The 72089-nt window shown below is 42.1% G+C and overlaps 2 protein-coding genes and 1 pseudogene across 2 annotated transcripts; all 3 read right to left on the reverse strand.

Annotated features, from left to right (window-relative positions):
- Nucleotides 1–6681: 6681 nt before the first annotated feature.
- Nucleotides 6682–25252, reverse strand: LOC122129300 (annotated as a pseudogene).
- Nucleotides 25253–30113: 4861 nt separating this feature from the next.
- Nucleotides 30114–39529, reverse strand: LOC122129301 (tripartite motif-containing protein 16-like). The gene is made up of 10 exons (XM_042704313.1): nt 38907–39529; nt 38283–38378; nt 37817–38050; nt 35824–35995; nt 35685–35717; nt 35386–35445; nt 35173–35205; nt 34462–34521; nt 33693–33749; nt 30114–30647 (listed from the first exon to the last, which is right to left on the reverse strand). The coding sequence occupies exons 1-10, from the start codon at nt 39492–39494 to the stop codon at nt 30127–30129; spliced, it is 1854 nt and encodes a 617-aa protein (XP_042560247.1). The 5' UTR covers nt 39495–39529; the 3' UTR covers nt 30114–30126.
- Nucleotides 39530–59251: 19722 nt separating this feature from the next.
- Nucleotides 59252–68659, reverse strand: LOC122129302 (tripartite motif-containing protein 16-like). The gene is made up of 10 exons (XM_042704314.1): nt 68037–68659; nt 67413–67508; nt 66947–67180; nt 64972–65143; nt 64833–64865; nt 64538–64597; nt 64325–64357; nt 63633–63692; nt 62864–62920; nt 59252–59785 (listed from the first exon to the last, which is right to left on the reverse strand). Exons 1-10 carry the CDS (start codon nt 68622–68624, stop codon nt 59265–59267), a joined length of 1854 nt encoding a protein of 617 aa, XP_042560248.1. The 5' UTR covers nt 68625–68659; the 3' UTR covers nt 59252–59264.
- Nucleotides 68660–72089: the final 3430 nt, after the last annotated feature.

Genomic DNA, 72089 nt, shown 5'->3' on the forward strand with positions numbered 1-72089 from the left:
AGCAATACACACTCACAGCAAACAGAAAGTAAATAACCAACACACGAAGAGGTAATAATATCAACCAAAGTAAATCAACCCAAAGAAAATAGCTACTTGTGATAGTCCGTGAAGCTCTACTTTGTATGGTGCTAACCGTAGTTCGTCAGTTTATTAGCGGACAAGGCACACTCACCATTGAACCGAGAGCAGACGAATCTAGCTCTCAGTGAATATTCAATCAGGCTTCTCTCAGTCAAACGGACGACTCAGGTCAGCTCTTTCCTGGCAATCCACGAACGCAGAAGACGGGGGATCTCACCGGCCTCCACTCCAACGCAGTAGGGAAACAATCAACTTCGGATCTCGTTCAACAGACGTCCAGTAATCCAGCAAACTTGGTTCCTCCGTCCTCTCTAGTAATCCTGCGTTATGTCCAGCGTGATGTCCAGCATGGTGTCCAGCATCCACAGACTGTTCAGTGTTCATGTTAAAAAGGATCTCAATCAAAGACATAATTATCCGCACCTGTACCATGCAATCAGGTGTTTGCGAGGTGCACCAGTCAAGGGGGCGTTGCCCAGCAGAGTTCTGGAAGTGAGCGGTCCTAATTAAAGAAACGGCAACTGCACAACACAATAAGCAACATCATGACAAACATACAGTCACTCAACACCCACATAATACTCACATATGACACAACTGCACTGATCTATGTGAAATCCACAGTATGGTTCTATTGTAGAGCCTCTGCAGCATACTGCTGTAAATCACAACCTCATTTGGGTCAATTAGAGTGAATAAGAGCATCTTACTATAGAACTGTAGAACTCATGCTTATTACTATTCATCACAATTACATAATGTGAAATGCAGCCTGCTCAGTTCAACATCAGTTCATGTCTGATAAACAGGTCAGAGAGATTAGAGACATCAGTCCATGTCTGATAAACAGGTCAGAGAGGTTAAAGACATCAGTCCATGTCTGATAAACAGGTCAAAGAGGTTAGAGACTTTTTCAAAATCGGCTTACAGAGCTAGCGCTGACCAGTGAGCTAGCACTGACCAGTGAGCAGTGAGATAGCGCTGACCAGTGACCAGTGAGCTAGTGCCGACCAATGACCAGTGAGCTAGCGCTGACCAGTGAGCTTCACCTCCTTTTTTCCTCTTTGCTTCCACATGAGGAACGTCCAGGTGGGCTGCCACATTAACCTCAAAGACAAATCAAACTCCATCATTAGCATATTTACAATTATCTTCCCTAAATGGCTTCATACAATATTGACTCATCCTACAATCCAAGCTCATCACTACTGATACATTGTTCAAATGTCCAAATTCAAATATAGTTGATCCTACCAGGGCAATACCAGTAGACAGCAATGTAATGTAAATAACACAGGAAATATGATCAATATGATGTTCTTCTCAAAACAAAGCACAAACTTTAGGACACTAAATGAGAGATTATGTCAAAAGCAATTCTATTCAAATAATTAGTTTACATACAGCTGCATTCGTGAACCCTTTCAATACCCGGGCTGCACACTGTTGAATTAAATTTACAGGAAAGGAAATATATAAACTTCATTTAGTCACTGACTGGACCAGATATGCACACACGCCACAGCAGCTGGTGGTGGGACGTGCCCCGCAGTGCGAGAGCTTCCTGGTGTGCCTGGCTTTGGACCCTGTGTCCCCCTGGTACAAGTCTGTCTTCATGATCTGGCTTTGGACCCTGCATCCCTCTGGAACAAGTCTGTCTTCATGATCTCCTTATTCGTCCCCCTGACTCTGATGCTTGTCTGCTCGCTCCGCATCGTCTCTGAGCTCAGGCGCAGGCATCTGGATCGCCATGGCAACATCAAGAGGTGGTGATGGTGTTCGTTGTCTGCTTCCTGCCCAGCAACGTGGCCCAGGTGCTGATCTGGGTGAGGATTGGGTCACAGAGGACGTGTGAATCCGTGGAGGTAATAAACGTGGTCTTCTACACCACGCTGACCCTCACCTTCCTCAACAGCTTACTGGACCCTGTGCTCTACTACTTCTCCAGCCCCGCCCTCCAGCGGGTGTGCAGACAGCCGGTGAGACTCCAGAGCACAGAGGGGACAGTGGACACAGGGGAGGACGGTGGACACAGGGGAGGACGAGACTAAAGACAGCAGCTCCCAGGCTGACAGACAGGAGTGAGGGGTCTGAACACAGAGGGGACGGGGGACACAGGGGAGGACGGTGGACACAGGGGAGGACGAGACTAAAGACAGCAGCTCCCAGGCTGACAGACAGGAGTGAGGGGTCTGAGGCTCCTGCTGCTCCAGGTGGAGACAGACACATTTCACTCATGCTGTCATGTAGTGCTTACTGTTTTAAAGCTCCTTTAACAGGAATATTCAGCATCTATGAGTATGTGATTTACACAATGTAGATTTGAATTTAGAAATTTTTCTCATTTCTATTTACAGTTTATAATATATGAAACTACTATTGAAAGAACATATTTACACATTAGGCCTTCTTTGCAAGCATAAAACATGTATTCACGTATTATTGTTTATAAATTTAAATGTAATAAATAGATGTAAACATTTTGAAGAAATGACTATTTGATTCAAGTTAAAGATCTACATTACACAGACATGAAGGAGGTTCCATTAATTGGTGATGATTTTCAACATGTAACAATCTGATGATATATATTTAGAGTAGAGAGGAGGACACAACTTTCACAATCCATTAAAATGTCTGTTTTTTGACTCTCAAACTAAATGCAGGTTGCCTTACAGTTGCTGCAAGGTATTTCTGTTCTGTTACTGGAACTCAAATAACTCCAGCTCCGAGTTCTGACTTCAGAGGTAAATGGAACGCCCCAATGCCAAGAGGATAGTTCTCCATCAGGTAAATGGAACGCACCAACGGCAAGAGGATGGTTCTCCATCAGGTAAATGGAACGCACCAATGGCAAGAGGATGGTTCTCCATCAGGTAAATGGAACACAAGAGGATGGTTCTCCGTCAGGTAAATGGAACGTACCAACGACAAGAGGACGGTTCTCCATCAGGTAAATGGTTTATTCTCTACAATGTTGTGCACCAAGTAGTCAGGTGGCTTAATGCAAAATTTAGGCTCGATCGTGACAAGAGTGATAAAAGCATGAAATTTGGCACACAATTAGCTTATACCCTACTAAAACATATTAGAAGGGGTGCCCAAGTGAAACTGCTAATTTTTTCGTTTTAATGAGATATTAAGTTTTGACCTAAATCAAGATATGCGTTACATGTGGTCCGATTTTCAAAACAGTTATTTTGCCTAGAAATGCTTACCAAATAAGTAATAAATCAGTTATTTATGCATGTTTGTGTTTTCTTGTTTGTTTTTGATATCCACTAGTTTAAACAAATGTCCCTTTAAGTAGCAAAACAGACAAAAAGACTTGTGCCCGTGCGCGCGCTCATCCAAGATGGCGGGAAAGACGTAATTCTGCTATATCTGTTAGGTAAAACCGTTATTTTACCACCATTTAAAACCATATTTGCATTTGTATCTTTTATATGTATAAGGACTGTAATATTTTATTAAAGATTTGCTTCAACATCATTAAAATAGCACCAACAAAGGCGCATTACAGTACCAGGAGGCTATGCAGAAAAAGGTACATTTGGCGCAGATTGAGCGTGTCTTTTCGCACATCAAAACTGATCATATGAGGAATGTGCTGTTATAAATAGCTCTACGATTTGCTCTCTGGACAATCACATTAACACATTGGCTTGCATCTCAACTTTTCTTGAACACATTTGCAACGTGAGCAGCGCTGTTTGCAGGTGCACGTAATCAGCTCTCTGCATACAGTATAGACACTTGGGGATAGTCATCCAAACCTAATGCTAACATTGCCGTGAAGTGGTGTTATTTTGAAGTGGTGTTATATTTGGTATATCTTTTCTATCAATGTCTTACTTCTAGTGCCTGGCTTTCAGACTTCTCTTGATCCTCTATGTTGAGACCATAAAGAATGATAGAAACGAGAGACTTTAAGCTTGACGGTTAATATTTTGAATGGCAGTCCATTGGAAAGCACCCAGAAAAAATAAATCCTTTGTGTGCAAAAATGTCTTTCCTTAGCCTACAATTGTTGCAGGCCTCGCTAGAATTTCGGCGTCTTCTGAAAAGTTGTGTTGTTTCAAAGCATCCTTCAATAGCCTGCTTATTGCATCCCGGAAATCTAAAACGGTGTTTCTTCCATCAATTTGTTCTTAAAGAGTCTCTTTGTAATGTTCTAGCAAGACATTGATTAACCTGGTTTTATTTATAGTTTTCTTAACTCCAATATCTTCAAGCCTCTTGATGTACAACGACAGCTCAGAAAGTTTAAACATATGAGTTCCTTTTTTAATAGCTACATTCTTCTATGTACTCGATAAGCTCGATAAATGCTATTCACTTGTTAATTTTTCATCATCACATTTGTCAATTTATAACAGCACATTCCTCATATGATCAGTTTTGATGTAGGAAAAGACACGCTCAATCTGCTCCAATTTTACCGTTTTTCTGCGGTAGCCTACTGGTACTGTAATGCGTCTTTGTTGGTGCTATTTTAATGATGTTGAAGCAAATCTTTAATAAAATATTACAGTCCTTATACATATAAAAGATACAAATGCAAATATGGTTTTAAATGGTGGTAAAATAACGGTTTTACCTAACAGATATAGCAGAATTACGTCTTTCCCGCCATCTTAGATGAGCGCGCGCACGGGCACAAGTCTTTTTGTCTGTTTTGCTACTTAAAGGGACATTTGTTTAAACTAGTGGATATCAAAAACAAACAAGAAAACACAAACATGCATAAATAACTGATTTATTACTTATTTGGTAAGCATTTCTAGGCAAAATAACCGTTTTGAAAATCGGACCACAGGTAACGCATATCTTGATTTAGGTCAAAACTTAATATCTCATTAAAACGAAAAAATTAGCAGTTTCACTTGGGCACCCCTTCTAATATGTTTTAGTAGGATATAAGCTAATTGTGTGCCAAATTTCATGCTTTTATCACTCTTGTCACGATCGCGTTGTTAAGCCACCTGACTAAAGGGGGAGAGCATGGTTTCACATGAGGGTTCGTTGCCCAAAGTAAAACCACCATTTTTAGGCAATTTAGTGGAAACCAATGGGAGGTTTGGGACCAAAGTCCTTTCCAGCATCATTCCAAAATGACCCCCCTGTCTTCAGCTGTGAGTGGACCCAGGTATAGGCAGACACTAAACAAATTAAACATATGATAACACTTGGGGGAAATGAACTCAAGAAGAGTAATAATGAGTAAGGAGTGGAATCATAGACACAGGATAAATGAGAAACTGTTGTAGTCGAAACTAATCTCTTTAAATCTTAAAGTTGCTACTTCAATGAAAGGCAGGCAACTGAATGTGATGAACTGAAGTTTATTCAATCTTGCAGACTTCCATCCAATTTGATTTGGTCTAAGGAGCATCTCTGTCAAAAATCAGTGCACTTACTTTTTATACCACATCTTCCATCACTATGCTTTTTGAAAAAAAAAATTGAGCCATTCAGAATATTCTGCTCACTAATTGCCGAAAAAACATTTCAGACAATGGTGACCCTGTTTAGGACTGTTTTGGGAAGTTTCACCTGTCCTTGACTAATCTGCATCCCCTATGCAGAGACCCTTTAATTAATACTGGCCTGTCCTTGACTAATCTGCATCCCCTATGCAGAGACCCTTTAATTAATACTTGTCTCTCCCTGACAGCCTGCACCTGTAGAAACTGCACTGTCATGATTTTAGAAAACAGGCCTCTCTGCTTGACCTTACATGACCCTCATCTCTAAAAACAGGCCTCTCTGCTTGACCTTACATGACCCTCATCTCTAAAAACAGGCCTCTCTGCTTGACCTTACATGACCCTCATCTCTAAAAACAGGCCTCTCTGCTTGACCTTACATGACACTCATTTCTAAAAACAGGCCTCTCTGCTTGACCTTACATGACCCTCATTTCTAAAAACAGGCCTCTCTGCTTGACCTTACATGACCCTCGCCTCTGCACACAGGCCTCTCTGCTTGACCTTACATGACACTTGTTTTTGCAAAACTGTTCCATGTTCATCACACCACTGTATTTCGAGAAGGTCCTCCATGACTTTTCATTTTGCCCCGATAAAGGAATTTCAAGACATTTAACTAAAATACTTCTGAAATAAATCACACACACACACACACACCAAGAAAAACAGTACAGTAGGGACATTTAATGCTAGTCTATCTTTATTCATCATTTTGCACCAGAAACATTTGAAAACAAACTGGTCTCATTACAATGGTATTAATAAAGAAACAGAGGAACACATTTTAAACATACTGGTCTCATTATACCGGTATTAATAAAGAAACAGAGGAGCACATTTTTAAATATTCTGGTCTCATTGTAACAGTATTAATAAAGAAAAAGAGGAACACATTTCATTGGGGGTCAATTGTTGGATGAATACAGTCTTATTCAGATTTACTGTCATGGTACATAATATTGTGGTTGTCATATAAAACCAGGTATCAGAACATGTATGCAATAACAGAGGGACTAAACACTTGCGAGAGTGAGGTTATGCAACACAGAGCTCATCAAAACCTTTCACTAACAATGTCTTATGTCTGCTGTGGTGATACTGCATGTGTTACAGCAGAGGTCTAGAGGTCGAGATATTGTAATAGCTGGGGTCCAGAGATGGGGGAATGGCTTCAGTCGGTTGTTGTCCCCAAGATCAAAGATTCTCAGGCCCAGCTGCTAGATCCTTACGTGTGAGTGATGTGTTAAATGAAGTATTGTGTGAGATATATGTGCTAACAGCATCTAGACATGCCAGTCACAGCAGCTTCACCGATGATCTTAAACCTAGATAAAACCCAGGGTAGAGTGTGTGAGTGAATGTGGTCTGGACTCTGTGCAGGAGGGTCATTGTGTCAGAGATGCTGTAGAAGGCCAGAGTTCCTGCCCTGTGATCCACATACACTCCTATTCTGGAGCTGGCCACTAGAGGGAGTTCAGTCCGTTTATTATTGTGTCTGAAATAGGAGCAGCTGCTGCGGAGGATCAGACTCCAGGACTGATCATTCCATCCAAACACACACTCAAGACCCCCTCCTCTCCTGCTGATGCTTTTATATGAGACTGATATATCAACCCCCCCACTACTCTCAACCTCCCAGTAGCAGCGTCCAGACACACCCTCTCTACACAGCACCTGATAATACACATGAAATCTCTCTGGATGATCAGGAGGATATGACTGGACCTCATCTCTCCTCTCCACCCTCCTGTTCCCCTCAGACAGATGGAGGTATCTGTTTGCTGTGTTTGGATCCAGTGTAAAGTGACAGGAGTCTGATGGAGGAGAAGACAGGACAAACTTAGGTATTTATATATTTTAGGTGTGTGTGTGTGTGTGTGTGTGTGTGTGTGTGTGTGTGTGGTTGTTTTATATGATTTCGTGCATGTGGGGGAAGAGATTTATTTCTGTGATTTCCTCTGTGAGGGAATGTTAAACATATAAGTGAGATTTGTTTTTGTGTGATTCTGTACATGTTTATCATTAGTTGTTTACCTAAACTTATCTCTCTATCTGTGTATCAAAATTACCAAACCAAATTCTCTCTCTTATAGCGTGACCTTTGCTCTCAAATACTGATGGCTGTGGAAACATTGTTCCTCATCACCATATCCATTAAGTACATACACGCATATTAGCAGCCGAACTCTATGAATTAGACTATCTTCACTGTGGGATGCTGCTGTAGTCTCTCCACCTGATCTACACACACACACACACACACACACACACACACACACACACACACACACACACACACACAAACCCTCCTAGTCTAGACTATCTTCACTGTGGGATGCTGCTGTAGTCTCTCCACCTGATCTACACACACACACACACACACACACACACACACACACACACACATACACACACACCCTCCTAGTCTAGACTATCTTCACTGTGGGATGCTGCTGTAGTCTCTCCACCTGATCTACACACACACACACACACACACACACACACACACACACACACACACATACACACACACCCTCCTAGTCTAGACTATCTTCACTGTGGGATTCTGCTGTAATCTCTCCACCTGATCCACCTCCACACACACACACACACACACACACACACACACACACACACACACACCCTCCTAGTCTAGACTATCTTCACTGTGGGATGCTGCTGTAGTCTCTCCACCTGATCTACACACACACACACACACACACACACAAACACACACACACACACACACACACTCCTAGTCTAGACTATCTTCGCTGTGGGATGCTGCTGTAGTCTCTCCACCTGATCTACACACACACACACACACACACACACACACACACACACACACACACACACACACACACACACACACACACTCCTAGTCTAGACTATCTTCACTGTGGGATGCTGCTGTAGTCTCTCCACCTGATCTACACACACACACACACACACACACACACTCCTAGTCTAGACTATCTTCACTGTGGGATGCTGCTGTAGTCTCTCCACCTGATCTACACACACACACACACACACACACACACACACACACACTCCTAGTCTAGACTATCTTCACTGTGGGATGCTGCTGTAGTCTCTCCACCTGATCTACACACACACACACACACACACACACACACACACACACACACACACTCCTAGTCTAGACTATCTTCACTGTGGGATGCTGCTGTAGTCTCTCCACCTGATCTACTTGTAGAAACCCTCGGCCTACGTCTACTCACCCCCACCACACAGTCATGCACTTATTCTACCCCATACTCTGTGCTAGCCTTTGACCACACACACACACACACACACACACACACACACACACACACACACACACACACACACACACACACACACACACACACACACTGTATACCCACTAAGCTGTTCTACACACACACACACACACACACACACACACACACACACACACTGTATACCCACTAAGCTGTTCTACAATACTTGAATGCTCACTCCTCACCTTATCCACTATCAATTTTGTATGTATAATGTATATACCATGTTATGTTTGTATGTATTGTTTACATTTACCACATGTATGCTAGCATGCTCATCTTGATACGTGTATGATTTCATCTGCCATGATTCTGATTGTCCCCCCTCCCCTTCTGCCACAGGCCAATCCCATTCTCCTCCCCTTCTGAAACACGCCCCTCCCCCTCCCCTCCCCTTTTGCCACAAGCCTCCCCCCCTCTCCTCCCCCTGCCAGTCCTCCTCACCCAGAAGCTGCTTAAGGTTCCTTCCTGACTGACAGGGAGTTTTGATCCTGATACGTGTATGATTTCATCTGCCATGATTCTGATTGCCCCCCCCCCCCCCCCCCTTCTGCAACAAGCCCCTCCCCTTCTGACACAGGTTCCTCCCCTTTCCCTCAAGCCCCTCCCCTTCTATCTCCACCCGGCCGGCTCCAAGCAGATGGGCCCCCCCTTATGTGTTCTGGTTCTGCTTAAGGTTCCTTCCTGATTAACAGGGAGTTTTCTCCTTGCCCCTTTGGCCATTGTGCTTTCACTAAGGGGGTTCAGGACCTGGACTCTGTAAAGCGCCTTGAGACAATTATATCGTTTTGGCACCATATAAATAAATTGAATTTAATTTTGAGTCTGGTGTCTGTCTGTGTGTTTGTGTTTGATTTTGTATCTGTTTGATGTTTGCATGCAGTGTGTGTGTGTGTGTGTGTGTGTGTGTACGCATGCGTGTAAATGGAAATCTTTTTATATGAGTGACATTGAGTGTGTAAATGTCCCAGTGGCTGTATATTCAAAAGCATGAATGTGTGTGTGTGTGTGTGTGGTTGTGGGTCACTGTGTGTGATGTTATACATGTTTACATGTTTACATGTTTACATGAAGGTAAGTTTGAATTTGTATGTGGGTTTGCTAATTGATCATGATTCTATGCACGTGAGTGTATCCCAGTGTGTGTGCACGTTGTGTGTGTGTGTGTGATAGCTTTCATGTCTTTATGTCCAACTTACACTGTGAGAACTCCTCTCTGGTCACTGGTTCAGGAAAAACAGCCTGGACTTCAGACACTGAGACAGAAAACATCACATTACAGCCCATTAAACTGAGAGAGAAGGGCATTCATAAATAGATTCATACATTCATAAATTCATTATCTCAATTAGACCAAGATTTCTACAATCATTTTCACACTTGTGTCAATACCATGTACACGTTTCAAAACATTAAACACATTCACAAGTGAGCTAAACTTGTGATACTTTTTCATTGCTTTGATACAAAATGTATTCAATGACCACTTCTTCTGATATTCATGGATACCTGTCTCAGTCAATGTTCACCACCAATAACACTCTGTGTAACTACAGCAATTCTGCAGACATTTAGATACTCTGTTCAGAACAGTTCACTTCAAAACTGGACAACATTTAGTTGATGGAAAGATGCAGTATTCGACAGACAAATGAATACACTTGAAATAAGACAGATTATTCTCATTGTTTGCAGAAATTGTGTTCAGTTTTGTGCTTTGTTTTGTTTGTTTGCAGCCTTGTTACCAACTATACAAAAGTGGTACAGAACAGCATTTGCATTGAAATGTGCATGTGTGATGTAGTTGTTGCTGAAGACATTTTCCCATCACAGTTTTTTACAATCACAAACAATTTGAAGCATTGCAAAATGCATATGTTATGTGTCGCTGTATCCTCCATTTTTACATAGTTTAGTGTTGCATTGCTTAGTACATATTGTCATACCAAACAAATACAGTCAAATATGAAATTCAAGACAAATGTTCTGTGGTAAACAGAACCAAGAACAGTGTGCAGACATGTTTCATTCCCAGTACAGTAAGTGAATCAACAGCACATGAGTCTGCTACTAGAAGTGTCCTGCAGCCTTAATGCTGATCCGTGGTGTCCTCTGAATGTAGTGTGAAATCTTTATGAACTTCACATTTACAGTACCGCAACCTTCACCCTGGCCTTGAATCTTTAGCACATCTTATCCAACCCTGAAATCCCCATATTCCACAAATATTTATAAGGCAAGTGTGATTTCTGGGTCACATTCTCTCAATGAGGGCCCATGACTTACATATAAAACAGTAATAGTCTCATTGAGAGCCCATGACTTACATATACAACAGTAATAGTCTCAATGAGAGCCCATGACTTACATATACAACAGTAATATTCTCATTGAGCGCCCATGACTTACATATTCAACAGTAATAGTCTCAATGAGGGCCCTTGACTTACATATGCAACAGTAATAGTCTCATTGAGAGCCAATGACTTACATATGCAACAGCAATAGTAGGAAAATGTCTAAAGCAACAACTACAACTACTACAGTTGGTAACAAGGCTGCAAACAATCACAACAAAGCAGAAAACGGACTTCATTGAAATGAGACTATAAAGATTTTTCTAAAGATTCAAGGCAAGGGAGAATGTTCATAAAAAAAATCACCATAGATCAGCATTAGGGCTGCAGGACACTTCCAGTGGTAGTCTCATGTGTTGTAGTTTCACTTACTGTATTGGGAATGAAAAGTGTCTGCATGCTTTTTTTGTACTATAGTATACCATCTGAGATTTAGCATAGAGCTGTCTTGAGGCATTTAGCTGAATTTCATATTTACTGTATTTGTTTTGTATTACAATATGTACTTTAAGAGATGTCATCCATTTTTCTTTTCTTTTGCAATACAACACTAAACTGTGCAAAATTAGGATACAGCAACACATCATATATGCATTTTGTAATGCTTCAAGTTGTTGTGTCTTTTAGTTCACTGTACATTGAGTGATGAGGTAGTTTAATGGGAGAGAGCTTATGCTATAGTTATGGCAGCGTGAGTCACTTTTGGGTAAGGTATGAAGTGTTTGGTGGTTGTAGTGGGTGTGTGTGTCTGTAGAACACACTGGTTGAACACTTTTGATGTGTTTTTAGTGATGGGGGGTATACAGTATGAACTCAATCAGAAGTAGTTTAACATGTTCTTTTTAAAACAAATGATCCAAAGCCATTGAGTTTCAGCTTTGTAGTTTGTTTCTGAACCTGAAATTTAACTCTATCTCTGACCTCCATTGGCTTCTGTTTTTGTCTGTGTTTTCTCTGTACATTTTAAGATCTAGTAATTGTGCTTCAATCTCTCCTAAACCCTGGATAAATAAGGCTTAGGGCATTTTTAGACATGATTAATATCAAGGCCTTTATTTCAAACTCAGCCCAACCACACCTCCATGCCTCCTACGTCTCACAGCTGAAAGAGGGTTTTATTGAGATCAGATTATATCAGTGATAAGATACAGTGAAACTATCATTTCTGTGCTAGACCCCTGATGTAAAGGCTTAGAGGCTGTTAGAATCAGTCAGTAATGACTTACTTGATGGTGGCAGCTTCTCCTTACTGCTTGTTCTTCTGACTGGGAGCTCAGGATCAGCTGTGAAAGCAAATGTTATTTCTTAGGCAACTGCCCAATTCCTTTACCAAGGGTTATTCAGCTTTATAGTGCTTAGATATAACATAAAACCATCACGCGTGTCCAGGAATGTAACCTAAACTCTGTTCACAACATGTTTACTGATGTGTCTAATGCCTCAACCCAAACTGAGATCAAATGTCAAATGCAGTTTAAACTCATAGTGTAAATGCTAATACAGACACATGAAATTAAAAGAACATATTTCATCAGATGGCTTCAGCAAACTAGAACTCAGAGAGCTACAAACCTGATCAGTGTAATAACTATTGATACTGTGTGTGTGTGTGTGTGTTGTTGTGTGTGGGTGTGGGTGTGGGCGTGGGTGTGTGTTTGTGTGTGTTTGTGTGTGTGTGTGTGTGTGTGTGTGTGTGTGTGTGTGTGTGTTGGTGTGGGTGTGGGTGTGTGTTTGTGTTTGTGTGTGTGTGTGTGTGTGTGTGTGTGTGTGACAGAGAGAGAAAGAGAGAGAGAGCGAGAGAGAGAGAGAGAGAGAGAGAGACTCACATTCTAAAGACTGGATAATCTGGATATTCTTTACTGTTGAGAGACACAGAAAAATAAGTGGGATCCTTGTTTTCTCAAACTGTGAAATAAAGAATTCATCATTGAGTCAGTTCTACATGTTTATCCACCTGCTGCAGATATCCTGACTACTTCCTGCCTGAAGATGTCATCCAGTTTCTTCTCCAGCTGCACCTTCACTCCAGAGACAGATTCCTTCACAGCCTCAAAAGAGAAGCTTTGGTTGAAGGTCATGCTGGGTAAGTCTTTAGAGCGAGGATAGTCTCTGATTGACAGGACATTCTACAGAGAGAAATACATAAAAGGTGAGGCAGACCACCTGAATATTCAGCCAGGTCTGTGTTTCCCCAAAGGCTGCAGACATGATGGGTGAATTCAGTTGGTTTAGTGTATATGCACTCATGTGTTTAGGTATGTGAATATGTTAGACACATTAAGACATTACATTAAAAGATCTAGAAATTATGCATTTTTCCTCTTAAACCCACATGGATGCTTTATTTCAAATTATGTTACCTTGAGGAAATGGATGTGATCCTCTGTGTGTGAAAGCTGCTCCAGCTCAGCATCTCTCCTCTTCAGCTCAGCAATCCTCCTGCTCCAGTCGCTTCAGGAGTCTTCAGCCCGACTCACCTCAGCCTTCTCCTGATCTCTGATCAGCTCTTTCACCTCAGAGCACCTTCTCTCAATGGAGCGGATCATCTGAGTGAAGATCCTCTCACTGTCCTCCACTGCTGTCTGTGCAGAGCTCTGTTAGGAGACACACAAAGAGGAGGGGGACAGGAGACACACAGAGGTAAGTGAAGGAGTAAACTCACTCTGGTGTGACTGGCTCTTCTTGATCAAATGACCAAGGGTAAATCCTGCCAAACCATGTATTTCTGTGATGGTCTGTATCATGTAGAGATGGCAGCATAACGGTTATAACACAATAACAAGCGATTGCTGAGCCAGCTGTTGGCTTATGTGGTCAGTTCTCACCTTGAGAGTCTCCACAGCCTTCCTCAGCTCCTGCAGCTCCTTCTCTCTCTCCTGGATTCTCTGCTGGAATCTCCTCTGGGTCTGCCCCAACTGCCTCTGTTTTAAAAAAACTGCTTCTTTTCGTCGGTGGATTGTTTACAACAATGATGATCAAACATCACACATGACAACCGAACATTTATAAGCTAAAACCCCTTAAGTACATTTGAGTCTTTTTAAGCGATTTAATGACACATTGAAGCGGTCGCTATCATCTTCAAGTGAAAATCAGGATAAAGCCATGAGCTAAGTTCAAGAGATGTCATAATGGGAGGTTGGATAACGGTGTGTGGTCCATATCATGCGCCATGTTGTGTTTTATTTTGATTGCATGTTTGGGTTGCCGTATCTTTAATTAGGACCACTCATTATTGGAACTGTCTACCGGGCACCGCCCCCTTGACTGCACCTAACCAGCGGCTGACTGCGCGGTAACAGGTGCTCGTAATTACCGCTATGATTGGCACCTTTTTTTTTTTACTATTTTCTTTTTATTCAACAATAAGTACACCAATACAACAAGTCATCAACAACATTGACAACCAGAATTAAAAATTAAAATAAAAAAAATAAAAACAAAAGGGGGAAAAGAAAAGAAAAACCTGCTGTCATGTCAATTCTGTGTCAACTGCCATAGAGTCCACTTCCTCCATTCACTGTCCATCTGTGATCCTGTCAGCCGTAGCCTGTGTGTCAGTCTTTCCATCATATGTATTTCCCCCACTGTGTCCACCCAATGAGTCTGAGTGGGTAGATCCTCAGTCCCCCATTTCCTTGTAATTACCTTTTTCCCTGCAACCATGAGTATCTTGAATAGATACGAGTCCCCATCATGCACAATATTCTCTGAGTACATATACAGATACATCAGCTCATGTTTCATAGGAAATTCGTATCCCAGAATCTCTTGTGTTATCCTATGGACCATTCCCCAAAACTCTGTTATTTTGTGACAATTCCAGAATATATGTGCATGGTTAGCATCAAATGACCCACAATTCCTCCAACATGACTTTCTTGTTTCAGAATAGTTATTTGATATTTTGGGTGTGATAAAGAACCGTATCAGATTTTTCCAGGAAAACTCTCTCCAGGCTCGTGAACAGGTTGTTGTCTTATGTTTTTCCCACATCTTATCCCATTCATCTTCAGGTATTTCCATGCCAAATTCTCTTTCCCATTTTTCTTTTATATACCCTGTTGTGCTTTTGTCATCCATCAATGCCTTATATAATGTAGTTATAGTCCTGACCCGGTTCCCTTTATATGTATCGATCATCACTTGTACTACCTTGTTCATTTCTAGAGAGAGCTCCTGTCCAATCCGTTTCCCATAATAATCCCGTATCTGTAGATATTTGTATAATTCCCGCCAATCCAGGCCATATGCCGTTATCAGGTCTTGAAAGCTCATTATCTTCCCCTTATTCACCAGCGTGCACCATGCCGTAATGCCCTTATCTGCCCACTGTCCGAGTCCCCCACGGTGCCCAGCTGATTTAAAACTGCTATCAAAAGCCACCCATTTTAATACATTTGCGTCCTTGTCCGCCTTATTGTGTCTAAGTAATTTGAACCATAACTCCAAGGTAAATTTTGTGATCGAATCCATTTGATTTCTAACCTTCTTAAATGTTTCCCTATCTCCTAAAATACTCTGTATCGGACACATTCCAAATGACTTTTCCATTTTGCTTCGTAATCCAGTTTACACCAACAATGTACATATCTCAGCTGGGCCGCGTGGAAGTACTCTTTCAGGTTCGGCAGACTCAGGCCCCCCTTCTCCCTCTTTAGCTGGAGAGTTCTGAATCTCACTCTTGGCCTCTTCCCCCCCCATATAAATCTGGATATCATCCTGTCCCATGTTACGAATTGTGTTTGAGGTATCTCTATTGGTAATGCTTGGAACAAATATAAAAGTCTGGGTAATACATTCATTCTTATTAATTCTATCCTTGAGCTAAAATCCAATGTTAGGGTGGTCCATCTATGTATATCTTTTAATAATTCTTGGTTAATTTTATCATAATTTGCCCTATATAGTCATGATATGTTTCTAGTCACTTCTACCCCTAAATAGTTAATTTTCTTTAGATTCCAATTTAAATTGATTTTTTCTCTGATCTCCTTGGTTGGTGTATAATTGATAGTGAGTACTTGGGTTTTGGTGATATTTTTTTGTATCCTGATAGTTGTCCATATGTGTTCAAGAGATCTAGCAATTCTGGCAACGACTCACCAGGCCGTTCAAGGAATGCAATGACGTCATCTGCAAAGAGGTCGACTTTATGTTCTACCCCGCACACTGTCACTCCTTGGATTCGTCTATTTTCGCGTATGGCTTGGGCCAATGGTTCAATAAAGTATGCGAACAGGGTTGGTGACAAACAGCATCCCTGTCTGGTTGATCTCTGTAGATCGAACTTGTTAGATAGGCTTCCGTTTATTTTGATTCTAGCTGTAGGTCGTTGATATAGGGTCCGAATAATCTGTATTGATTTATCATTGAATCCGAATTTCTCTAGCACTGTGAAAAGGAAAGTCCAATTTACCCTGTCAAACGCCTTTTCGGCATCTACGCTAACCAGTATCGTGTCTCTTTTTTGTTTGTTTGCCTGATCTATAATGTGCAGTGTCCTCCTAATGTTATCGTGCGTCTGTCGCCCGTTCACAAATCCTGTTTGATCCTCGTCGATCAAATCCCGTGTAAAGGCATGCATTCGTCTAGCAATAATAGATGTATATAATTGTAATCCAAATTTAGTAGCGATATTGGTCGATTATTTCCGCATATTTCCCTATCTTTCCCCGGTTTAGGTATGACCGTTATTATTGCTTCTGTCCATGTTGGTGGTAATTTGCCTTTTTGTAATGTCCAATTGAAAGATTTAACTAACAGCGGAGACAGTTCGTCTTTGAATGTCTTATACCATTCCCCCGGGTAGCCGTCACTTCCGGCCGCTTTCGCATTTTTTAATCTGTTTATTGCCTCCACCACCTCCTCTATAGAAATATCCCTCGTTAGGGTATCGTTCTGTGTCTGTCCTATCTTTGGTAGGTCTAGTGTGTTTAAAACAGACTTAATCTCCTCTCTTTGTGCAGACTCTGGCTGTGTATATAATTCCTCATAATATCTCTGGAATGTTCTTTCTATCTCCTCTGGCTCTGTTATCAATTGGTTCGAAAGGGGGTCCCTAATTTTATGTATTTGACTAGTTGCGAGTTGCTTACGGGTCCGTCTCGCCAGTAATTTAGTGGCTCTCGGGCCTATCTCATAATAACTTTGCTTATAGAAGAGAAGCTTCCGTTCTATCTCCTCTGTTAGGTGTTTATCTATCTCTAATTTTACGAGCTTAATTTTCTTTTGTGTGTCCAAGTCAGCTGAATTTTGGTAATCTCTTTCCAATGCTCTCAGTTTTTCTATATTTTCCGAATACGTTTTTAATTTCATTTTTTTGGCGTAGGTCGCTTCCGAAATTAATCTGCCTCTCATAACTGCCTTCAAGGCGTCCCAAACCATCGTTGGCTCCACCATCTCATTGTCATTTTCCGTAACATATTTTTGTATTTCCAATTTGATTTTGTCCTTCCTTTGTTCATTATTCAGTAGACCCACATTCAATCTCCAATTGGTTATTCGTTTACGGTTACTAATGCCTATGTCAAGGTACAACGAGTTATGATCGGACACATCTGCCCCTCCTATATGACATTCATTAACCCTGTGGACATTTCCTGAATCCACAAACAAATAATCTATTCTAGAGTGTACTTTATGCACCGCCGAATAATGTGTGAAGTCCTTTTTCTAATGGGTTTAGATTCCTCCATATATCGACCAATCCCATCTCCTCCAATAATGTATTTACGTATCTTGACATTTGTATTTTCAATTTTTTAAGGCTCGTTGTGTCCATGTTATAATTTAAAACTACATTCATATCCCCCCCACAAATTAAAATACCCTCTGTTTCCGCTGCGATAACATCAAACAACAGTCTAAAAAAGTGTTTGTCACAGTCTGGGGGCGCATACGCATTCACCAGAGTAACCTTCACATTGTCGAGCTTCCCTTTCACAATAATATATCTTCCCTCCCCATCTCTTATCTCTTTTTCGTATTCGAATTGTACCTGATTTGATATCATAATCGTCACACCTCTTCTGGGACCTCCCTTAAACGAACTACTGTACACATTTCTATAACCGTATCTCTTTAGCTTGTCATGTTCTACTTTGTTAAGGTGAGTCTCCTGCAGATATATAAATTTGGGCTCCATCCTTCTTTACTTTAGTCATAACCCTGTCCCTTTTCTTGGGGGTATTCAATCCATTAACAATAAGTGACACCAGTCTAACAGTCGTACCCATCTAATCCTAGATCAATAACCCTATTAAGCGACCTGAACAGCAGTAGGTTGAGTGCAATGTGCAATAAAACATAACATGAAATTATAAAATGCAATAAAACAAAAAACAAACTTCTTCCAAAGAAGAGGATGTCGTCTCCTCCAAGTCCCATTGGTAGGTTGAGGGGGTATCCTCCCTCTCAGAAAGGGCCCCTCCCTAGAACCGAAATCAAACCCATTCCGTAGGGTTCCCCTCCGTCTAGTTATGTCCAACTCTCTCATTTTAGTCTCTCTCAATCGGCGTCAGTTACGTTGGATTTGGTAGAGGTCCTACGTTGTAGGCCGTCAAACTGGGTTCCATTGACCATTAACACATCCATTCAGGTCAGCGAGGCAGACTCATTTCCCCCTTTGAAACCCCCTCAGCTTCTCCTTGGCAGCAGCCGCTGCCATCCTCCCCGTCTTGCTTCGGGTGGTCTGTTGCCATTCTGCCCGGTCTCGTGTCTTCTCCCTCCCTGCGGTCGCAGTGCCTTCTCCCGGGAGATCCACCTCGTAACCTCTCTCCTCCATGTCTCTCGCCACGTCCTCTGCACTGTCATAGGTCTTGAGTCCGCTTGCCCAGTGTATGCGCATCCTCGCTGGCGGGGTCTGGAAGTGGATCTGTTCTTCCTTTAGTATTTTCTTAATGGGTCCGTATGCTTTTCTTTTCTGGACCACTGGAAAAAAATCCTCTTCCCTCCCATGTGGATTTTCCTCTTCCATGCATGACTGAGCACAATTTCCTTGGCCTCGAATTGTAAAAAGTTAACTACCATTGATCTGGGGGGTGCGTTCGGAGGTGGTTTCTGTGCCAGGGCCCTGTGTGTTCTCTGTATCTGGAGTGGGGTGTCTTTAGGCAATTCGAGTTCGGTGGTTAGGAAGCGCTCCAGATACTTGCTTGTCGAATTCTCCTCCGTGCCCTCAGGTATGCCAAAAATGCGAATGTTATTCCTCCTCGACCTCCCCTCGAGGTCCGTCATTTTCTCCTGCATCCTTAGGGTCCGGGCCGTAATAGTTAGCATCTCACTCTTAGCTTCTAACTGCCATTCCTCCAGTTCAGCTATGCGTGTTTGGGCTTCCTCCATGTGGTCATGCTGCATTTTCATGTTGGCATTAATCCCTTCGAATTTGCTTTCAGTTTCTTTCCGGAATCTGTCGAATTCTTCCTTTACCTCTCTCCTCACATCGATTATCCCTTGTTTGACTTCTTTAACCTCCTTTTTCACCTCATCCAGTTGTTTGCCTATGGGTGCTAGCAAGTCAATCAGTTGGTTTAGGCTAGCTGGTTCTGCACCTGCCCCGTTCTTCTCACCCCGCTTTCCATTGTCAGAATTTGAATCCATTTTCTTCCTTTTTTATCTTCACTGACTTGATTTCCTTTGTATATTCTGCCTCTTTATTAGTTCCCTCCTATATTATATTGAATTTATTTGTTTAAATTATGATTTTTGAGGGATTATCGTCGCCGAGTTGAGAGAGCTCAAAATTACGTGACTGTTCACTCCAACATCTTACCGGAACCCGATTGGCACCTTTTTAAATGAACAGCGAACAGTCTGTGAGGTGCTGGACATCCCTCAGGATTGGTTAGAGTGCCACATTGAAGGCCCAGTCTGCTGCACGAGGTCACGGTTCTAAGTTTGCCTTCACTGCCCCTGCTTCTGTGTCCGTGGGCTGCCAGTGAAAGTGCATTTGCTACTTATGGAGGTACTGGCGTTTCTCTCTCTCTCTCTCTCTCTCTGTTCACGCATGCGCGTTTGCGTGCTTGGATAAGCCAGCGTAGAGCGGCTCTGATGTGGTGTAGCAGACGCTGGCGGACTGAAGGAGAATTCTACTGTGGAAGGTGATTGGGTTGGGTCACGGACTTTTGTAGACACTTTGGATAGATCTGTGTTACGGTGTACCTTTTGTTTTAGAAAGCAAAGTTTGTAATAAATATTATATTTTTTTTATCGCAACTCTCAGGATGATTCTGTTGTGTTACTCCCACCAAACCAAGAACCTGTACATAGAGTCCCATCTCTTTAAACTGGGTGGTGTAGTCGGATCTACACTGCCGCTCCCCATTACAGGAGCACTTTGTTAAACAGCAAAAACTTGTCAAGCTGGCTCAGAACCTGTAGAACCTGTTTTTTACTCAAGACTAGATCTTGCACCTGATAATCATTTCCCGATTCTTCCTTTTTCTAATGTGCAAAGTCATTGCGGAAACGCCCAGACTTAAAGAGTGGTGAGATAGTATTCTTGTAGTTATAGTATTACATTCACAGTTAGTATGTATAAGAGCCCTCATAGAAATGTTCGACACACATGTAGCTCCAGTACTGACCTGTTTGTCTGTCCGTTCTGCTGCAGCTGAAACTGTGTCATGGCCTTTATGTTCGTCCATCATGCACAGAAAGCAGATACAACTCTGATCCGTTCGACAAAATATTTCAAAAACCTTCTTATGATGAGAGCAGATCCTCTCCTGTAGCTTGCCTGTGGCATCAATCACTGAGTGTTTTCTTCCAGGGTTCAGGTCATTGTGAGCTTTGAAGTGAGTTTCACAGTAAGACAACAGACAATCCAGACAGGACTTCACAGCTTTGAGTTTTCTCCCAGTGCAGACGTCACACTCCACATCTCCAGGTCCAGCATAACAGTGAGCAGGATCATCAGTTGTGATTCTGGTCTTCCTAAATTCCTCCACCATTTCAGCAATCAGAATGTTTCTACTGAGAACAGGTCTTGGCCTAAATGTCTGTCTGCACTGGGGGCAGCTGTAGATGCCTTTACCATCTTCCTGATCCCAGCAACCTTTAATACAGCCCAGACAATAAGTGTGTCCACATGGAACAGTAACTGGATCCTTCATTAGATCCAGACAAACTGAACAAGTGAAAGAATCCTCTCTTTGGGTCGAAGATTCCGCCATTTCTCACAGCCACGATCACACACAGGGTGATAACAGTGTGTGAGTTCAGTTTCTGTGTCATGTGTTTTATTCTAAAGAGGAGTGGCAGAGATGTTGTCGACACACTATTGAGGAGGAGTCAGTCAGATTATTTGAGAATGTGCGTCTGTGTGTGTGTGTGTGTGTGTGTGAGTGTGTGTGTGTGAGAGAGAGAGAGAGGGAGAGAGAGAAGAGGGAGGGAGAGAGAGAGAGAGAGAGAGAGAGAGAGAGGAAGAGGGAGGGAGAGAGAGAGAGGGCGGGAGAGAGAGAGAGAGGGCGGGAGAGAGAGAGAGAGAGAGAGGAAGAGACAGTGAGAGAGAGAGTAAGAGGGAGGGAGAGAGAGAGAGAGAGAGGGAGTGAGAGAGAGAGGGAGTGTATAGCTGGTATACCTGAGGAATCAACACAGTGCTTGGTGTGACATGGTGTTCATGAGAGAACTTCATCTGCAGTGGGCCTGAGAACTGGCTGTTTGGATGTGCAGTTGTGTCTTTAAATCATATAGCAGCTTTAATTTGAAATAGTGAGGCATTTACACCAACAAAAAGTAAAAACAGCATCATTCCCCGTCTCTATAGTGCTTCAACAGGAAGGTAGAGAGGAGGAGGAGGAGGAGGAGGAAGGGGAGTGACTACATTAGTATGACACACCTGGCAAGCCTATTGGCTGCTCAATCATATACATCAGGCCTAAAACCAGGAACTCAAGAATAAAATATACATTATACATACAAGTATTTTAAAGAATGAGTTTTTATTTCAAGACCAACAAATGAAGACGATGGCTGTTTACCCCCCCCCCCCCACAAAAACTGTGTGAAATATTCTCTCATCTGCCACTAAAGAAGGAGAGATGAGGTCAATCTTTCACCAACTGGACCCAATGCAGGGGCAGTAATGTATCCTGAAAGTGTCCATGAAGTATTGGGCTTTCCCATCAGGTGTTAACCTATTGATGTAGAATGTTCTTTGTGGAAGACAATTCCCATTAAACTGCATGTGTCATGGAATGTCGGACGACACAGGGAATGCTGGGAGATGGAGTTTATTATTCCCATTAAACTGAATGGCTTTCTTAGGACTGTGTTCTCCCGTGTTAAGCCACGCCCCGGTTCTATGATGCATTGTTGACTATATTTATGGAAGCATGCACCTCTTGCCCCTCCCCTCAAACCCCTCCCATTCTTGTCTTGCCCCTCCGCTCAAACCCCTCCCCTTCTTATATTGCCCCTCCCCTTCTTCTTCAGTCAAGATGGAGAATTCCAGAACTTCAGAAACGCTTGCACAAAAACCTCTGAAAATACTTAAAGGTCATTTGTAAAATACTTGTAACTTGAAACTGTTATTCAACTATGCTATATCAAAAAAACATCGCAAGGCCTGGGGTTTTTGTTGACATCAGTTTACATGCTAGCAAGATTTGATCTGTGCTTTAGTTGTTTGTGTAGTATTACGTTACCTAGTTAGTTAGTTAGCTTGCTAGTTTTAGACAAACTATGAGATAGGTTAATCAGGAATAAAGCAAATGTGCTCTTCATTAAATAAAGTCCACTGAAGTATCTGTTGTTTGCCATTAATGTGTGGTGAACATCACTCTGCCCAGGCTTGTTTGCTTTGTCTTCACCTCAACGGCAAATCTGACCGATTTTTAAATGGAGGAAGGTGAGGAGGAGGAGGAAGAGGAGGAGGAGGAAAGGGGGGGTAGTGTTCCTCTGTGGGTGGTGTTGTGTGTCAGAGAGACGCAGAGAGAGTCAAGGTAATGTTGAACCAATGGGGAGGGAGGTGAGGTAATGTTGAACCAATGGGGTGGGAGGTGAGGTAATGTTGAACCAATGGGGTGGGAGGTGAGGTAATGTTGAACCAATGGGGTGGGAGGTGAGGTAATGTTGAACCAATGGGGTGGGAGGTGAGGTAATGTGGAACCACACACACACACACACACACACACACACACACACACACACACACACACACACACACACACTCAGGCTCTTCATGTACAAACCTACACTCATCACAGAGTCACAGGTTTACACAGCAGTGGAATGATAGCTGTGTCTGACTAAGACTCTTCACTCATCACAGAGTCACAGGTTTACACAGCAGTGGAATGATAGCTGTGTCTGACTAAGACTCTTCACTCATCACAGAGTCACAGGTTTACACAGCAGTGGAATGATATCTGTGTCTGACTAAGACTCTTCACTCATCATAGAGTCACAGGTTTACACAGCAGTGGAATGATAGCTGGGTCTGACTAAGACTCCATCTCCTTCTCTCTCCTGGATTCTCTGCTGGATTTATGGAACTCCCTCTGTGTGTAAAGACACAGTTCCACTTAACTAAACTGTCAGGAGTGGACTACCTCTACTTAATGCTCCTGCATTTCAACAGGCAGCACATCTCTCTTTCTCTTTCCAGATTTAACAACCAACACCCCTGATCTAATGAAAGCATATGTCTGGCTATAGTACTCTAGAAGTAGTGGGAAACGGTACCCTATAGAAGAGGTGTGACACCATCTATTTGACCACGTCTGTTTACTTGAGGGTTTGGTTGGGGTCTGGTTGGGGTCTCTTATTAATCCCAATATCTTATCACTAGAACTGGTATAATGACACAATCAATAGCTTATCACTATAACTGGTATAATAACACAATCAATATCGTATCACTAGAACTGGTATAATAACACAATCAAGCATGATTTATGTATAATCAGCGGTACTCATCTCAGCTGTTTGAGGAGGGTGTTTTCCAGAGGCATTTTTCCCTGCTCCAGCTTTACCCACGAGCACAATTCACCATTTTTCCCCTTCAAGACCAAAACACACATGGAAATACACAAAATTATACAAAACACTTTTAACTGAACTGTCCATGCTCCACAGATCTGATTAACAAAATAAAACATCAAGAAAGGTGCAAACCAGGGTCACACGAGTACAATGTAACTATATGAAATCAACAACAACAACCGAAACTGCAACTGCACTGATCTATGTGAAATCCACAGTATGGTTCTATTGTAGAGCCTCTGCAGCATACTGCTGTAAATCACAACCTCATTTGGGTCAATCAGAGTGAATTAGAGCATCTTACTATAGATCTGTAGACCTCATGCTTATTACTATTCATCACAATTACATAATGAGAAATGCAGCCTGCTCAGTTCAACATCAGTCCATGTCTGATAAACAGGTCAGAGAGATTAGAGACATCAGTCCATGTCTGATAAACAGGTCAGAGAGGTTAGAGACTTTTTCAAAATCGGCTAACAGAGCTAGCACTGACCAGTGAGCTAGCGCTGACCAGTGACCAGTGAGCTTCACCTCCTTGTTCCTCTTTGCTTCCACATGAGGTAAGAATGAGGAATGTCCAGGTGGGCTGCCACATTAACCTCAAAGACAAATAAAACCCCATCATTAGCATATTTACAATTATCTAATAATTAAAAACGGTGAACTTCCCTAAATGGCTTCATCCAATATTGACTCATCCTACAATCCAGGCTCATCACTACTGATACATTGTTCAAATGTCCAAATTCAAATATAGTTGATCCTACCAGGGCAATACCAGTAGACAGCAATGTAATGTAAATAACACAGGAAATATGATCAATATGATGTTCTTCTCAAAACAAAGCACACACTTTAGGACACTAAATGAGAGGTTATGTCAAAAGCAATTATATTCAAATAATTTGTTTACATACAGCTGCATTCGTGAACCCTGTCAATACCCGAGCTGCACACTGTTGAATTAAATGTACAGGAAAGGAAATATATAAACTTCATTTAGTCACTGACTGGAGCAGATATGCACACACGCCACAGCAGCTGGTGGCGGGACGTGTCACGCAGTGCGAGAGCTTCCTGGTGTGCCTGGCTTTGGACCCTGCGTCCCTCTGGTACAAGTCTGTCTTCATGATCTGGCTTTGGACCCTGTGTCCCTCTGGTATAAGTCTGTCTTCATGATCTGGCTTTGGACCCTGCGTCCCTCTGGTACAAGTCTGTCTTCATGATCTGGCTTTGGACCCTGTGTTCCTCTGGTACAAGTCTGTCTTCATGATCTGGCTTTGGACCCTGTGTCCCCCTGGTACAAGTCTGTCTTCATGATCTGGCTCTGGACCCTGTGTCCCCCTGGTACAAGTCTGTCTTCATGATCTGGCTTTGGACCCTGTGTCCCTCTGTTACAAGTCTGTCTTCATGATCTCCTTCTTCGTCCCCCTGACTCTGATCCTTGTCTGCTCGCTCCGCATCGTCTCTGAGCTGAGGCGCAGGCATCTGGATCGCCATGACAACATCAAGAGGTGGTGGTGGTGTTTGTTGTCTGCTATCTGCCTAGCAATGTGGCCCACGTGCTGATTTGGGTGAGGATTGGGTCCCAGAGGACGTGTGAATCCGTGGAGGTAATAAACATGGTCTTCATGGGACTAAAGACAGCAGCTCCCAGGCTGTCAGACAGGAGTGAGGGGTCTGAGCACAGAGGGGACGGTGGACACAGGGGAGGACGAGACTAAAGACAGCAGCTCCCAGGCTGACAGACAGGAGTGAGGGGTCTGAGCACAGAGGGGACGGTGGACACAGGGGAGGACGGTGGACACAGGGGAGGACGAGACTAAAGACAGCAGCTCCCAGGCTGACAGACAGGAGTGAGGGGTCTGAACACAGAGGGGACGGGGGACACAGGGGAGGACGAGACTAAAGACAGCAGCTCCCAGGCTGACAGACAGGAGTGAGGGGTCTGAGGCTCCTGCTGCTCCAGGTGGAGACAGACACATTTTACTCATGCTGTCATGTAGTGCTTAATGTTTTAAAGCTCCTTTAACAGGAATATACAGCATCTATGAGTATGGGATTTACACAATGTACATTTGAATTTAGAAATACTGTATTTTTCTCATTTCTATTTATATAATATATATATTATTATTGAAAGAACACATTTAAAACACATTAGGCCTACGTTGCATACACAAAACATGTGTTCACGTATTATTGTATATACATTTAAATGTAATAAATAGATGTAGACATTTTGAAGAAATTACTATTTGATTCAAGTTAAAGATCTACATGACACTTATCAGAAATGAAGAAGGTTCCATTAATTGGTGATTATTTTCAACATGTAACTTTCTGAGGATATACATTTAGAGTAGAGAGGAGGACACAACTTTTCATGTCTGTTTTTTGACTCTCAAACTAAAAGCAGGTTGCCTTACAGTTGCTGCAAGGTATTTCTGTTCTGTTACTGGAACTCAAACAACTCCAGCTCCGAGTTCTGACTTCAGAGGTAAATGGAACGCACCAACGGCAAGAGGATGGTTCTCCATCAGGTAAATGGAACGCACCAACGGCTAGAGGATGGTTCTCCATCAGGAACAAGGTTTATTCTCTACAATGGTGTGCACCAAGGGGGAGAGCATGGTTTCACATGAGGGTTCGTTGCCCAAAGTAAAACCACCATTTTTAGCCAATTTAGTGGAAACCAATGGGAGGTTTGAGACCAAAGTCCTTTCCAGCGTCATTCCAAAATGACTCCCCTGTCTTCAGCTGTTAGTGGACAGAGATATAGGCAGACACTAAATAAATTAAACATATGAGAACACTTGGGGGAAATGAACTCAAGAAGAGTAATAATGAGTAAGGAGTGAAATCATAGACACAGGATGAATGAGAAACTGTTGTAGTCGAAACTAATCTCTTCAAATCTTAAAGTTGCTACTTCAATGAAAGGCAGTCGACTGAATGTGATGAACTAAAGTTTATTCAATCTTGCAGACTTCCATCCAATTTGATTTGGTCTATGGAGCATCTCTGTCAAAAATCAGTGCACTTACTTTTTATAACACAATTTCCGTCACTATGCTTTTCCAATCGAAAAAACGAAACACTTATCAAAATTGAGAATATTCAGAATCAGAATATTCTGCTCACTAATTGCCAAAAAACATTTCCAGACAATGGTGACCCTGTTTAGGACTGTTTTGGGAAGTTTCGCCTGTCCTTGACTAATCTGCATCCCCTATGCAGAGACCCTTTAATTAATACTGGCCTGTCCCTGACAGCCTGCACCTGTAGAAACTGCACTGTCATGATTTTAGAAAACAGGCCTCTCTGCTTGACCTTACATGACACTCGTCTCTAAAAACAGGCCTCTCTGCTTGACCTTACATGTGTTAGATTAAACTAATTCTACGTGTTGGTTTGCAGAGAATCAAGTGAAGACCGCCACACAGAGCAAATAAGTTTAAGTTGAGTTTACTGAGTTTTGAGAGAGTACAAGATTCAGTCGGAGAGATCAGTTCACACAGGAGCTCATCACCCCTCGGCTGGAGAATGCATTCTGACATCATCATACACAGTCAAGTCTTTTAACCCCTCAGGCGCAACAATGTTGCTTAATTATGGATCCCCTGGGGAGCTGTAACTAACTAAGTTCTTTGACAATAGGGCCTCAGTGAAAAACCTTGGTTCTCACACCCCAGCTGCTACACCTATCTAGTCTGTGTCCAGTGGTGGCCTTTCTGACCTAAAAAATGGTAAGTCACTGCTGGCCAGGCTGGCCCTGTCAAATTCCACAGCTCCATTACACCACCAGGCCTCTTTTCTTGGAACTTGTGGAAGTAGTATGTCTGCTAAGAACTGCTTGTTGATGAACTCATACTAACCTTAATTTTCTCTTACACATGACACTCATCTCTAAAAACAGGCCTCTCTGCTTGACCTTACATATGTCACGTCAGAGTACTGATCACTCACACCTGCATCCTCACTCACCTGCACCGGGTTTGCACTCACCGGGTTCCTAATCACCCACACCTGCCACAGCCCCTACATATACCTCTCACTCCCGTCACTCGGTGTCTGGTATCGCACTTCTACGGTTCAACCCTCAGAACTCCCGCAGCCTGACTATCTTGGATTATCGCTACCTCCGTCATAGTTTGCCTTTGTGTTGAGCTTCGCTTTTGCTCCTGTTTTGTGTTCGTGCTTAATTCTCGTTTAGTTAATCCTTTGCCGAGTGTGACTCGTGTTTTGTTTGCCGCAACAGCTTTTCTACGCGCTTTTCTACGTGCTGATCGCCAGCCCGCTTGGGTCTCGGCAGGGCCACGAGCCTGCGCACCTCTGTGAGTAGTGACTGTATTCCCTGTGACTGCCGCAGCATCTACGTGTCGACATCCTGTGGTCTGTGCTGTGTGTCCCTGGTTGTCTCCATTTGCAAAATAAACTCTGTTTCAAGTATACGATCTCGAAGTGTGTTCGCTCCGTGACAACATGACACTCGTCTCTGCACACAGGCTTCTCTGCTTGACCTTACATGACACTTGTTTTTGCAAAACTGTTCCATGTTCATCACACCACTGTATTTCGAGAAGGTCCTCAATGACTTTTCATTTTGCCCAGATAAAGGAATTTCAAGACATTTAACAAAAATACTTCTGAAATAAATCACACACACACACACACACCAAGAAAAATAGTACATTAAGGCACATTGAATGCCAGTCTATAACTCTTTATTCATTATTTTGCACCAGAAACATTTTAAAACATACTGGTCTCATTACAATGGTATTAATAAAGAAACAGAGGAAAACCTTTTAAAACATACTGGTCTCATTATAAAGGTATTAATAAAGAAACAGAGGAAAACCTTTTAAAAACATACTGGTCTCATTATAATGGTATTAATAAAGAAACAGAGGAACACATTTTAAAACATACTGGATCATTATAATGGTATTAATAAAGAAACAGAGGAACACATTTTAAAGCATACTGGTCTCATTATAACGGTATTAATAAAGAAACAGAGGAACACATTTCATTGGGTATCAATTGTTGGATGAATACAGTCTCATTAAGATTTACTGTCATGGTACATAATATTGTGGTCGTCGTATAAAACCGACGACAGTGGTACAGGAGGTAAAGAAGTCGTTTAGTAAGCAGAAGGTTGCTAGTTTGATTACCTGTCGAAGCGTCCTTGAGCAAGATACTGAACCCCTAATTGCTCCTAATGTGCAGTGTGCCATCAGTGTAAATGTAAAATGTGTATACATTGTAAGTCGCACATATGTAAGTCGCTTTGGATAAAAGCGTCTGCTAAATGACTGAATGTAAATGTAAATAAAACCAGATATCAGAACATGTATGCAATAACAGAGGGATTAAACACTTGGGAGAGTGAGGTTATGCAACACAGAGCTCATCAAAACCTTTCACACACAATGTCTTATTTCTGCTGTGGTGATACTGCATGTGTTACAGCAGAGGTCTAGAGGTACAGATATTGTAATAGCTGGGGTCCAGAGATGGGGGAATGGCTTCAGTCTGTTGTTGTCCCCAAGATCAAAGGTTCTCAGGCCCAGCTGCTAGATCCTTACGTGTGAGTGATGTGTGTGTGTGTGTGTGTGTGTGTGTGTGTGTGTGTGTGTGTGTGTGTGTGTGTGTGTGTGTGTGTGTGTGTGTGTGTGTGTGTGTGTGTGTGGCCCAGCTGCTAGATCCTTACGTGTGAGTGATGTGTGTGTGTGTGTGTGTGTGTGTGTGTGTGTGTGTGTGTGTGTGTGTGTGTGTGTGTGTGTGTGTGGCCCAGATGCTAGATCCTTACGTGTGAGTGATGTGTTAAATGATTTGATGTGTGAGATGTACCTGTATGTGCTAACAGCATCTAGACATGTCAAGTCACAGCAGCTTCACTGATGATCCAGAATCTAGATAAAACCCAGGGTAGAGTGTGTGAGTGAATGTGGTCTGGACTCTGTGCAGGAGGGTCATTGTGTCAGAGATGCTGTAGAAGGCCAGAGTTCCTGCCCTGTGATCCACATACACTCCTATTCTGGAGCTGACCACTAGAGGGAGTTTAGTGGGTTTATTATTGTGATAGAAAGAGGAGCTGCTGCTGCTGCGGAGGTCCAGACTCCAGGACTGATCATTACCTCCAAACACAAACTCAACACCCTCTCCTCTCCTTCTGATGCTTTTATATGAGACTGATATAAAAACACCCTGCCCACTCCTCTCAACCTCCCAGTAGCAGCGTCCAGACACACCCTCTCTACACAGCACCTGAGGATACACATCAAATCTCTCTGGATGATCAGGATATGACTGGAGCTTAGCTCTCATCTCCACCCTCCTGTTCCCCTCAGACAGATGGAGGATTCTGTGTGCTGTGTTTGGATCCAGTGTGAAGTGACAGGAGTCTGATAGAGGAGAAGACAGGACACACTTAGGTATCTATATGTGTTAGGTGTGTATGTGTGTGTGTGTGTGTGTGTGTGTGTGTGTGGTTATTTGATATGATTTCTTGCATGTGGGGGAAGAGATTTATTTCTGTGATTTCCTCTGTGAGGGAATGTTTCACATATAAGTGAGATTCAGCACCGGCCTGCATTTCCACCGGTTCCAGTACCAAAACTGAACGTTATCGAATGTTGGGACATGTTACTATGGTTACAATTGTGAGTTATTCACGAGTGGTCTTCTTCCAGCGAGAAGGCAAATTTCGATAAAACTTAAAACGTATGTTTATTTTTTTAATACCATGTATACGACCTAAAATGTATGTTATTTTTACTTGGCCACGGGTTTCTATATTTCCTCACGTAGATCAAACGAGTGACAATGCAGTTCATGACGGGAGTTGACTACTACACTGATATATACTTACCAGTTGCCATAACAACTGTAGCAGTATCTCATGACAGCTAGCAGCTAGTGCTAGTTAGCTAGCTGCCACATGAACTTGCTTAGTCAAAAGCTATTTTTGTTTTCAAGTGGCATGTCTTCTACAGTACACACAATACAAAACCAGCACTACATTACGGTCTCAGTTAATGATGCAACTACGGGTTTTCTAAATTTCCTCATGTAGAACAAACGAGCAGGCAATGCAGCTCATGATGGGAGTTGACTAGCATAACAACTGTAGCAGTACCTCAAGTTAGCTAGCTGCTACAGTACCCTAGTTAGCTAGCTGCTACATGAACTTGCTTAGTCAACAGCTAATTTAAAGTGTCATATCACACAAAAACAACAAGCCAGATTGAAAGAGTTAATGTATACTAGGCAGACAAAGCAACACATTTTGATGGATGAAAGCTTTCTTTATTATTTTTAATTTGTTTGTTATTTGGTCTGTTGTCCTTTTGAACCCCGCTATCTCCAATTCTCCACGTATTTCTTCATATATTTTAGCTTTCCTTACTGCCTTTTCAATTTTGTCTTGCATTTCTGTTGATGACCAAATCGCTATCAAGGTATTTATTTCATCTGTGGACCACTGCTGGATGTATTTTTTCATTTATGTTTTCACTGTTTTCACTCATCATCTTGGTTGACGGGTGAAAAAAAATGGCGGCGAAAACTTTTGTTGCGGGTGGGATAGCCCCGCCCATAACCACTGTGACGTTACTGGTGCCCGATTTTGGGCCCAGCAACTCCAGGGAGCCGTGCCGGTGCCGGATTCTCAGCACCAGCACCAGAACCAGCAAAATTTTGGTCGAAACGCGCAGAACTGGTGCCAGATAAGGCACCGGCACCATGTCGGTGGAAACGAGGTATAAGGGTGTTCAGGCCTTGGACTCTGTAAAGCGCCTTGAGACAATTATATCGTTTTGGCAGCATGTAAATCAAATGTAATTGAATTTTGTGTGTGTATCTGTGTTTGTATTGTCGTGTTTGATTCTGTATCTGTTTGTTGTTTGCATGGAGTGTGTGTGTGTGTGTGTGTGTGTGTGTGTGTGTGTGTGTACGCATGCGTGTAAATGGAGTTATTTTTATATGAGTGACACTGAGGGCCTCATTTACTAACAGATTGCGCCTGTTTCAGGCGTAAAATAGCGGGTAAAAACCTAAAAACGTATTTATCAAAGGTGGCGCACTTTAGATTACCGCTGCTGGGAGTGTATAAGGGAAAGTGGGTGATCGTCGCAAAGAGATGGGAGGAGATGCGTAAAGTGCGCCTAATTATGTACCCTATTAGTAACGAAACAAGAGGTGTTTCAGCATGACATATCAGCTGCTAAATGAAAACTATGTGCCTGCGAGAAATTTGAAAAATACGAACATCAGAAATGTTATTTTTTTTAAATGTTTATATTTGATATATCATGTAATATAGGCATATACAAAATTGTCCCACCAGCTAGCTGTTTGGCCACGCTTTACCCAGAATTGCCGGTCATTGTATTGTTTACTTTAAACCGTAATTTCACTTATAGTTCAAGCAAACCGAACGTCTGAAAATTTCAGTTGTCCCTGCCCTATCCACGCTACAACTCCAGTTTTCAAATGTATCTGTCTAGGGCAGCCTTTTTGAAAAGCCTGGTTTTCAGTGTTGAAATGCGCCGTTTTAAAGTAAGGGATGTCGTGTATTCCTACCAGACTATTTAACGGGATGCTATGGAGCAGTTAACCTGGATATTAACTATCCTAGCTATCTCTAGCTTAGGGAACCATATTAACAGTTTGCAGTTGTCTGTGTGTGATTAACTCATGTTAATATGTGTGAATATGAACTTGTGAACATAAACTCGTTAATATGAAGCTGCACAGGCACCCTGAGGGGTAACCATAGCAACCCAGAAACTCAATGTTCGCTGAAAAGTTGAATTTCCCAAAATCAGCTCACCAATAAAAGACAGTCTTGAATTCAAAGTCATCACAACTTTTAATGTGGACGGAAGGGCTAAACGGAGAAATATTTATGAGTTTCTATATTTACCTGGGTTAGTTTGCTGTAACCTCGTGAACCAAAAGCTCTAATTTTAATTTTAGCTCATCATCCATGGTGGAACACGTAGGCTCTTTCTTCCCTATTTTAGCAGAGCGCTAAATAACACTAATGGGCGGTGTTAGGCGCAGATGACGCGACGATGTTCTTGTTTGATAAATAGGATGCAAAATACCGTGTGTTATTTGCGGTTTGGCAAAGGCGCAGATTAAGCTGCGGTCGCAATGTTAGTAAATGAGGCCCTGAGTGTGTAAATGTTCCAGTGGCTGTATATTCAAAAGCATTAATGTGTGTGTGTGTGTGTGTGTGTGTGTGTGTCGCTGTGTGTGTGTATGTGTGTGTGGTTGTCTGTGGCTGTGTGTGATGTCATGTTTACATGAATGTAGGTTTTAATTTGTATGGGGGTTTGCTAATGATCATGATTCTATGCACTTGAGTGTATCCCTGTGTGTGCATGCACGTTGTGTGTGTGTGTGTGTGTGTGATAGCTTGCATGTCCTTATGTCAAACTTACACTGTGAGAACTCCTCTCTGGTCACTGGTTCAGGAAAAACAGCCTGGACTTCAGACACTGAGAGAGAAAACATCACATTACAGCCCATTAAACTGAGAGAGAAGGGCATTCATAAATAGATTCATACATTCATTATCTCAAGTCGACCAAGATTTCTACAATAATTTTCACACTTGTCTCTGTTCAAAACACTAAACACATTCACAAGTGAGCTAAACTTTGAATACTTTTCATTGCTTTGATACAAAATGTTTTCAATGACCACTTCTTCTGATATTCATGGATACCTGTCTCAGTCAATGTTGACCACCAATAACACTCTGTGTAACTACAGCAATTTTGCAGACATTTAGATACTCTGCTCAAAACAGTTCACTTTAAAACTGGACAACATTTAGATCGCTGTTGATGGAAAGATGCAGTATTCAACAGACAAATGAATACACTTGAAATACGACTGATTATTCTCATTGTTTGCAGAAATTGTGTCTGGTACAGAACAGCATGTGCATTGAGATGTGCATGTGTGATGTAGTTGTTGATGAAGACATTTTCCCATTACAGTTTTTTACAATCACAAACAATTTGAAGCATTGCAAAATGCACATGTTATGTGTTGCTGTATCCTCCATTTTGACATAGTTTAGTGTTGCATTGCTTAGTACATATTGTAATACCAAACAAATACAGTCAAATATGAAATTCAGCTGTATGCCTCAAGACAACTCTATGCTAAATGTTCTGTGGTAAACTAATAGTAATAACTTACTCGATGGTGGCAGTAACTTCTTACTGTCTGTTCTTCTGACTGGGAGCTCAGGATTAGCATCTGGGATCCCAACACAGAGAGACACTCATTCACCCAGGATCTGAAGACCACACACTTAACCTAAACCCTGTTCACAACATTTTTACTGATGTGTCTAATGCCTCAACCCAAACTGAGATCAAATTTCAAATGAAGTTTAAACTCATAGTGTACATACTAATACAGACACATGAAATTAAAACAACATATTTCATCAGATGGCTTCAGCAAACTAGACCTCAGAGGGCTACAAACCTGATCAGTGTAATAACTATTGATACTGTGTGTGTGTGTGTGTGTGTGTGTGTGTGTGTGTGTGTGTGTGTGGCAAAGCCCCTATTTTGTCTTTTCTTTAGTCCCGTTTCATGATTTTGTGGCCTTTTATTTTCTGAAGTTACGATGCTGTTGCATGTTTTGGCCTATAGATGACGCTGTAATACCAGGGATAATGCAGCAGTTTTCATGACGGTTAGGAAGAGACAAAGCTAACTTAGACAGAGTTGTCGAGAGAGAGTGAAAGGAAGCAGTCGTTGCTTGTGAAGTGAGCTGTAATACGTGCGAAGTGTGAATAAATGAAGACAACCTTTCCCAGCACACCGTCAAGAGTGTTACTTTCTTCAAGTGTGCAAAAAAGAGAAAGACAGAGAGAGAGAGAGAGAGAGAGAGACTCACATTCTAAGGACTGGATGATCTGGATAATCGTTACTGTTGAGAGATACAGAAAAATACATCAAAATTAAGTGGGATCCTTGTCTTCTCAAACTGTGAAATAAGGAATTCATCATTGATATGATTGATTGATATGATTGATATTCATATTATTTCTGTGCTAGACCCCTGATGTACAGGCTTAGAGGCTGTTAGAATCAGTCAGTAATTACTTACTCTCTGGTGGGAGTAACTCCTTACTGCTTGTTCTTCTGACTGGGAGCTCAGGATCAGCATCTGGGATCCCAACACAGAGAGACACTCATTCACCCGGGATCTGAAGACCAGACTCACACACTTTTTTTCACACACTGACCAAGCCCATATAGTTTCAGTCGACTTCATCTTCATTTTCTTTAATGTTTGTTTTTATCAACTGTGACAGACCCGTGAAAAGACATTTCAGAGAGAGAGAGTGAGAGAGAGAGAGAGCGAGAGAGAGCGAGAGACAGAGAGAGAGAGAGAGAGAGACTCACATTCTAAGGACTGTATGATCTGGATATTCGTTACTGTTGAGAGATACAGAAAAATACATCACAGTTAAGTGGGATCCTTGTCTTCTCAAACTGTGAAATAAAGAATTCATCATTGAGTCAGTTCTACATGTTTATCCACCTGCTGCAGATATCCTGACTACTTCCTGCCTGAAGATGTCATCCAGTTTCTTCTCCAGCTGCACCTTCACTCCAGAGACAGATTCCTTCACAGCCTCAAAAGAGAAGCTTTGGTTGAAGGTCATGCTGGGGAAGTCTTTAGAGCGAGGAGAGTCTCTGATTGACAGGACATTCTACAGAGAGAAATACATAAAAGGTGAGGCAGACCACCTGAATATTCAGCCAGGTCTGTGTGCAGACATGATGGGTGAATTCAGTTGGTTTAGTGCAGTGGTTATCAAACTTTTTCTGTCATTCCCCACTCTGAACAAAGGAGCCTTTTCAAGCACCTTGAGCACCTGTCCCTCAAAGCTCCAATAAAATGGTAGGCCAAACTTAAAATTGTCAAATGTATTGAAATAGTTCTAAATCTTAATCAATAACAATTAACATTAGTTCGTAAATAGAGAAAATAAAAGTGCAATGGTGTCAATCCTTGCCTCGAATGGGCTGAGAAAAAGGGCCTACTATGCAATTGTGTTAACAATGGTAGGCCAAGTTCAAATCTCACTTGTATGTCGCTTTGGATAAAAGCGTCTGCTAAATGACTAAATGTAATGTAATGTAAAATTGTCAAATGTATTAAAATTTTCAATTTTCTTTTAGGTTGATTTTTTTGGTGGATCAGTTGTCTTTTTCGCCACTGGTGCTGAATCGCCAACCTTTGAATTTAGTGTCACAAATGTATCCATAACGTCACTATTAGCCTATTGCCCCCTACACTTCCATGCTCCGGGAAAGTTTTTTTCAGTGTCCCGCTGCAATTAATACGCCGACGTCAATCAACATTTTCCATGATTCCAGGTCACATTTTGATCCCGGTCCCCCATCTAATGTTAATACAGTGTTGTATAATGGTGCTGCTCCTATAATGTATAATGTTTAACGGAGCAACACGTAGGCTACAGGGTGGGTGTGGTAGAGCGAGAGAGAGAGAGAGCGAGAACGCTGATGCACACGGATAGATCAGATGTAGCGACCGGAGCAAAGTTATGTTGCTGTAACATTGTGGAGAATAAATTGTTACGACCCTGGTGGGTCTAGGCTCCGCCCTGTGATATTGCATGCCTGTTCTGTCTCTGTCTTTACAACAGGTGATTGGAAACAGGTGTACCCCATGATTGGATGGGCTACAAAAGCCCTGATCAGATGGCAGTCGGGAGAGCTTTGGATTGTCGTTATCGTTGGTGTTTGGATAGTAATTGGATTTGGGATACTCGTTGGATAGTTGTTGGATTTTGGATCGTCGTCAATTGTTTTGGATTACCAATTAACTGACTTTAAATTACATGTTTGGTTTCTATTCACAACACTGACATTCAGCACATGTTTTGCTTATAATTATTAGATAAATATAAACCTGGTATCATTAAATAAATACCTTTTATTATTATTATTATAAATTCTGCGTGGCCTCCCCTTTATGTTTCGTGCATTGAGCCGGCACGTAACAAAATCCTTCGGCCAAATCAAGTTGCCATTAGTTTGCTCATCAACAACAGACTGAAGGGAAGGGTGATAACCCCGGAGTTTAGAATATAGAACACTTCGGCCCTGGAGCAGTAAACAAAAGTCTCCCCTGAAATCTCTGACTACGACTAGTAGGAAAGGTTAAAACAGGCTAATTTATACAATACAATACTTACTAGGCTAATTAAAACAATATTTCTTTGTTTGAGTGTGGTTGTTTAGTGCAATGGGAGTGTATGATAGTAATTGTCTATAAAGGAAGGCATGGCAACGGGAAAATCTCCATTTCATCGCGTCCATTCGCACCCCACCTGTCACGTCTCTGCGCCCCACACTTTGAGAAACGCTGGTTTAGTGTGTATGCAGTCATGTGTTTGAGTATTTGAATATGTTAGACACATTAAGACATTACATAAAAAGATCTAGAAATTATGCATTTTTCCTCTCTTAAGCCCATATGGATGCTTTATTTCAAATTCTGTTACCTTGAGGAAATGGATGTGATCCTCTGTGTGTGAAAGCTGCTCCAGCTCAGCATCTCTCCTCTTCAGTTCAGCAATCTCCTGCTCCAGTCGCTTTAGGAGGTCTTCAGCCCGACTCACCTCAGCCTTCTCCTGATGCCTGATCAGCTCTTTCACCCTAGAGCGCCTTCTCTCAATGGAGCGGATCATCTCAGTGAAGATCCTCTCACTGTCCTCCACTGCTGTCTGTGCAGAGCTCTGTTAGGAGATACACAAAGAGGAGGGGGACAGGAGACACACAGAGGTAAGTGAAGGAACAAACTCACTTGTGGTGTGACTCGCTCTTCTTGATCAAATGACCATGGGCAAATCCTGCCAAACCATGTCTTTCTATGATGGTCTGTATCATGTAGAGATGGCAGCATAACGGTGATGACACAATAACAAGCGATTGCTGAGCCAGCTGTTGTCTTATGTGGTCAGTTCTCACCTTGAGAGTCTCCACAGCCTTCCTCAGCTCCTGCAGCTCCTTCTCTCTCTCCTGGATTCTCTGCTGGAATCTCCTCTGGGTCTGCCCCAACCTCCCCTGTTTAAGAAAACAGCTTCTTTTCATTGGTGGATTGTTTACAACAAGCATGATCAAACATCACACATGACAACCGAACATTTATAAGCAAAAACCTTTAAGTACATTTTAATCTTTTTAAGAGATTAAATGACACATTGAAGCAGTCGCTATCATCTTCAAGTGAAAATCAGGATAAAGCCATGAGCTAAGTTCAAAAGGAGCACTGGTATTTAACAGCAAAAACACTTGTGGCAAAGGTGTCTCACAACCTTTAGAACAGAACAGAACATTGTTTTACGAGGTAAGAATATGTTCACTTTGAAGCCGACAGGTTAATGTTTCACTCGTTTTTACTCAACACTGGACCTTGCACCTGATACACATTTCCTGATTCTTCCTTTCTCTAACGGTCAAAGTCATTGTGGAAACAGCCAGACTTAAAGACTGGTGAGATAGTATTCTTGTAGTTATAGTATTACATTCACAGTTAGTACGTATAAGAGCCCTCATAGAAATGTTGGACACACATGTAGCTCCAGTACTGACCTGTTTGTGTGTCCGTTCTGCTGCAGCAGTGACTGTGTCATGGCCTTTATGTTCGTCCATCGTGCACAGATAGCAGATACAACTCTGATCCGTTCGACAAAATATTTCAAAAACCTTCTTATGATGAGAGCAGATCCTGTCCTGTAGCTGGCCTGTGGCATCAATCACTGGGTGTTTTCTTCCAGGAAAAAGATCATTGTGAACTTTGAAGTGAGTTTCACAGTAAGACAACAGACAATCCAGACAGGACTTCACAGCTCTGAGTTTTTTCCCAGTGCAGACGTCACACTCCACATCTCCAGGTCCAGCAGTACAGTGAGCAGGAACATCAGTTTGGATTCTGGTCTTCCTAAATTCCTCAACCATTTCAGCAATCAGAATGTTTCTACTGAGAATAGGTCTTGGCCTAAATGTCTGTCTGCACTGGGGGCAGCTGTAGATGCCTTTACCATCTTCCTGATCCCAGCAACCTTTAATACAGCCCAGACAATAAGTGTGTCCACATGGAACAGTAACTGGATCCTTTATAAGATCCAGACAAACTGAACAAGTGAAAGAATCCTGTCTTTGGGTCGAAGATTCCGCCATTTCTCACAGCCACGATCACACACAGGGAGATAACAGTGTGTGAGAGTTCAGTTTCTGTGTCATGTGTTTTATTCAAAAGAGGAGTGGCAGAGATGTTGATGACACACTGTTGAGGAGGAGTCAGTCAGATGATTTGAGAATGTGCGTCTGTGTGAGTGAGTGTGTGTGTGTGAGAGAGAGAGAGAGAGAGAGAGGAAGAGGGAGGGAGAGAGAGAGGAAGAGGGAGGGAGAGAGGGAGAGAGAGAGAGAGAGAGAGAGAGGAAGAGGGAGAGAGAGGGAGAGAGAGAGAGAGAGGGAGGGAGAGAGAGAGAGAGAGGAAGAGAGAGTGAGAGAGAGAGAGTAAGAGGGAGGGAGAGAGAGAGAGAGAGAGAGAGAGAGAGGGAGAGAGAGAGCAAGAGGGAGTGGTTAGAATTGCTGCAACCTGCCGAATTTTTCTACCTACCGATTAGCCTACTCCTCTCTATTCTTAATCTTCCAAAAAACCCGGAGAATTTTTATTTTTAATCTTCTAAAAGATTCAAGCTCAGACTATCGTTCTTGATCGAAGCATTCACCGTCAGGATTTGAGGCCATCCTCAAAAGTTTTCAAAAAACAAAACAAACTCTGCTGGATTTAACCTCTACTGAATTTAACCTCTACTGGATTAAACCCCCGACTCTCGTTCTTTATCGACGGATTCATCATCGGTATTTAAGAATTTCTCTGCTGGACTATCATCTTAATCTCCAGGTAACCCTTAGGGGAAAAAACTTTTTGCGGTGAAAGACACCTACAATTAATTTAACTGCCAACTCGCAGGTTAGCGGAAGGCGCTGTCGTTCTTTTAACAGAAGGCAGAAGAAGAATTTTATCCTACAAACAGTAGGTTTTTGCTTCTTCCTGTGAGCTTGGAGTTGTATAGATCGCTAAATTAAATTAACACTACCTGTTCTCATTCTGACTCTGAACAGCTAGCAAGCCTAGCAAGCAAACACCAGCTAAAGCTTAACGTTTGACTACCTCACCGCGAGTCACCGCGACATCGTAGCAAACAAAACACATAAACTCAAGTTTTTGCCTCTCATCTGACATCGCCACGATGCCTTCCCTCAGTGGTGCACCTGGATGCGACTCCTGCCTCCTGCTCAGACAGAAGGTAGTAGAACTAGAAGTCAGGTTAGCGAACCTCTACCAGATCAAGCTGGATGAGCAGTTCATTGACTCCATTGTATCTGTGGGTCCTCTTCACACACACACACATACTGGACATCTCGATTCCACTCTGCCCTGCATGAACACAAACCCAGACCACACCACTGCTCCCTGGCCACTGGTGGGGACCAAGCCCACCCTGCCGGTGAACTCCACTCCTCACCAGCCATGGAGAACAGCTGGCAGAAGCAAGCGTGATGGAAGGCGGTCGGGACGACACCACTGAGCCAGGCCAGCCCCTGAAACTGGGAAACCGCTACACCACACTGATGAATGAGGAGGAGCCCCCTGGGCTTGATGACACCCCTCCTCAGCCCGCCCTGCAACGCCCCCGCAGACCGGCTCCAGAGAAACAACGGCATCACACTGACATCCAGCATCGCCCACGCCGCCCTGCTTCCCATCCTGGGCCCTCAACACAGTCAGCATCCCCTAGACGGCTTCTCCCGCTTGACATGACAACCTCCACCCTTGTCATTGGCAGCTCCATGATCAGAGATGTCTACATCCCCCTTCACCAAGCGGTCCCTGCAAGGTCCACTGCTTCCCCGGAGCGAGGGTCCGTGACATTCAACGTAGACTCCCAAGCATCCTCGCCGGCTACACCAAGGTCAGCACCATAATTGTACATGTGGGCACAAACGACATCAGAGCAAGACAGACAGAAGTCCTGAAGGCAGACTTCACAGCCCTCCTCACTACCCTCATGGACACAGGAAGACGGATCGTCATCTCTGGGCCTCTCCCTACCTACCGGAAAGGCGCTGAGAGATGGTCAAGACTTTTCAACCTCCACACCTGGCTGCGAGCGACCTGCGCTTCATTAGACATTGACTGTGTTAACAACTTTGACCTGTTCTGGGAGAGGCCCAGCCTGCTGAAGCATGATGGCCTCCACCCAAACCGGATCGGAGCCAGTCTGCTGTCGGACAACATGAAGACCACCCTAAGGCACTGACATCCTGTAGAAAACATCACAGACTCATGCCCCCCAGGTAGTAACTCTAATAACACTGTTTATGAAAATGAATCTGAATCTGTCAATGTTTTCTACAGAGCAATATATGACACCACTACCTCAGAACAGGCTGCTTCATATAATATTATGGCATGCGCCTATAATCCTATTCCAGTTTTAATCTCTACCCAACGCACAGTTAAAAACAAAGGCCATAGATACAATAGAAACAATAGAAGCCCAGCAAATATTCTATCTATACCCCGGCATATTCCCCCTTCCTGTGAGCCACTATATCCAGAAAATATTTCAATGGCAATACTAAATATTAGGTCACTATCAGGGAAAACATTTCTCATTAACGATCTTATATGTGAACGTAAATTAGACTGTATGTTTTTAACAGAAACCTGGCTAAACAAAAATGGGTCTGCAGCTCTTATTGAAGCATCCCCTCCCAATTATAGCTTTTTTCAGTCCATTAGAACAGGTAAAAAAGGGGGCGGGACAGCCACCATAACCACGGATGCCCTGTGCTGCAGGAGCATCTCCTTCGATGATTTTGCCTCATTTGAATATCATGCCATAGTTCTAAAGTGCCAGCCTCCTGTTCTGACAGTAACTGTGTATAGGCCACCCAAGCAATGTCCCACTTTTCTAACAGACTTTTCAGAACTACTCTCCATTATACACACAAACTACGATAAGATTATTATCACTGGTGATTTTAACATACATGTTGATAATGGGAACGACTCAAAGGCCCGGGATTTTATGAATCTCTTGAATTCCATGGACTTTACACAACACATCACTGAACCCACTCACAACCGTGGCCACACCCTTGATCTAGTTATTACAAAGGGTCTTACAACTGTTATATCGTCTATCTGTGACCTTGCTCTTTCTGACCACTTTTGTATTTTCTTTACAGCACTGGTACCTAAAGTTAGAAATAGTGCTGAATGTTTTATTAAGAAACGCTATCTTAACTCTGCAGCAGCTGAGAATTTCAAAGTAATGATGGACATAACTAGTGCAAAAAACCCAGATACGGGGCCATCATGTGTTAATGATCTAGTAACTACTCTAAATACAAAATTAAGGACAGCACTTGACTCTGTAGCACCATTGAAACAAAAAAAGGTTTTAGCCAAACAAAAAGCTCCATGGAGAAATGAGGAAATTATTAAACTTAAGAGATCCTGCAGAAGGTCTGAGCGTACATGGAGAAAGACCAAGCTACAGGTCCACCTTGATATCTTTAAGGATAAACTTTCAGTCTTTAATAAAGCAATAAGAAATGCTAGGAAGGATCATTTCTCTAATTTGATATCTACAAATTCTAACAATTCCAGGGTCCTCTTTTCAACAATAGACAGCCTTATAAATCCTGCACCTAAAGTAGATGATAGTCTCTTTTCCTCCTCCAAATGTGAGGAATTTGCAGCATTCTTCAGAGATAAGATAACGAACATTAGGAAAAATATTGCTCAAGAAATTCCAAATGTCTTGTTTTCTGATCCCCTTCCACCATGCTGTAACAGTATGAGCTTTTTTGCACTGGCTGATATAGAAATGCTGAGCAAAGTAGTGTCACAACTGAAGCCGTCTACATGCCCTCTTGATCCCCTTCCCACCAAATTTTTTAAGACCATCTTTGACTCTGTGTCTAAGGACATTCTAGCCATTATAAACTGTTCCCTGCTTACAGGTATTTTCCCATCAGAACTTAAAACTGCCCTGGTGAGACCCCTCCTGAAGAAAAGCAATTTAGACTCTTCAGTTCTAAACAATTTTAGACCCATCTCTAACCTTCCCTTTCTAAGCAAAATCCTGGAAAAAATTGTCTTTAAACAGTTAAATAATTTCCTAGATGCTAACTGTGCATTTGACACCTTCCAATCTGGTTTTCGCTCCAATCATAGCACAGAAACGGCATTAGTCAAGGTTGTAAATGATCTCAGGATTAATGCTGACTCCAAAAAACTATCTGTCTTGGCCCTTCTGGATCTGAGCGCAGCCTTTGATACTGTTGATCACAATATCCTTATTGATAGACTTGAAAATTGGGTTGGCCTCACTGGTCCGGTCCTAAACTGGTTTAGGACCTATCTAACTGGCCGGGAATACTTTGTCGCCCTCGGAGACCACAGCTCAAAAAACATTTGTATGACCTGTGGGGTCCCTCAAGGATCCATTTTAGGGCCCTTACTTTTCAGTCTATACATGCTACCCCTTGGTAGTGTAATTAGGAGGCACAACATCGACTATCATAGCTATGCAGATGACACCCAGCTCTATATTTCTGTAACACCCAACAACTACAGCTCTATTGATTGTTTGGTAAATTGCATTTCTGATATAAATGTATGGATGTCACAAAACTTTCTCCAGCTAAACCAAGATAAAACAGAGGTATTAGTCATTGGTGAAAAAAACGAGAGAGAGAAACTAACTGCACACTTAAAAACACTAGCACTTAACACCAAGCACCAAGCCAGAAACCTAGGCGTCATACTTGACTCAGATCTCAATTTTGAAACCCATATCAAAAATATAATTAAAACATCTTTTTATCACTTAAGAAACATTGCTAAGGTGCAACCGTTTCTCGCTCAGGCTGACACCGAAAGACTGATGCACGCGTTAATCACGAGCAGGCTAGACTACTGTAACTCGCTTTTGTCTGGTCTACCAAAAAAAGCCATTAGTCAACTACAAACAATACAGAATGCAGCAGCGCGAGTCCTCACTAAAACAAGACGGAGAGCGCACATCACACCAGTATTAAAATCACTGCACTGGCTACCTGTTAGTTTTAGAATAGATTTCAAGGTTCTCCTACTAGTCTATAAATCACTCCATAGTCATGCACCTGAATATATAACAGACATGCTCTCAAGGTACACACCCAGTAGATCCCTGAGGTCCTCCGGCACTGAACTTCTAACAGTTCCAAAAGCCAGGACAAAGACACATGGGGAAGCAGCTTTTAGTTTCTATGCCCCCAACCTTTGGAACACTCTGCCAGAATACCTAAGAATGGCCGAAACGGTTGAAACCTTTAAACATGCACTTAAGACATACCTCTTTGATCTCGCTTATCACTCACTGTAAAATGTATTTAACATTTATGGAACATTTATTTATTTACTTATTTCTGTCTCTTTTCAAGTATTTGTACCCCCCCCCCCCCCCCCCCAGCAGCTGTCTCTTAGTTTGACGATAACTGTGCTGAGCAGTCCTTTATGGTGCCAGTGCGGTTAGTACGTAATTTCCTGTTAATTTATCTCTGGCAAAATCTGTGTCTTTTTATAAGTGTTTTGTAACTTGTAAAATGTATTTATTTAACATTAATGTTACATTTATTTATTTATTTACTTATCTGTGTCTCTTTACAAGTGTTTGTAACCCCCCCCCCCCAGCAGCTTAGTTTGACGATGACCGTGCTGAGTAGTCCTTTACGGTGCCAGTGCGGTTAGTACGTTTATTTTATTTTATTCATTTATCTCTTGAAAATCTGTGTTTTTTTTTTTTTTTTTTACAAGTGTTTGTAAACCCCCCCCCCCCTTTTCTTTCCTACTGTGAGGCGCATTGTGTTACTTCCTTGTATGAAATGCGCCGTACAAATAAAGTTTGATTTGATTTGATTTGATGTATAGCTGGTATACCTGAGGAATCAACACAGTGCTTGGTCTGACATGGTGTTCATGAGAGAACTTCATCTGCAGTGGGCCTGGGACCTGGCTGTTTGGATGTGCAGTTGTGTCTTTAAATCATTTAGCAGCTTTAATTTGAAATAGTGAGGCATTTACACCAACAAAAAGTCAAAACATCATCATTCCACATCTCTATAGTGTTTCAACAGGAAGGTAGAGAGGAGGAGAATGTCTCCACCATTTCAACAATCAGAGTATTCTTGTAGAGTGTAGGTCTGGGAGTGAAGAGTGAAGGTGTGTTTGCACAGGGGGCAGCTGTAGACTCCTCTCTGATCCTCCTGATCCCAGCAGCCCTCAATGCAGCTCATGCAGAAATGATCATGTCCACAGGGAATAGTCACTGGATCCTTCAGCAGATCTAGACAGACTGGACATGTGAAGGAGTCCTCTTCTTTCTTTAAATTAGCCTCTGCCATTGTGTTTGCTTTCTCTCACAGCCACAAGCACACTGAGAGAACGACCTGGGGTTGATTGTCCCTGGGGTTGATTGTCCCTTTATACAACTCTGTGAATGTGTGTGTGTTTGTGTGTGTGTATGTTTGCGTGTGTGTGTGTTACACCCCTGAAAAACAGGGAGAAATAATAACAAGCTGATGCTTCCTCATTGAGAGCATTTACTCGAATCAATCATCAAACAGAGAGTTTACCAACAAGCAACAGGTTGGCTGCAATAGAATACATACCTCATTTACGTTACAGTCATAATTAAGCTACAACCATATGCAGGGTTTCCCTGAGACATGATTCTCATTTTCTCTACCGCTGCTGGTAAATAGCATGCAGCCATAACTGAATAGACTATTAATAATATTCACCGTCACTTTAAATAGCGCAGAAAGACACTGGGGAAATTGTTTGGGTTTTATGTGAGGGCTTGATGAACGGTTTGACCAGGGTGAGACGGAATCGCGGGTGGAGCGGCATGGAGCCGTGCTGTGAGCCAATGATCCGAATCACTCACTCCTGGATACAAACAATATCACGCAGACAATGGAAGCTTACTTGCAGCATAACCAGCCATGGCCAAAGGCGCGTGTTTGTGAACAGGACTTCATTATTCCGGCCGGAGCGCCAAACAATGGACTGTTCCATTTTAGACAGGGGTGTTTTTGTTTATATAGGATAATATCCTTATAGCTGGCTGCCAGAAGCTAAATTGATATGTTTGTGCATGTGGTGATGTGAGATGTAAATGATTGTATGTTTGATACATGTGTAATATGTTAAAGTATTGTCTGTTTAGATAATTGATTTTTGTTTGATGGTTAACTCCTGGGAGGAGGAGTTAAGGAAATATAACCTGCTTCCAGGGAATGGCAGGGGAGTTGAATTCGGACCTCTGACTTAAGAGGATGCCTAGTGCTTTTGTTAAATGAAGCTATAACTGCTAGTCAGGGTAATTAAGTATCTGTCTGTCTGTTTGTTTGTTTTGACAAAGTTAAATGTTAAATGTTCGTATTGTCTGTCACCTGCCGGCAGCTTAATAAATCTGTACCTTTTGGACTACTTAAAACATTCTCCTGGTTACTCCCTCTGCCGCTCAACAACCTACTTCACAAACAAACATGCTTGAAATCAAAGCAGAGGAAACATATTACAGACATTTAGCTCCTAAATAAAACAGTGAAATGTTTTGCATGCTTCCAGAAGTTTCCCAGTCTCTCTGTCAGTTCAGTGACAGACTGCTTCACCTGATCAAAGGCAAAGCGCTGGTTGACCTTGATGGGTCACACATAGACTGAGAAGTCTAGAGCAGAGGTCTTCAACCGGGGGTCCGCGACCCCCAGGGGGTCCGCGGAGGTACTGCAGGGGGTCCGCCAAATGATTTCATCTGAAGCATTTTTTCCCTCTTCCAAAAATGTAAAATGTCCAAAAGACTACATAAACATAAACAGAACGTAAAAATTGCTTTCTATTCCTTAAAAATAATACATAGGCTACCCATGAGTCTTCACGCGATCATTTGATCATAATGGCAACATATGCACTTTTAGCTACATTTAGCTATCTGGTGCCAAAAGACGTTACCTGCCATAACCATACAATTTGAAATAATTGATCGTTTTGTAATTTCTCAGGACAAAAGCTCCTCGTCAGACACCACTGATGGCGGTTCAGATGATCTAACTTCATAGGATGCCAACACACCTTCCATGAACAGCCAAAAGTGCAAACGGGACACGTAAATATTCAGAGAATTATCTGAAGTTTGCCTTCACCTACAAAGAGACCGATGGTGAAGAATTAGCAGTGTGCGTGGTTTGCTCTTCCGTGCTATCAAACGAAACTATGGAACCATCAAAGCTGCAACGACACTCAAAGACAACCCATGCTCACTTGAAATAAAAAAAAACATTTAATATTTCCCGTTTAAAATCTTTTGAGGGCCAGCAGACCTTGATGAGACAATCAGCCAAAGTGTGCGAGCTAGCTTTAAAAGCCTCTTATCAAGTTGCATTACGTGTCGCTCAGACCAAACAGCCATACATAATTGTGGAAAGTGTAATATTGTCAACAGCTAGTGATATGTGCAAAACAATGTTTGGGAAGGATGAGTACGTAAAAAAACTGAAAAGCATCCCAATGCCCGTCTATTGATGAATTGGCAGCTGATGTGAGGGCACTAGGCCTTCTAGTCGCAAAACTCCCGAAGGCAGATATTTTGCACTACAATTAGATGAATCCACCGATGTGTCAAACGACGCTCAGCTTTTAGCTTTTTTGTGATTTGTCGACCAAAATTAGATGCAGGAGGAATTTTCTATTCTGTAAACAGCTGCCTGGAGGTAAAAAAGTTTAGAGATTTTCAAAGTGATCGACAATTTTTTCCGTGAACATGATATACTGTACCCTGGCCAAAATGTGTCGCGATATGCACAGACGGTGCAAGAGCCATGTATGACGCACTGCATGCTTCATAGTGAGAATGTTGTTGCCAAAGACATGAATGATGAATTCTCAAACGTCAGATCTCTCACTAGGTATGAGATATTTCATCCATACTTAAGCTTCTCAAGCTACTCAATTCTTTGTCCCTCCCTAATTGAATACAGAGTGATGGCTAACTGTAAGGGAGAAAAAATGTCAATAATAAACAGAATAAATTGAAACGAGTTGTGTGTCACAGATGATTTGTAATTATGTTCAAACATGTGTAGGGGAGTGTATGTGTGTGACTGACACTTAGTTCCAAATAAATTATATGAATATCAGGCCCAAATTTGGGGCGGCGGGGTGGCGGTCCCTGCTCAGTGTCTCTCTCAGCCAAGGGGTCCTTGGACTGAAAAAGGTTGAAGACCCCTGGTCTAGAGGCAGAAGGCAGAAGAGGGTAAACATAGAGTAATATACTCAAACAGAAGTCACTGATTCATTCCTTTGGGAGAGTGCAGTATGAATGGGAGTGCACAGCATCAAGTGATGAGCGACAGTGACCCCTGGTGGCAACATCTAAGAAATGTATTTTGTATCATAGCCCAACAGAGAAGGCGAAAATGGTTGTGTTTTTAATCCAGCAAGTAATGATGGCAGATTGTTATCCTTGTATATATTTTTTTCTTAATGTGTAATGTGTTCATAACAGCATTGCTTAAGGCAATATGGCTTCTACTTCACACAGCAGCAGTAATAGTTTGTGGTTGTAGTTACTTTAAACATTTAAACTACTTGTGCAGCCTGTACCACTGACTCACAGCAGACTTTGTGTAGATGGCCAATTGAGTTTCAGTCCAACCCAGTTTAGGAGGGCACCATTTGAGAGATGGCTTGTGTTGAGTGAGAGGGAGTGCCGGCCCAGACGAGCGTCCTTCCTCAGCTCACCGATCTCCTCCTCCAGCCTCCTCCTCCTCAGGAGCTCTTCAGCCCGCTGCAGCTTGGCCTCCTCCTCCTCAGCTCTTCTCTCTATGGAGCGCAGGAGGCCACTGAAGATCCTCTCAGTCCTCCACAGCCGCCTGGGCACAGCGCTAGTAGGAGACACAGAGGATGTCAGAGGAAGTCTGTTTGTGGACTTCACAGGGGTCCCAGACAGTTGCTCTGGCTGAAACCTCTGTCTCCTTCTCTCTCTCCTTCATTCTCTCCTGGATTCTCTGCTGGATTTATGGAACTCCCTCTGCCGGTAAAGACACAGTTCCACTTAACTGAACTGTCAGGAGTGGACTACCTCTACTTAATTCTCCTGCATTTCAACAGGCAGCGCATCTCTCTTTCTCTTTCCAAATTGAACAACCAACACCCCTGATCTAATGAAAGCATATGTCTTGCTATAGTACTCTAGAAGTAGTGGGAAACTATAGGTACCCTATAGAAGAGGTGTGACACCATCTATTTGACCACGTCTGTTTACTTGAGGGTTTGATTGGGATCTGGTTGGAGTCTCTTATTAATCCCAATATGTTATCACTATAACTGGTATAATAACACAATCAATATCTGATCACTAGAACTGGTATAATAACACAATCAAGCATGATTTATGTATAATCAGCATTACTCCAGAGGCACTTTTCCCTGCGCCAGCTTTACCCACGAGCACAATTTGCCGTTTTTCTCCTTCAAGACCAAAACACACATGGAAATACACAAAATTATACAAAACACTTTTAACTGAACTGTCCATGCTCCACAGATCTGATTAACAAAATAAAACATCAAGAAAGGTGCAAACCAGGGTCACACGAGTACAATGTAACTATATGAAATCAACAACAACAACCGAAACTGCAACTGCACTGATCTATGTGAAATCCACAGTATGGTTCTATTGTAGAGCCTCTGCAGCATACTGCTGTAAATCACAACCTCATTTGGGTCAATCAGAGTGAATTAGAGCATCTTACTATAGATCTGTAGACCTCATGCTTATTACTATTCATCACAATTACATAATGAGAAATGCAGCCTGCTCAGTTCAACATCAGTCCATGTCTGATAAACAGGTCAGAGAGGTTAGAGACATCAGTCCATGTCTGATAAACAGGTCAGAGAGGTTAGAGACTTTTTCAAAATCGGCTAACAGAGCTAGCACTGACCAGTGAGCTAGCGCTGACCAGTGACCAGTGAGCTTCACCTCCTTGTTCCTCTTTGCTTCCACATGAGGTAAGAATGAGGAATGTCCAGGTGGGCTGCCACATTAACCTCAAAGACAAATAAAACCCCATCATTAGCATATTTACAATTATCTAATAATTAAAAACGGTGAACTTCCCTAAATGGCTTCATCCAATATTGACTCATCCTACAATCCAGGCTCATCACTACTGATACATTGTTCAAATGTCCAAATTCAAATATAGTTGATCCTACCAGGGCAATACCAGTAGACAGCAATGTAATGTAAATAACACAGGAAATATGATCAATATGATTTTCTTCTCAAAACAAAGCACAAACTTTAGGACACTAAATGAGAGATTATGTCAAAAGCAATTATATTCAAATAATTTGTTTACATACAGCTGCATTCGTGAACCCTGTCAATACCCGAGCTGCACACTGTTGAATTAAATGTACAGGAAAGGAAATATATAAACTTCATTTAGTCACTGACTGGAGCAGATATGCACACACGCCACAGCAGCTGGTGGCGGGACGTGTCACACAGTGCGAGAGCTTCCTGGTGTGCCTGGCTTTGGACCCTGCGTCCCTCTGGTACAAGTCTGTCTTCATGATCTGGCTTTGGACCCTGTGTCCCTCTGGTATAAGTCTTTCTTCATGATCTGGCTTTGGACCCTGCGTCCCTCTGGTACAAGTCTGTCTTCATGATCTGGCTTTGGACCCTGTGTTCCTCTGGTACAAGTCTGTCTTCATGATCTGGCTTTGGACCCTGTGTCCCCCTGGTACAAGTCTGTCTTCATGATCTGGATCTGGACCCTGTGTCCCCCTGGTACAAGTCTGTCTTCATGATCTGGCTTTGGACCCTGTGTCCCTCTGTTACAAGTCTGTCTTCATGATCTCCTTCTTCGTCCCCCTGACTCTGATCCTTGTCTGCTCGCTCCGCATCGTCTCTGAGCTGAGGCGCAGGCATCTGGATCGCCATGACAACATCAAGAGGTGGTGGTGGTGTTTGTTGTCTGCTATCTGCCTAGCAATGTGGCCCACGTGCTGATTTGGGTGAGGATTGGGTCCCAGAGGACGTGTGAATCCGTGGAGGTAATAAACATGGTCTTCATGGGACTAAAGACAGCAGCTCCCAGGCTGTCAGACAGGAGTGAGGGGTCTGAGCACAGAGGGGACGGTGGACACAGGGGAGGACGAGACTAAAGACAGCAGCTCCCAGGCTGACAGACAGGAGTGAGGGGTCTGAGCACAGAGGGGACGGTGGACACAGGGGAGGACGGTGGACACAGGGGAGGACGAGACTAAAGACAGCAGCTCCCAGGCTGACAGACAGGAGTGAGGGGTCTGAACACAGAGGGGACGGGGGACACAGGGGAGGACGAGACTAAAGACAGCAGCTCCCAGGCTGACAGACAGGAGTGAGGGGTCTGAGGCTCCTGCTGCTCCAGGTGGAGACAGACACATTTTACTCATGCTGTCATGTAGTGCTTACTGTTTTAAAGCTCCTTTAACAGGAATATACAGCATCTATGAGTATGGGATTTACACAATATACATTTGAATTTAGAAATACTGTATTTTTCTCATTTCTATTTATATAATATATATATTATTATTGAAAGAACATATTTAAAACACATTAGGCCTACGTTGCATACACAAAACATGTGTTCACGTATTATTGTATATACATTTAAATGTAATAAATAGATGTAGACATTTTGAAGAAATTACTATTTGATTCAAGTTAAAGATCTACATGACACTTATCAGAAATGAAGAAGGTTCCATTAATTGGTGATTATTTTCAACATGTAACTTTCTGAGGATATACATTTAGAGTAGAGAGGAGGACACAACTTTTACAATCCATTAACATGTCTGTTTTTTGACTCTCAAACTAAAAGCAGGTTGCCTTACAGTTGCTGCAAGGTATTTCTGTTCTGTTACTGGAACTCAAACAACTCCAGCTCCGAGTTCTGACTTCAGAGGTAAATGGAACGCACCAACGGCAAGAGGATGGTTCTCCATCAGGTAAATGGAACGCACCAACGGCAAGAGGATGGTTCTCCATCAGGTAAATGGAACGCACCAACGGCTAGAGGATGGTTCTCCATCAGGAACAAGGTTTATTCTCTACAATGGTGTGCACCAAGGGGGAGATTATGGTTTCACATGAGGGTTCGTTGCCCAAAGTAAAACCACCATTTTTAGCCAATTTAGTGGAAACCAATGGGAGGTTTGAGACCAAAGTCCTTTCCAGCGTCATTCCAAAATGACTCCCCTGTCTTCAGCTGTTAGTGGACAGAGATATAGGCAGACACTAAATAAATTAAACATATGAGAACACTTGGGGGAAATGAACTCAAGAACAGTAATAATGAGTAAGGAGTGAAATCATAGACACAGGATGAATGAGAAACTGTTGTAGTCGAAACTAATCTCTTCAAATCTTAAAGTTGCTACTTCAATGAAAGGCAGTCGACTGAATGTGATGAACTAAAGTTTATTCAATCTTGCAGACTTCCATCCAATTTGATTTGGTCTATGGAGCATCTCTGTCAAAAATCAGTGCACTTACTTTTTATAACACAATTTCCGTCACTATGCTTTTCCAATCGAAAAAACGAAACACTTATCAAAATTGAGAATATTCAGAATCAGAATATTCTGCTCACTAATTGCCAAAAAACATTTCCAGACAATGGTGACCCTGTTTAGGACTGTTTTGGGAAGTTTCGCCTGTCCTTGACTAATCTGCATCCCCTGTGCAGAGACCCTTTAATTAATACTGGCCTGTCCCTGACAGCCTGCACCTGTAGAAACTGCACTGTCATGATTTTAGAAAACAGGCCTCTCTGCTTGACCTTACATGACACTCATCTCTAAAAACAGGCCTCTCTGCTTGACCTTACATGACCCTCATCTCTAAAAACAGGCCTCTCTGCTTGACCTTACATGACCCTCATCTCTAAAAACAGGCCTCTCTGCTTGACCTTACATGTGTTAGATTAAACTAATTCTACGTGTTGGTTTGCAGAGAATCAAGTGAAGACCGCCACACAGCAAATAAGTTTAAGTTGAGTTTACTGAGTTTTGAGAGAGTACAAGATTCAGTCGGAGAGATCAGTTCACACAGGAGCTCATCACCCCTCGGCTGGAGAATGCATTCTGACATCATCATACACAGTCCAGTCTTTTAACCCCTCAGGCGCAACAATGTTGCTTAATTATGGATCCCCTGGGGAGCTGTAACTAACTAAGTTCTTTGACAATAGGGCCTCAGTGAAAAACCTTGGTTCTCACACCCCAGCTGCTACACCTATCTAGTCTGTGTCCAGTGGTGGCCTTTCTGACCTAAAAAATGGTAAGTCACTGCTGGCCAGGCTGGCCCTGTCAAATTCCACAGCTCCATTACACCACCAGGCCTCTTTTCTTGGAACTTGTGGAAGTAGTATGTCTGCTAAGAACTGCTTGTTGATGAACTCATACTAACCTTAATTTTCTCTTACACATGACACTCATCTCTAAAAACAGGCCTCTCTGCTTGACCTTACATATGTCACGTCAGAGTACTGATCACTCACACCTGCATCCTCACTCACCTGCACCGGGTTTGCACTCACCGGGTTCCTAATCACCCACACCTGCCACAGCCCCTACATATACCTCTCACTCCCGTCACTCGGTGTCTGGTATCGCACTTCTACGGTTCAACCCTCAGAACTCCCGCAGCCTGACTATCTTGGATTATCGCTACCTCCGTCATAGTTTGCCTTTGTGTTGAGCTTCGCTTTTGCTCCTGTTTTGTGTTCGTGCTTAATTCTCGTTTAGTTAATCCTTTGCCGAGTATGACTCGTGTTTTGTTTGCCGCAACAGCTTTTCTACGCGCTTTTCTACGTGCTGATCGCCAGCCCGCTTGGGTCTCGGCAGGGCCACGAGCCTGCGCACCTCTGTGAGTAGTGACTGTATTCCCTGTGACTGCCGCAGCATCTACGTGTCGACATCCTGTGGTCTGTGCTGTGTGTCCCTGGTTGTCTCCATTTGCAAAATAAACTCTGTTTCAAGTATACGATCTCGAAGTCTGTTCGCTCCGTGACAACATGACACTCGTCTCTGCACACAGGCTTCTCTGCTTGACCTTACATGACACTTGTTTTTGCAAAACTGTTCCATGTTCATCACACCACTGTATTTCGAGAAGGTCCTCAATGACTTTTCATTTTGCCCAGATAAAGGAATTTCAAGACATTTAACAAAAATACTTCTGAGATAAATCACACACACACACACACACACCAAGAAAAATAGTACATTAAGGCACATTGAATGCCAGTCTATAACTCTTTATTCATTATTTTGCACCAGAAACATTTTAAAACATACTGGTCTCATTACAATGGTATTAATAAAGAAACAGAGGAAAACCTTTTAAAACATACTGGTCTCATTATAACGGTATTAATAAAGAAACAGAGGAAAACCTTTTAAAACATACTGGTCTCATTATAATGGTATTAATAAAGAAACAGAGGAACACATTTTAACTCTTTGGTGACGGTCCCTTTAAATTTCGGTCACTCATGACTGGTCACGTATTTTGTTGCATTCTTGTTCTATTTCACTCAATCTTCGTTCCCATGGTACTGAAAATGTTGTTTACAGTTGTCCAATCACAAAAGAGTATTTGATTTGAATACCCAGTCTCAAATACCATTGGTTTAGAGATGTTTTATAGAAAAATATTTTTGACGTCGCTTCATTTTCAACATGGCGTTTGCAAGCAAAGTCTACACGCTCGATCAAGCGGTTCATCTATGTTTACAAACGGACAATGAAGAGGACAAAGATGCAGATAGTTCCACTGGTGGGATGAGCAGTGGAGAAGAGGAAGAACTTGATCATCTATTAATGAATGATTGTGATAATGATCAAGAATTGAGGTTAGATGCGTCTATGTTCACTCCTAAACGACACGCTGTTTATCCTTACATTACAATTTCCGATCTTTTGCGCCATCAATATATATCAATACATACATCTTTTTAGTAACACTAAACGTTATAACATTATATTATTATTTGGAATTGGTTATTGGAAGTTATTAGACGTTTTCTTGATAACCTATGTGTTTCCAGTGTTTGACGTTTGACGTGAATGACGTTACATTCATGGATTCGTTCGTGTCATATGTCCCGCATTTAGATCGCGATACACATTATTTTTCATACAATGCTATCACTTCTGTCTCATAGTTATTTTGTTTATCTTGATCAACCAAAATAAATGATTATATATTTCTATACTTGCATTTGTGTTGTTATTTCTCGTATATAACTTTGTAGTTTGCTATTTATTATGATATTTCATCCTAAACATTCTTCTTATATCTATCATGTGGTGGATGATATTCACCTTGATCATTGCATGGCAAATCATAGATCAGTAAAGAGACAAAGTAATTGCAACTTTGTCAAAGATCAATACATAAAACATGAATATTGATATATATCAACATTCATGTTTTATGTTGCTAATTTTCATTGCAGTGTTCAAGGTGAATATCCACCACAAGACAAGTCAAGTTCAGGGAGTGATTCGGAAAATTATCTTGGGTCACCTCTGCAAAAACGTGGCAGAGGACAGCCACGTGGAAGAAGGGCTAGGGGTAGAGGAAGGGGTACCAGCAGAAGTGATAGGGCCAGAGGTAAATGTGTAGCACCTGGTCCTGTTGATGTAAATAAAAGCTACGATGACCCAGACACTACAAATATTCTGCCTCCCTTTGCTCCACGCCGCCCACCAGGAAACCATTTTCCCAAACATACCCTGCGTGGAACAATGACCACAGCGTTGGACTTTTTCAGGCTCTTCTTCACCGTTGAGATTATGAATGACATATGTACATATACCAACGATTATGGCTGGAATTTGGTGGTAGGCAAGCCCTATTATGGCAATCAGCAAGGAGCCTGGAGCGAGACCAACCCTGCAGAGCTAGGCAAGCTTATCGCTCTTTTAATTTACATGGGTCTAGTAAAGGTGAGCTCATTTCACAGGTATTGGAGTACCAAGTCACTTTATCATGGCCTCTGGGCGCGTCAAATTATGTCAAGGGATAGATTCAAAGCCCTTATGGCATCTATACACATTGTTGACCCTGGACAAGAGAAGGATGGTGACAAATTGCGCAAAGTGGCAGATTTTGTTGCACAATTCAAATCAAAGTGCCAGTCCTTATATCAGCCCACGCAAAACATCTCGATTGATGAGAGGATGGTGAAATCAAAACATAGATCAGGAATTAGGCAATACATAAAAAACAAACCGACTAAATTTGGCATCAAGCTTTGGGTTCTTGCTGATAGCTGCAATGGGTACACTTGCGATTTCGATATATATGCTGGCAAAAATGGTGGTCAGGTTATTGGACCAAATGGCCTGGGGTATGATGTTGTAATGAGACTTATCAACCCACTTCTAAATCAAGGGTATCATTTATTTTTTGATAACTTTTATACGTCAGTTTTACTGATAAAAGATTTATTTGGACTGGGAACACCTGCCTGTGGGACAACATGTGAGAACAGACGAGGATTTCCCTTGTCTATGAAAAATGGAAAGCAATGGGCACGGAAAAAGGCTAGGGGAAGCATGAGGTGGAAGAGAGATGGTTGCTGTCTTGCTATCCAATGGAAAGATAACAAGGCAGTAACCATCTTATCTTCCATAAATAATGCGAATGATTGCACGATTGTTTCCAGGAAGGAAAGAGTTGGAACTACCTGGTCCACCATTAATGTCAAGCAGCCAAAGGTCATTGAAATATATAATCAACACATGAATGGGGTTGACTTGTCGGATCAAAGACTGGCATCCAACAATGTCCTTCGCCGCTGCATGAGGTGGTGGAAAACATTGTTTTTTCATTGCATTGACATTGCTGTCGTAAACAGCTTCATACTGTTCCAACTACACCGTGCTGAAAACCCAGACAATCTCAAAAGACCTACAAATTACACACTCTTAGATTTTAGAGAAGAGCTGGTAAGGGGAATTGCAGGCCTTGAAGAGTTTGGAACTCCCCCAGTACACAGGCCTCCATCTAGAGATCCCAATTGTTTTGAGACCGAACACATGCCTACATTTGGCCCAGAGAGAAAGAACTGCAAAGTCTGTTATCAGACCCTAAAGAAGGAAATTAGAGTATTTTCTTATTGCAGTGCTAAGTGTTGTCAAGTCTACCTTCATTGCACTGCAGAAAAAAATTGTTTTAAAGTTTGGCACAGTAAGGACTACCACAAATAAGTCACTCTTGACTGCCATGTTTGTTTATTGAAGTAACCATATGTTAAATGTGGCATATAAAATAATTGTTGTTCTAATTTGTTGTTCAATGTTGTTCATGTTGTTCAAATGTTCTATAGTGACATGTTTTATATCTATTTAGGCAAATAAATTGTTGTTACAACAAGATACATGAAAATATGTTTTTTTGGGGGAAAAATTGTGTTTTTTCGGAAAAATATGTTTTTTCGGAGATTATAGGATGCGTGAAAGGAGATGAAGATTTTGTCAAATTGACTCCAAATTTGGCAGGAAGATTCCTTACAGTATATACTAAAACTTTGCTCTTGCACAATTGCAGTCATTAAAACATGATGGCAACCACAGCAGATTACACCTACATTTTGTGTTTTATTTCAGAAATATCGCTGCATAAATTAGCATAAATTATTTTTTAATCATTTTAATTGAGTGATAATATTTTTTCCATCTATTCTACATTGATTCTACATTCATCACCCTTTAAAATGAATCATAATATATGGTGTTATAGGCAATATTTGCAGAGATATCCAAGATTTACAAAAAGTCACTAAAAATGGTCAATTTTGGGGCAGTCACCAAAGAGTTAAAACATACTGGATCATTATAATGGTATTAATAAAGAAACAGAGGAACACATTTTAAAGCATACTGGTCTCATTATAACGGTATTAATAAAGAAACAGAGGAACACATTTCATTGGGTATCAATTGTTGGATGAATACAGTCTCATTAAGATTTACTGTCATGGTACATAATATTGTGGTCGTCGTATAAAACCGACGACAGTGGTACAGGAGGTAAAGAAGTCGTTTAGTAAGCAGAAGGTTGCTAGTTTGATTACCTGTCGAAGCGTCCTTGAGCAAGATACTGAACCCCTAATTGCTCCTGATGTGCAGTGTGCCATCAGTGTAAATGTAAAATGTGTATACATTGTAAGTCGCACATATGTAAGTCGCTTTGGATAAAAGCGTCTGCTAAATGACTAAATGTAAATGTAAATAAAACCAGATATCAGAACATGTATGCAATAACAGAGGGATTAAACACTTGGGAGAGTGAGGTTATGCAACACAGAGCTCATCAAAACCTTTCACACACAATGTCTTATTTCTGCTGTGGTGATACTGCATGTGTTACAGCAGAGGTCTAGAGGTACAGATATTGTAATAGCTGGGGTCCAGAGATGGGAGAATGGCTTCAGTCTGTTGTTGTCCCCAAGATCAAAGGTTCTCAGGCCCAGCTGCTAGATCCTTACGTGTGAGTGATGTGTGTGTGTGTGTGTGTGTGTGTGTGTGTGTGTGTGTGTGTGTGTGTGTGTGTGTGTGTGTGGCCCAGCTGCTAGATCCTTACGTGTGAGTGATGTGTGTGTGTGTGTGTGTGTGTGTGTGTGTGTGTGTGTGTGTGTGTGTGTGTGTGTGGCCCAGATGCTAGATCCTTACGTGTGAGTGATGTGTTAAATGATTTGATGTGTGAGATGTACCTGTATGTGCTAACAGCATCTAGACATGTCAAGTCACAGCAGCTTCACTGATGATCCAGAATCTAGATAAAACCCAGGGTAGAGTGTGTGAGTGAATGTGGTCTGGACTCTGTGCAGGAGGGTCATTGTGTCAGAGATGCTGTAGAAGGCCAGAGTTCCTGCCCTGTGATCCACATACACTCCTATTCTGGAGCTGACCACTAGAGGGAGTTTAGTGGGTTTATTATTGTGATAGAAAGAGGAGCTGCTGCTGCTGCGGAGGTCCAGACTCCAGGACTGATCATTACCTCCAAACACAAACTCAACACCCTCTCCTCTCCTTCTGATGCTTTTATATGAGACTGATATAAAAACACCCTGCCCACTCCTCTCAACCTCCCAGTAGCAGCGTCCAGACACACCCTCTCTACACAGCACCTGAGGATACACATCAAATCTCTCTGGATGATCAGGATATGACTGGACCTCATCTCTCCACTCCACCCTCCTGTTCCCCTCAGACAGATGGAGGATTCTGTGTGCTGTGTTTGGATCCAGTGTGAAGTGACAGGAGTCTGATGGAGGAGAAGACAGGACACACTTAGGTATCTATATGTGTTAGGTGTGTATGTGTGTGTGTGTGTGTGTGTGTGTGTGTGTGTGTGTGTGTGTGTGTGTGTGTGTGTGGTTATTTGATATGATTTCTTGCATGTGGGGGAAGAGATTTATTTCTGTGATTTCCTCTGTGAGGGAATGTTTCACATATAAGTGAGATTCAGCACCGGCCTGCATTTCCACCGGTTCCAGTACCAAAACTGAACGTTATCGAATGTTGGGACATGTTACTATGGTTACAATTGTGAGTTATTCACGAGTGGTCTTCTTCCAGCGAGAAGGCAAATTTCGATAAAACTTAAAACGTATGTTTATTTTTTTAATACCATGTATACGACCTAAAATGTATGTTATTTTTACTTGGCCACGGGTTTCTATATTTCCTCACGTAGATCAAAACGAGTGACAATGCAGTTCATGACGGGAGTTGACTACTACACTGATATATACTTACCAGTTGCCATAACAACTGTAGCAGTATCTCATGACAGCTAGCAGCTAGTGCTAGTTAGCTAGCTGCCACATGAACTTGCTTAGTCAAAAGCTATTTTTGTTTTCAAGTGGCATGTCTTCTACAGTACACACAATACAAAACCAGCACTACATTACGGTCTCAGTTAATGATGCAACTACGGGTTTTCTAAATTTCCTCATGTAGAACAAACGAGCAGGCAATGCAGCTCATGATGGGAGTTGACTAGCATAACAACTGTAGCAGTACCTCAAGTTAGCTAGCTGCTACAGTACCCTAGTTAGCTAGCTGCTACATGAACTTGCTTAGTCAACAGCTAATTTAAAGTGTCATATCACACAAAAACAACAAGCCAGATTGAAAGAGTTAATGTATACTAGGCAGACAAAGCAACACATTTTGATGGATGAAAGCTTTCTTTATTATTTTTAATTTGTTTGTTATTTGGTCTGTTGTCCTTTTGAACCCCGCTATCTCCAATTCTCCATGTATTTCTTCATATATTTTAGCTTTCCTTACTGCCTTTTCAATTTTGTCTTGCATTTCTGTTGATGACCAAATCGCTATCAAGGTATTTATTTCATCCGTGGACCACTGCTGGATGTATTTTTTCATTTATGTTTTCACTGTTTTCACTCATCATCTTGGTTGACGGGTGAAAAAAAATGGCGGCGAAAACTTTTGTTGCGGGTGGGATAGCCCCGCCCATAACCACTGTGACGTTACTGGTGCCCGATTTTGGGCCCAGCAACTCCAGGGAGCCGTGCCGGTGCCGGATTCTCAGCACCAGCACCAGCACCAGCAAAATTTTGGTCGAAACGCGCAGAACTGGTGCCAGATAAGGCACCGGCACCATGTCGGTGGAAACGAGGTATAAGGGTGTTCAGGCCTTGGACTCTGTAAAGCGCCTTGAGACAATTATATCGTTTTGGCACCATATAAATCAAATGTAATTGAATTTTGTGTGTGTATCTGTGTTTGTATTGTCGTGTTTGATTCTGTATCTGTTTGTTGTTTGCATGGAGTGTGTGTGTGTGTGTGTGTGTGTGTGTGTGTGTACGCATGCGTGTAAATGGAGTTATTTTTATATGAGTGACACTGAGGGCCTCATTTACTAACAGATTGCGCCTGTTTCAGGCGTAAAATAGCGGGTAAAAACCTAAAAACGTATTTATCAAAGGTGGCGCACTTTAGATTACCGCTGCTGGGAGTGTATAAGGGAAAGTGGGTGATCGTCGCAAAGAGATGGGAGGAGATGCGTAAAGTGCGCCTAATTATGTACCCTATTAGTAACGAAACAAGAGGTGTTTCAGCATGACATATCAGCTGCTAAATGAAAACTATGTGCCTGCGAGAAATTTGAAAAATACGAACATCAGAAATGTTATTTTTTTTAAATGTTTATATTTGATATATCATGTAATATAGGCATATACAAAATTGTCCCACCAGCTAGCTGTTTGGCCACGCTTTACCCAGAATTGCCGGTCATTGTATTGTTTACTTTAAACCGTAATTTCACTTATAGTTCAAGCAAACCGAACGTCTGAAAATTTCAGTTGTCCCTGCCCTATCCACGCTACAACTCCAGTTTTCAAATGTATCTGTCTAGGGCAGCCTTTTTGAAAAGCCTGGTTTTCAGTGTTGAAATGCGCCGTTTTAAAGTAAGGGATGTCGTGTATTCCTACCAGACTATTTAACGGGATGCTATGGAGCAGTTAACCTGGATATTAACTATCCTAGCTATCTCTAGCTTAGGGAACCATATTAACAGTTTGCAGTTGTCTGTGTGTGATTAACTCATGTTAATATGTGTGAATATGAACTTGTGAACATAAACTCGTTAATATGAAGCTGCACAGGCACCCTGAGGGGTAACCATAGCAACCCAGAAACTCAATGTTCGCTGAAAAGTTGAATTTCCCAAAATCAGCTCACCAATAAAAGACAGTCTTGAATTCAAAGTCATCACAACTTTTAATGTGGACGGAAGGGCTAAACGGAGAAATATTTATGAGTTTCTATATTTACCTGGGTTAGTTTGCTGTAACCTCGTGAACCAAAAGCTCTAATTTTAATTTTAGCTCATCATCCATGGTGGAACATGTAGGCTCTTTCTTCCCTATTTTAGCGGAGCGCTAAATAACACTAATGGGCGGTGTTAGGCGCAGATGACGCGACGATGTTCTTGTTTGATAAATAGGATGCAAAATACCGTGTGATATTTGCGGTTTGGCAAAGGCGCAGATTAAGCTGCGGTCGCAATGTTAGTAAATGAGGCCCTGAGTGTGTAAATGTTCCAGTGGCTGTATATTCAAAAGCATTAATGTGTGTGTGTGTGTGTGTGTGTGTGTGTGTGTGTGTGTGTCGCTGTGTGTGTGTGTGTGTGTGTGTGGTTGTCTGTGGCTGTGTGTGATGTCATGTTTACATGAATGTAGGTTTTAATTTGTATGTGGGTTTGCTAATGATCATGATTCTATGCACTTGAGTGTATCCCTGTGTGTGCATGCATGTTGTGTGTGTGTGTGTGTGTGTGATAGCTTGCATGTCCTTATGTCAAACTTACACTGTGAGAACTCCTCTCTGGTCACTGGTTCAGGAAAAACAGCCTGGACTTCAGACACTGAGAGAGAAAACATCACATTACAGCCCATTAAACTGAGAGAGAAGGGCATTCATAAATAGATTCATACATTCATTATCTCAAGTCGACCAAGATTTCTACAATAATTTTCACACTTGTCTCTGTTCAAAACACTAAACACATTCACAAGTGAGCTAAACTTTGAATACTTTTCATTGCTTTGATACAAAATGTTTTCAATGACCACTTCTTCTGATATTCATGGATACCTGTCTCAGTCAATGTTGACCACCAATAACACTCTGTGTAACTACAGCAATTTTGCAGACATTTAGATACTCTGCTCAAAACAGTTCACTTTAAAACTGGACAACATTTAGATCGCTGTTGATGGAAAGATGCAGTATTCAACAGACAAATGAATACACTTGAAATACGACTGATTATTCTCATTGTTTGCAGAAATTGTGTCTGGTACAGAACAGCATGTGCATTGAGATGTGCATGTGTGATGTAGTTGTTGATGAAGACATTTTCCCATTACAGTTTTTTACAATCACAAACAATTTGAAGCATTGCAAAATGCACATGTTATGTGTTGCTGTATCCTCCATTTTGACATAGTTTAGTGTTGCATTGCTTAGTACATATTGTAATACCAAACAAATACAGTCAAATATGAAATTCAGCTGTATGCCTCAAGACAACTCTATGCTAAATGTTCTGTGGTAAACTAATAGTAATAACTTACTCGATGGTGGCAGTAACTTCTTACTGTCTGTTCTTCTGACTGGGAGCTCAGGATCAGCATCTGGGATCCCAACACAGAGAGACACTCATTCACCCAGGATCTGAAGACCACACACTTAACCTAAACCCTGTTCACAACATTTTTACTGATGTGTCTAATGCCTCAACCCAAACTGAGATCAAATTTCAAATGAAGTTTAAACTCATAGTGTACATACTAATACAGACACATGAAATTAAAACAACATATTTCATCAGATGGCTTCAGCAAACTAGACCTCAGAGGGCTACAAACCTGATCAGTGTAATAACTATTGATACTGTGTGTGTGTGTGTGTGTGTGTGTGTGTGTGTGGCAAAGCCCCTATTTTGTCTTTTCTTTAGTCCCGTTTCATGATTTTGTGGCCTTTTATTTTCTGAAGTTACGATGCTGTTGCATGTTTTGGCCTATAGATGACGCTGTAATACCAGGGATAATGCAGTTTTCATGACGGTTAGGAAGAGACAAAGCTAACTTAGACAGAGTTGTCGAGAGAGAGCGAAAGGAAGCAGTCGTTGCTTGTGAAGTGAGCTGTAATACGTGTGAAGTGTGAATAAATGAAGACAACCTTTCCCAGCACACCGTTAAGAGTGTTACTTTCTTCAAGTGTGCAAAAAAGAGAAAGACAGAGAGAAAGAGAGAGAGAGACTCACATTCTAAGGACTGGATGATCTGGATAATCGTTACTGTTGAGAGATACAGAAAAATACATCAAAATTAAGTGGGATCCTTGTCTTCTCAAACTGTGAAATAAGGAATTCATCATTGATATGATTGATATATATGATTGATATTCATATTATTTCTGTGCTAGACCCCTGATGTACAGGCTTAGAGGCTGTTAGAATCAGTCAGTAATTACTTACTCTCTGGTGGCAGTAACTCCTTACTGCTTGTTCTTCTGACTGGGAGCTCAGGATCAGCATCTGGGATCCCAACACAGAGAGACACTCATTCACCCGGGATCTGAAGACCAGACTCACACACTTTTTTTCACACACTGACCAAACCCATATAGTTTCAGTCGACTTCATCTTCATTTTCTTTAATGTTTGTTTTTATCAACTGTGACAGACCCGTGAAAAGACATTTCAGAGAGAGAGAGTGAGAGAGAGAGAGAGCGAGAGAGAGCGAGAGAGAGAGAGAGAGAGAGAGACTCACATTCTAAGGACTGTATGATCTGGATATTCGTTACTGTTGAGAGATACAGAAAAATACATCACAGTTAAGTGGGATCCTTGTCTTCTCAAACTGTGAAATAAAGAATTCATCATTGAGTCAGTTCTACATGTTTATCCACCTGCTGCAGATATCCTGACTACTTCCTGCCTGAAGATGTCATCCAGTTTCTTCTCCAGCTGCACCTTCACTCCAGAGACAGATTCCTTCACAGCCTCAAAAGAGAAGCTTTGGTTGAAGGTCATGCTGGGGAAGTCTTTAGAGCGAGGAGAGTCTCTGATTGACAGGACATTCTACAGAGAGAAATACATAAAAGGTGAGGCAGACCACCTGAATATTCAGCCAGGTCTGTGTGCAGACATGATGGGTGAATTCAGTTGGTTTAGTGCAGTGGTTATCAAACTTTTTCTGTCATTCCCCACTCTGAACAAAGGAGCCTTTTCAAGCACCTTGAGCACCTGTCCCTCAAAGCTCCAATAAAATGGTAGGCCAAACTTAAAATTGTCAAATGTATTGAAATAGTTCTAAATCTTAATCAATAACAATTAACATTAGTTCGTAAATAGAGAAAATAAAAGTGCAATGGTGTCAATCCTTGCCTCGAATGGGCTGAGAAAAAGGGCCTACTATGCAATTGTGTTAACAATGGTAGGCCAAGTTCAAATCTCACTTGTATGTCGCTTTGGATAAAAGCGTCTGCTAAATGACTAAATGTAATGTAATGTAAAATTGTCAAATGTATTAAAATTTTCAATTTTCTTTTAGGTTGATTTTTTTGGTGGATCAGTTGTCTTTTTCGCCACTGGTGCTGAATCGCCAACCTTTGAATTTAGTGTCACAAATGTATCCATAACGTCACTATTAGCCTATTGCCCCCTACACTTCCATGCTCCGGGAAAGTTTTTTTCAGTGTCCCGCTGCAATTAATACGCCGACGTCAATCAACATTTTCCATGATTCCAGGTCACATTTTGATCCCGGTCCCCCATCTAATGTTAATACAGTGTTGTATAATGGTGCTGCTCCTATAATGTATAATGTTTAACGGAGCAACACGTAGGCTACAGGGTGGGTGTGGTAGAGCGAGAGAGAGAGAGAGCGAGAACGCTGATGCACACGGATAGATCAGATGTAGCGACCGGAGCAAAGTTATGTTGCTGTAACATTGTGGAGAATAAATTGTTACGACCCTGGTGGGTCTAGGCTCCGCCCTGTGATATTGCATGCCTGTTCTGTCTCTGTCTTTACAACAGGTGATTGGAAACAGGTGTACCCCATGATTGGATGGGCTACAAAAGCCCTGATCAGATGGCAGTCGGGAGAGCTTTGGATTGTCGTTATCGTTGGTGTTTGGATAGTAATTGGATTTGGGATACTCGTTGGATAGTTGTGGATTGTTTTGGATTACCAATTAACTGACTTTAAATTACATGTTTGGTTTCTATTCACAACACAGACATTCAGCACATGTTTTGCTTATAATTATTAGATAAATATAAACCTGGTATCATTAAATAAATACCTTTTATTATTATTATTGTAAATTCTGCGTGGCCTCCCCTTTATGTTTCGTGCATTGAGCCGGCACGTAACAAAATCCTTCGGCCAAATCAAGTTGCCATTAGTTTGCTCATCAACAACAGACTGAAGGGAAGGGTGATAACCCCGGAGTTTAGAATATAGAACACTTCGGCCCTGGAGCAGTAAACAAAAGTCTCCCCTGAAATCTCTGACTACGACTAGTAGGAAAGGTTAAAACAGGCTAATTTATACAATACAATACTTACTAGGCTAATTAAAACAATATTTCTTTGTTTGAGTGTGGTTGTTTAGTGCAATGGGAGTGTATGATAGTTATTGTCTATAAAGGAAGGCATGGCAACGGGAAAATCTCCATTTCATCGCGTCCATTCGCACCCCACCTGTCACGTCTCTGCGCCCCACACTTTGAGAAACGCTGGTTTAGTGTGTATGCAGTCATGTGTTTGAGTATTTGAATATGTTAGACACATTAAGACATTACATAAAAAGATCTAGAAATTATGCATTTTTCCTCTCTTAAGCCCACATGGATGCTTTATTTCAAATTCTGTTACCTTGAGGAAATGGATGTGATCCTCTGTGTGTGAAAGCTGCTCCAGCTCAGCATCTCTCCTCTTCAGTTCAGCAATCTCCTGCTCCAGTCGCTTTAGGAGGTCTTCAGCCCGACTCACCTCAGCCTTCTCCTGATGCCTGATCAGCTCTTTCACCCTAGAGCGCCTTCTCTCAATGGAGCGGATCATCTCAGTGAAGATCCTCTCACTGTCCTCCACTGCTGTCTGTGCAGAGCTCTGTTAGGAGACACACAAAGAGGAGGGGGACAGGAGACACACAGAGGTAAGTGAAGGAACAAACTCACTTGTGGTGTGACTCGCTCTTCTTGATCAAATGACCATGGGCAAATCCTGCCAAACCATGTCTTTCTATGATGGTCTGTATCATGTAGAGATGGCAGCATAACGGTGATGACACAATAACAAGCGATTGCTGAGCCAGCTGTTGTCTTATGTGGTCAGTTCTCACCTTGAGAGTCTCCACAGCCTTCCTCAGCTCCTGCAGCTCCTTCTCTCTCTCCTGGATTCTCTGCTGGAATCTCCTCTGGGTCTGCCCCAACCTCCCCTGTTTAAGAAAACAGCTTCTTTTCATTGGTGGATTGTTTACAACAAGCATGATCAAACATCACACATGACAACCGAACATTTATAAGCAAAAACCTTTAAGTACATTTTAATCTTTTTAAGAGATTAAATGACACATTGAAGCAGTCGCTATCATCTTCAAGTGAAAATCAGGATAAAGCCATGAGCTAAGTTCAAAAGGAGCACTGGTATTTAACAGCAAAAACACTTGTGGCAAAGGTGTCTCACAACCTTTAGAACAGAACAGAACATTGTTTTATGAGGTAAGAATATGTTCACTTTGAAGCCGACAGGTTAATGTTTCACTCGTTTTTACTCAACACTGGACCTTGCACCTGATACACATTTCCTGATTCTTCCTTTCTCTAACGGTCAAAGTCATTGTGGAAACAGCCAGACTTAAAGACTGGTGAGATAGTATTCTTGTAGTTATAGTATTACATTCACAGTTAGTACGTATAAGAGCCCTCATAGAAATGTTGGACACACATGTAGCTCCAGTACTGACCTGTTTGTGTGTCCGTTCTGCTACAGCAGTGACTGTGTCATGGCCTTTATGTTCGTCCATCGTGCACAGATAGCAGATACAACTCTGATCCGTTCGACAAAATATTTCAAAAACCTTCTTATGATGAGAGCAGATCCTGTCCTGTAGCTGGCCTGTGGCATCAATCACTGGGTGTTTTCTTCCAGGAAAAAGATCATTGTGAACTTTGAAGTGAGTTTCACAGTAAGACAACAGACAATCCAGACAGGACTTCACAGCTCTGAGTTTTTTCCCAGTGCAGACGTCACACTCCACATCTCCAGGTCCAGTAGTAGAGTGAGCAGGAACATCAGTTTGGATTCTGGTCTTCCTAAATTCCTCAACCATTTCAGCAATCAGAATGTTTCTACTGAGAATAGGTCTTGGCCTAAATGTCTGTCTGCACTGGGGGCAGCTGTAGATGCCTTTACCATCTTCCTGATCCCAGCAACCTTTAATACAGCCCAGACAATAAGTGTGTCCACATGGAACAGTAACTGGATCCTTTATAAGATCCAGACAAACTGAACAAGTGAAAGAATCCTGTCTTTGGGTCGAAGATTCCGCCATTTCTCACAGCCACGATCACACACAGGGAGATAACAGTGTGTGAGAGTTCAGTTTCTGTGTAATGTGTTTTATTCAAAAGAGGAGTGGCAGAGATGTTGATGACACACTGTTGAGGAGGAGTCAGTCAGATGATTTGAGAATGTGCGTCTGTGTGAGTGAGTGTGTGTGTGTGAGAGAGAGAGAGAGAGAGAGGAAGAGGGAGGGAGAGAGAGAGGAAAAGGGAGGGAGAGAGGGAGAGAGAGAGAGAGAGAGAGAGAGAGAGGAAGAGGGAGAGAGAGGGAGAGAGAGAGAGAGAGGGAGGGAGAGAGAGAGAGAGAGAGGAAGAGAGAGTGAGAGAGAGAGAGTAAGAGGGAGGGAGAGAGAGAGAGAGAGAGAGAGAGAGGGAGAGAGAGAGCAAGAGGGAGTGGTATAGCTGGTATACCTGAGGAATCAACACAGTGCTTGGTGTGACATGGTGTTCATGAGAGAACTTCATCTGCAGTGGGCCTGAGACCTGGCTGTTTGGATGTGCAGTTGTGTCTTTAAATCATTTAGCAGCTTTAATTTGAAATAGTGAGGCATTTACACCAACAAAAAGTCAAAACATCATCATTCCACATCTCTATAGTGTTTCAACAGGAAGGTAGAGAGGAGGAGAATGTCTCCACCATTTCAACAATCAGAGTATTCTTGTAGAGTGTAGGTCTGGGAGTGAAGAGTGAAGGTGTGTTTGCACAGGGGGCAGCTGTAGACTCCTCTCTGATCCTCCTGATCCCAGCAGCCCTCAATGCAGCTCATGCAGAAATGATCATGTCCACAGGGAATAGTCACTGGATCCTTCAGCAGATCTAGACAGACTGGACATGTGAAGGAGTCCTCTTCTTTCTTTAAATTAGCCTCTGCCATTGTGTTTGCTTTCTCTCACAGCCACAAGCACACTGAGAGAACGACCTGGGGTTGATTGTCCCTGGGGTTGATTGTCCCTTTATACAACTCTGTGAATGTGTGTGTGTTTGTGTGTGTGTATGTTTGCGTGTGTGTGTGTTACACCCCTGAAAAACAGGGAGAAATAATAACAAGCTGATGCTTCCTCATTGAGAGCATTTACTCGAATCAATCATCAAACAGAGAGTTTACCAACAAGCAACAGGTTGGCTGCAATAGAGTACATACCTCATTTACGTTACAGTCATAATTAAGCTACAACCATATGCAGGGTTTCCCTGAGACATGATTCTCATTTTCTCTACCGCTGCTGGTAAATAGCATGCAGCCATAACTGAATAGACTATTAATAATATTCACCGTCACTTTAAATAGCGCAGAAAGACGCTGGGGAAATTGTTTGGGTTTTATGTGAGGGCTTGATGAACGGTTTGACCAGGGTGAGACGGAATCGTGGGTGGAGCGGCATGGAGCCGTGCTGTGAGCCAATGATCCGAATCACTCACTCCTGGATACAAACAATATCACGCAGACAATGGAAGCTTACTTGCAGCATAACCAGCCATGGCCAAAGGCGCGTGTTTGTGAACAGGACTTCCTTATTCCGGCCGGAGCGCCAAACAATGGACTGTTCCATTTTAGACAGGGGTGTTTTTGTTTATATAGGATAATATCCTTATAGCTGGCTGCCAGAAGCTAAATTGATATGTTTGTGCATGTGGTGATGTGAGATGTAAATGATTGTATGTTTGATACATGTAATATGTTAAAGTATTTTCTGTTTAGATAATTGATTTTTGTTTGATGGTTAACTCCTGGGAGGAGGAGTTAAGGAAATATAACCTGCTTCCAGGGAATGGCAGGGGAGTTGAATTCGGAAGTATCTGTCTGTCTGTTTGTTTGTTTTGACAAAGTTAAATGTTAAATGTTCGTATTGTCTGTCACCTGCCGGCAGCTTAATAAATCTGCACCTTTTGGACTACTTAAAACATTCTCCTGGTTACTCCCTCTGCCGCTCAACAACCTACTTCACAAACAAACATGCTTGAAATCAAAGCAGAGGAAACATATTACAGACATTTAGCTCCTAAATAAAACAGTGAAATGTTTTGCATGCTTCCAGAAGTTTCCCAGTCTCTCTGTCAGTTCAGTGACAGACTGCTTCACCTGATCAAAGGCAAAGCGCTGGTTGACCTTGATGGGTCACACATAGACTGAGAAGTCTAGAGCAGAGGTCTTCAACCGGGGGTCCGCGACCCCCAGGGGGTCCGCGGAGGTACTGCAGGGGGTCCGCCAAATGATTTCATCTGAAGCATTTTTTCCCTCTTCCAAAAATGTAAAATGTCCAAAAGACTACATAAACATAAACAGAACGTAAAAATTGCTTTCTATTCCTTAAAAATAATACATAGGCTACCCATGAGTCTTCACGCGATCATTTGATCATAATGGCAACATATGCACTTTTAGCTACATTTAGCTATCTGGTGCCAAAAGATGTTACCTGCCATAACCATACAATTTGAAATAATTGATCGTTTTGTAATTTCTCAGGACAAAAGCTCCTCGTCAGACACCACTGATGGCGGTTCAGATGATCTAACTTCATAGGATGCCAACACACCTTCCATGAACAGCCAAAAGTGCAAACGGGACACGTAAATATTCAGAGAATTATCTGAAGTTTGCCTTCACCTACAAAGAGACCGATGGTGAAGAATTAGCAGTGTGCGTGGTTTGCTCTTCCGTGCTATCAAACGAAACTATGGAACCATCAAAGCTGCAACGACACTCAAAGACAACCCATGCTCACTTGAAATAAAAAAAAAAATTTAATATTTCCCGTTTAAAATCTTTTGAGGGCCAGCAGACCTTGATGAGACAATCAGCCAAAGTGTGCGAGCTAGCTTTAAAAGCCTCTTATCAAGTTGCATTACGTGTCGCTCAGACCAAACAGCCATACATAATTGCGGAAAGTGTAATATTGTCAACAGCTAGTGATATGTGCAAAACAATGTTTGGGAAGGATGAGTACGTAAAAAAACTGAAAAGCATCCCAATGCCCGTCTATTGATGAATTGGCAGCTGATGTGAGGGCACTAGGCCTACTAGTCGCAAAACTCCCGAAGGCAGATATTTTGCACTACAATTAGATGAATCCACCGATGTGTCAAACGACGCTCAGCTTTTAGCTTTTTTGTGATTTGTCGACCAAAATTAGATGCAGGAGGAATTTTCTATTCTGTAAACAGCTGCCTGGAGGTAAAAAAGTTTAGAGATTTTCAAAGTGATCGACATTTTTTTCCGTGAACATGATATACTGTACCCTGGCCAAAATGTGTCGCGATGTGCACAGACGGTGCAAGAGCCATGTATGACGCACTGCATGCTTCATAGTGAGAATGTTGTTGCCAAAGACATGAATGATGAATTCTCAAACGTCAGATCTCTCACTAGGTATGAGATATTTCATCCATACTTAAGCTTCTCAAGCTACTCAATTCTTTGTCCCTCCCTAATTGAATACAGAGTGATGGCTAA

Source organism: Clupea harengus, unplaced genomic scaffold, assembly GCF_900700415.2.
Source record: "Clupea harengus unplaced genomic scaffold, Ch_v2.0.2, whole genome shotgun sequence".
NCBI classification, from domain to species: domain Eukaryota; kingdom Metazoa; phylum Chordata; class Actinopteri; order Clupeiformes; family Clupeidae; genus Clupea; species Clupea harengus.

Bases quoted from the DNA above. Each gene is read 5' to 3' on its own strand.
- LOC122129301 (XM_042704313.1), bottom strand. From the start codon at position 39,494: ATGGCGGAATCTTCGACCCAAAGACAGGATTCTTTCACTTGTTCAGTT. The intron at 38,379-38,906 runs GTCAGTACTGGA...TTTCTTAAACAG, and splicing joins CAGAACGGACACACAAACAG to GGGAGGTTGGGGCAGACCCA. The intron at 35,206-35,385 runs GTAAGTAATTAC...ATCTCTCAACAG, and splicing joins GGAGTTACTCCCACCAGAGA to TAACGATTATCCAGATCATC.
- LOC122129302 (XM_042704314.1), bottom strand. From the start codon at position 68,624: ATGGCGGAATCTTCGACCCAAAGACAGGATTCTTTCACTTGTTCAGTT. The intron at 67,509-68,036 runs GTCAGTACTGGA...TTTCTTAAACAG, and splicing joins CAGAACGGACACACAAACAG to GGGAGGTTGGGGCAGACCCA. The intron at 59,786-62,863 runs GTAAGTTTGACA...CTCCTCCATCAG, and splicing joins CAGAGAGGAGTTCTCACAGT to ACTCCTGTCACTTCACACTG.